We start from the raw sequence: 62,298 nt of genomic DNA, 5'->3' as shown, positions 1-62,298 counted from the left end.
AAGATCGCGAGCTCACGGGCCGGCTCGGGCAAAGCCCGTGTCCCCAAAATGGGGCTCGGCCCGAGCTTAGGCTCGGGTCTACCGAGCCCCGAGCCGAGCCGACTCGGGCTTTTTCCGAGCCGAGCCACGGGCGGCCCGAGCCGGCGAGCCCGATTGCCATCCCTGGGGGCATGCGACCAAAAAAAGATTTGCGGGCCCCCTGAATTGAGAGAGGTGCTGCAAACGGTGCACAGCACCGCCCATTGACCATGCACTATCGAGATCCACTATAAATTTTCTTATTCAGTACATTCATTCCCGCATATTTGGCTCTGTTCACAAGACCGTCCATTGACCATGCACTATCGAGATCCACTATATATTTTCTTATTAGGCAATCTCCAACCCTGCATCAAATTTTACACCATTTTGCACCAAACTTTACACTAAATCTTACACCAAACCAAAATTCTTCTCCAACCATTACACCAAAATTTACACTAAATGAACAGTGCTTTATTATTTTATTAATTCTTTCGATTTTTGACAATATATTTATTTTAAAATATTATTTATTTATTTATTTTATAACTATATATATTACTAAATCATAACTTCATTAAATTAACAAATATATTGATTACTATATTATCACATGTCATATATATTATGTTAAATTGACAAAAATAATTAATTATATTATTAATTTATGATAAACAATTACGTTAAATTTACAAAAATAATAAACTTTAATAATATAAACTTTACATTAAATTAAATTTTAAACGTAAACTTTACGAATTTAACTTTACGTTAAATTAACAATTACGTTAATTATTATTGATTATATTATTAAAAACAATAAACTTTAATAATATAATTAATAGTATAATTAATTAAGTAATTATTATTATTATCATCATTATCATTATCATTATCATTATTATTATAGAACGAAAATGACACAAATGCCCTTAATCATTATCTTTGAAAAAAGAAAAATAAGGGCAAAATGAACATTGCACCATTTGGTGCAAAATGGTGCAACATGAATAGTGTTGCACCATATTTGGTGCAACACTATTCATTACACCATTTTTTGCACCAAAATTTGGTGCAATGGTTGGAGGAAGTTTGTACCAAATTTTGGTGCAATTTGGTGCAATGGTGCAATGGTTGGAGATGCCCTAAGTACATTCATTCTCGCATATTTGGCTCTGTCTAGAAGAAGCACTATTAAGTAATTCTTTTTATTTAAAAAAAAAATTAACTTTCTTAAATGCTACTTCGTTTTAGAACTTGTAATTCAAAAACTACAGGGTTTTAGGTTTCAATATGGAAAAAACGTAGAATAGGCGTGGATGGCATTTAATGCAGAGACAAATCATGCATATTTTCCTGTTCTCTCGCAGGCCCAGCAGCTGAGAGTACCATAATATCCCCCAAAACCTAGAAAAATCGACAAACTTTGTTTCTATCTTTTTTGATGCATAAAAACATGCACTGTGCATAAAGATTTTATCAGTTTTGTCTGCCGATTGAGCCATGCAAAACTCACATTTTCTTCTTGTAGCTATTCAGCAGAATTCCTTTTGTTTAAAGGGTTTGACTCTAGCCTGCAAAATTTTTGCTTCCTCTTGAATCACTGATAGTCTGAGTTTATTGATCTTAGAGGGTTGACCATTTCCATTTTCAGCTAATTAATCTTGATAGCCATGCTATATTACGAGTCCGTGACATTACACAAGTTTCGAGCTGTATTAAGAAACAGTTGTAATTTGTTCAACTTAGAACAGGAAGAATTAGGACGTTCTTGACACTTTCTAATGTAGAAAATTCATGAAAAATATGGAATGGAAAGAAAATCAGGGAACGAGGCGTACTTGCCTTTCGAAAGGCATAACTCGCAGGCAGCGGAGAGTTTTGGCCACTTAAGCCTCGCTCCTGGCCAACTATCCGTTAGGCTAATTTCTAGTTCAAATCTTCGACGATTTTTGGTGTCTTTTCATTGTACCATGTTTAGATTCATTCGAAAGGTTTCTATCTATTGATGTTGTTAGATTAACAAGTCGGTCTAGCCTTGTGTTCCTTCAACTTTGAGAAGTGATCCGTAGCGAAGGCAAGGTAAAGGCATCATTAGACAAAGAAATATTTTGTTAAGAACACAAAACGTTAGCAAGGAGATTAGCCTTTTTCTTCCAAAATTCTCTAGAGGTTATAGGGGTACGAGGAACAAGACTTCCCAGGTTCATGGTACCGCAATTAGTCTCTTTCGTCGACTCCTATTTCTCTCTTTTCTTGTTAGTTAGGAAAAAGCCCAGAACTGAAACGAGAAACTATTATGGACATAAAAGAATCTCATGTGCGGAAGAGCCTAATCTGAATTCCATTTTGAAGGAAATACTAATGGAGAGGCTGAAAATCTCTAATCAAATGCAATACTCGTAATTATCAAAGACACTCGAAATTTTTTATTGTTCTTCGTGTTTTTAGGTTTTTCAATTTTCACTTGTTGATTAACTTTAAAAACTCGTCTAATCCTAGAAGCGATGTATTTCATAAATAATCTCAATTCTCAAGGATAAGAGGGGACAAACATAGTTTTATGACAGTGTTTTCATGTGTTCAAGTCTTGATTTTTTGCGGGTTTTCTTCATTCAATTGCTGTTTCTTCTTCATCTCCTCTTATTGTTTCCAACAAAAACTCATCTTGTTTAGGGTTAAGGAAAATCCGTCGAGCCCTAGACATACAAATGGTGAACAAATGCGTAAGACAGTATATATTGTAATGAAAATTAAATTTTTACTACTAAATAATTCCCAATAGTTCGAACACATTTTAATTATATATTTATTTCAGTCAACAAAATTGTTTATTTAAAAATATAATAAATCCCTTAAAATATGTAGCTCTTGTTTGAGCCCCATTCTTTTGGAAAAATTTATTTTTCAACAGTGTTTTGACATCATTTCAACTACACATTATTCAATAAAATAATATTACACGTAAATCCAAAACTTTTCCTTATTTTTTAATCATACATTTCCCATCAATACACTATTCAAAAATTCATTCTTCCCAAAAAAATGGGGCTCAAACAAGAGCGAAGTAAATAAAATTATTACAAACGTTTGACTTTCTAAATTATTGAAATTTAGCATTGAAAAGATTTTTCAAGTAAAAAATGATTTTTTTATTTTATTTTATGTTTTTCGAAGAATACGTGGATATAAATTTGGTTTAGATTAAAATTTCAAGATAAAATTAACTATTCATTTTAATCACGAATTTTATGAGATTCACAATTCAATCACACATTTTATCAACTTCATCGAAATGTATTAAAAAATTGATTTTAATCTATGCCAAACATGGGCTAAAAAAATTGAAAAAATTACAAGTTCTATATAATGTGCAGTTGAAAATAAATTTAGAAAACAAAAAAAAAAATGATTTTTGAAAAANTTAAGCCTCGCTCCTGGCCAACTATCCGTTAGGCTAATTTCTAGTTCAAATCTTCGACGATTTTTGGTGTCTTTTCATTGTACTATGTTTAGATTCATTCGAAAGGTTTCTATCTATTGATGTTGTTAGATTAGCAAGTCGGTCTAGCCTTGTGTTCCTTCAACTTTGAGAAGTGATCCGTAGCGAAGGCAAGGTAAAGGCATCATTAGACAAAGAAATATTTTGTTAAGAACACAAAACGTTAGCAAGGAGCTTAGCCTTTTTCTTCCAAAATTCTCTAGAGGTTATAGGAGTACGAGGAACAAGACTTCCCAGGCTCATGGTACCGCAATTAGTCTCTTTTGTCGACTCCTATTTCTCTCTTTTCTTGTTAGTTAGGAAAAAGCCCAGAACTGAAACGAGAAACTAATATGGACATAAAAGAATCTCATGTGCGGAAGAGCCTAATCTGAATTCCATTTTGAAGGAAATACTAATGGAGAGGCTGAAAATCTCTAATCAAATGCAATACTCATAATTATCAAAAACACTCGAAAATTTTTATTGTTCTTCGTGTTTTTAGGTTTTTCAATTTTCACTTGTTGATTAACTTTAAAAACTTGTCTAATCCTAGAAAATAATCTCAATTCTCAAGGATAAGAGGGGACAAACATAGTTTTATGATAGTGTTTTCATGTGTTCAAGTCTTGATTTTTTGCGGGTTTTCTTCATTCAATTGTTGTTTCCTCTTCGTCTCCTCTTATTGTTTCCAACAAAAACTCATCTTGTTTAGGGTTAAGGAAAATCCGTCGAGCCCTAGACATACAAATGGTGAACAAATGGGTAGGACAGTATATATTGTAATGAAAATTAAATTTTTACTACTAAATAATTCCCAATAGTTCGAACACATTTTAATTATATATTTCTTTCAGTCAAAAAAATTGTTTATTTAAAAATAGAATAAATCCCTTAAAATATGTAGCCCTGAGCCCCATTTTTTTGGAAAAATTCATTTTTCAACATTGTTTTGATATTATTTCAACTACACATTCTTCAATAAAATAATATTACACGCAAATTTAAAACTTTTCCTTATTTTTTAACCACACATTTCCTATCAATACACCATTCACAAATTCATTCTTCCCAAAAAAATGGGGCTCCAACAACGACGTAGTAAATAAAATTATTACAAACGTTTGACTTTCTAAATTATTGAAATTTAGCATTGAAAAGATTTTTCAAGTAAAAAATGATTTATTTTATTTTATATTATGTTTTTCGAAGAATACGTGGATATAAATTTGGTTTAGATTAAAATTTCAAGATAAAATTAACAATTCATTTTAATCACGAATTTTATGAGATCCACAATTTTTCAATAACATATTTTATCAACTTCATCGAAATATACTAAAAAATTGATTTTAATCTATGCCAAACATGGGCTAAAGAAAATTGAAAAAATTACAAGTTCTATATAATGTGCAGTTGAAAATAAATTTAGAAAACAAAAAAAAAAATGATTTTTGAAAAAAAATCCCAAACGAGGCCTTCTAAGCAATGATAGAAGTGGTATTTTCTTTTTTAACTTTTTGATTTGGAACCATCAGTTTTCTCAAGTTCCAAGAACATAATTGGGGAACCAAACGTTTTCCAAAAATGGCACAAACAGACACCCAAAAGCATGTATTTTTCTTATCTATTGTCTTCACAATCATTTTGCCCATTTTGGTATAGATTCTTTGATAATTAATTTTATGAGAAGTAATTTTTTGTGATTGTTTAATTTAAAAGTAGGAAAAAATTTAAATTTATTTAAAAAATTATTTTATTGAAAGAATATATAATTAAAAATGAGTTAAAAAATAAAATTTAAAAATAGAGCCAAAGAAGGAGTTCGACTATTTTAATTATTGTAACATAAAGCTTTTCTAACATTCGGAAATTTATTTCTCAAGTTCTTATTAAAAAAAAAAAAACTTATAGCAAGAGATGAGAAATAGCCGTCTCAATTTTGAGGTAATCCATGCTAGGTTTAAGTCCGTTTGACATGACTTTTGAAAAATTAAAAAAAAACTTTTGAAATTCAAAAACCAAAGTTGTCCCCATTTGGTTATGATATGTTATAAAGAAAGTTAGTTTAATATGACTTTTTTTCAAAAATACTCCCAGAATAAGTAACTCTTTTAAAAAAGAGTTTTTAAACAAAAATTAAAGTAGCCTTTTTTCCAAAAATACTTCTATAGGAAGCAAAAGTCATTCCAAATAACCTTTATTGTGTACTGAAAATCAAAAGCTATTTTTATTGCCATACTCTAAAATATATTACTGAAGTATTAAATTTAAAAAATACGATATGTGAAGTATAAATATATCCTAAATAAAGAGGGGTGTATTTTTATAAACCCCCGCCCCCCCTCTCCCAACCAAAAAAAATAAAAAAAGAACGATAAAACGAAGAGAAAAGAGAGGAGATAGGGAGAAATAAAACAAATCATCGTTGCTTCCTGTAGCGATGTCGACCATGTCATTGCTTTGTGCACAGTGACAACGGGAGACCGTTGCGCACAAAGCAGTGGCACTGCCTTGGTAGTGCGCCTGTCGTCAACGGAGGTGCTAAGAAAGAGGAGCCGAGTGTGAAATGGAGAAACAATAGATACCCATTGAAACTTAATTAGGGTTTGAGGGGTGGGAGGATTGGGGTCGTAGGTTAATTAAATAATAATAATATTTTTAATATTAAAAAATTAAATTTATGACCAGATTTTTGTATAATTAAATTTTAAACTTGTTTTTTTGAAATTAGTCGTTGAAAAATATGGATGAGTGTAACTTTCATTTTAAAGATTTGGGATTGTTGATGATGCATATAAAAAATTTAGATTTAGTACATGTTTGGTATTGATTTTTCTCTTCAAAAAATTAATTTTTTGATAGTTATTTTACTATGCTAGTCGTCATTTTTGATTTCTTCTCTCACAGGTATGATCCACTTTTATTTCTAACGATCAAAAAATCAATTCTCAAAATCACTATCGAACAAACCCTTCATTTGTAAGAACGGAAAAGTTCAAAAATTGAAATTGCAACTATTCATTTTTAATTTTGGCAATTTTTACTATTTTTAACAGTGAATTTGACAGATCTTGACGAGAGATTTTTTGCACAAAAAGTTTAAAACAATGAAAATTTCTACGATTTCTAATAGATAAGAATATCAGTTTGTTTGGGAGTGATTTTTTTGTCCAAAAAATTAATTTTTTGAACATTATTTCACTATTTTAGTTGTCATATTTGACTTATTCTCTCACAAACAGATCCTACTTTTTTCCTAACGATCAAAAAATTAATTCTCAAAATCACTCCCAAGCGGACTCTATATCATACATGAAAACGTTTTTAAGACGGTTTCTGCCATTAGTCCAAGATATGCATGTTAGTGGTCATGTTTTGCTGCTTGAAATGAGGTATAGGAACAATCAAAAGATATGCAGAGTAGGGGATAAGATATTGATGTGATGTAAGTTCATGCATGAAATCGTGTATATATCTTAATGTGGGTCCCATTACATATAGGGTATAGTCTATAGTGGTATAGTACTGCTTATCATAATGAAAAATAGTGACTGAGGGAGTTGATAGAAAGTTTCCATAGTAGTAAACTAGCCTGCATCAAATAGGCCTCATGTTTCAATCTTCAACCAAACCTTCATAATCATACAACAAAAATGCAGTTTGTACATAAATTTTCCTCCGTACACTCACATGGATGGTCCTATGATATAATAAAAAAATGCCAAAAAAATCACCCATCCCCTTCCTCGTGAGTATTTGGTGGCTATTCTATAAAAAACGCTGTCTGTACACGCAGCAAGTCTCATCATACAGTATGGGTAAATTTTCACTAGTTAAATAGTTATGTGATATGCATATGAAGAATAATATTTAAGTCAATGTTTGGTGCAAATTAAATCAAATATTTAGTATATTTTGATAAAAATTGATAAATTAAATGATTGAAAAATTGTAGATCACATGAGATGTGTAGTTAAAATTAACTGTTGATTTTAACTTGAATTTTTTTTTTATCAACTACTAAGGGTGTGTTCGTGTGTTCTCTTTGCCATTTTCTGTTTTCGATTTTTCAAAACGGGAAAAACACGTTCTCTTTTCCGTTTTTGAAAACGAATTTTCGAAAAAAAATTGAAGAAAACACAAAACAACAGTTTTGTCGTTTTGGACGTTTTCAGTACAAAACTCGAAAAAAATAAGAACACTGAAAACGCTTTTATTTTTCTTTTTAAATTCTTCCTTCTCTTTCCGACAAGCTCTGCCTTTTCTCTTCTCGACATCGGCTACGAAGGGAGATGATCGGTGCCGACGCCTGTGTGGGGAGGTGACGCTGCTGTGAACGCAACACAATGTTGTAACAAAGGATATGCGCCGTTTTTTGCAACAGTGAACTTGGACCTTTCAACCGCAATTTTTGACGTCGACGATGCAACCTAAGGTTGCGGACGACCACCCCCTCATCATGGCGCACCAAATGAACCTATGGGTCATCACCAATTTCAAACCAATAGGGTTGAATCAAGCCGAGCAATCTACAAACCAATTTTGACTGTGTTGCTGGTTTTTTTTTTCTTGCATTTTTCTTGCAATTGAAAGTGTTGGTGGCTGTGGATTGTGGTGGACAGTGGTGGCAGTGATTTTTTTTCTTGCATTCGATCTATTGGTGGTTCTGGACGGTGGTAGCAATCGTTGATGGTTCATGGTGGTGGCAATGGGGTTGATTTTGGCGGTGGTTGATGGTGGGGTCGTGGTGATGTTGTGGTGGTTCTCAAAATTTCAAAGGAAACATGTTTTTCACTTTTTTGTTTTGAGAAATAGTTATTCGGATTAACAAAAAGAACGCATTTTTTTTAACAATTTTAAAACAAACACTAAAAATACAAAACTAAAAATGAATTCAAAATTCAAAACTACAAAACTACAAAACTGAAACACAAAGATAACTCCCCATAATCTATCAATAATGCTTCATGTATATCGTAGTATACAGCTTTGTGTACACTCCGTCACGTATCAAGCTTCGATTTGACAATTTTAAAAAAATAAAAATTCATGCTTTCCATCAATCACAATTACCAACTCGAATGATGTGCACAATGATATATGAAAAGAATGTACAAGGGGTTTTATTCCTAATCTATATCAAACAACTTAATGTAAGTTGAATAGTCACTGATTGATATTTGGAATGAATAAAATCATTTTTAGACCATTTGACTATTTATTTATACATCATGTGTGTGTCGGTGTGCGTTAAACTTCCAAATAAACATTTTTGGTTATGTGGAGATATGTGTGTGTCACAAGTAAAATGTTGAAAACATGATTACAACATTATTAAATACTAGTACACGATATAGATATAAAACAAAAAGATTCAGGGTAGGAATCATGTTCCCCTCCCCGCTTCGTTTACTCGAGACGGGAGCTTCCCACGAGACGAATGGATGGGACGATCTGGAGCGGGGAATTTTTCCGGGTCAGTCAAAGAAGATTAAGATTAGCCGAACAAGCACAATCTCATAAACGGGCAAAATTTGAAATCCATGGATAAGGATCTACAAAGCAAACTTCCAAAGCCCATATCCTTAGATGTTTGGCCCGTATGGTTTAAAGCTTATATGGGCCATAAATGTGGCACTATTCAAAGTGAATACCCGTTTATTACATGGATTGGATCGTAAATTACAAGGAGGTTAGTGTCATTTGGACACGAGCTTAGGGTACTTTAGTCAATCTCTATATACTGGTTACCTATATGTTGAGGCCCAAGAATGGAATCCGTCTACTCTATAGACCCAACCGAACCTTCATGATCCGGCAAATGCTGGAGATGTTCCCATCCCATTCAGGGGTTTCAATCAGCACTTCGTCCCATATATTAGGAATCAATCAAAATCAATTGCTTCTTAGCTTTTTGAATTGACAATTGAAAAACTAGGGACGTTAAGTTTGGTCAGAAAGAACTAAAGAAATGAAACCGTTATTTTTAATTTTTTTTAATTAATAATTTTCCTGGGATGAGCACAATCCACGACCTCGAACCACATCATTATCGTTCATTTGCTGTCTAATCTTTGCCAGATTGTTATACAATTATGGCACTTAATGCCCCAACTATTTGTTATTTAAGACGAGAAGAAAAAATTGTACAGAAGCCACCAAGCTGAAGAAAATGTTTGGAGAGTGTCCCCTTTAGTGAAACCTTATGTTGAATATGATATTGACCTTTTTCGAGGTTGAGTGCTGCACTTCAATATTATAAGGTACCTTTTATTTTTTCATTGTATTTATGTTTTTATTTTTTTGAGTTTTTTCGTGTAACTTTTATTTCTTAAAACGCTCCTCTCATTTCTTTAACCATGTCTTATATAATCCCATTTTTCCAATATATATATAAGCTAATCACGTGTCTGTCAATCAGAGTTAAAAAATATTAGGTGTCTCAAAGGGCAACAATAGTTGGACTTGACTTTCATATTACGCGTTACTCTTTCAAATTCCAACAAAGTTGCGCAATGATGTTCCCTTTACTCATTATTCAAATGTAAACCTCAATATTAGAATAAATTAATCTTGTTTATGGTGAACCCGTTAATCATTCTAAAATGTCCATGCAAGTAAACTAATTAATATAATAACCCACAAAATATCATTAATTAAATAAGTTGCTAGAACACTATAATGATGATTTCTTTCAACTTTTTATAATGTGAAGGCAAATTGTGACACTTATTTGTTAATTCCATTAGTTAAAATTGTTGTATCTATGTGAAAAATAATATTATACTATTGGAGCATAATGGGAACCTAAAGGCATTATAATTAGCATAAAGATTGAGTTAGGTGGCTTGACAAATTATTGCAATATGAAGTAATTTGAGGTGTTTAGGACATGCTTGTCTGCCTTTCAAGAAGCTGAATGTTGGACAGTGTTTATAACTTTGTCGGCCTCAACTCATTTAATTTTGTAGGGCTAATCCTTTGAATATCATGGAATATGGAAACTCCATCAATTCAAGTCAATAATGTTACATACTCACATATATGCATACATACCGTGTGAGGACCGATATTGAGCGTGTAAGAGGGGCAATTGTCACATAATTAAATGAAGAATTAAGTCCTGTTAGCCCCATTAAATTAAATTTCATTTTTCTCTCTCATTTTTTTAACCACATAATTTTTCATAAAATAATATTACATTTAAATTGAAAAATTTTCCTTCTTTTTTAACCATACATTATCTAAAAAAAACATTATTCTACCCATTATAATTTAAAATAACGGGGCCAAGCGTTGTTGTAGACAATAATGAATGACAACATTGATGTTGTCAAAATCTGGTCCATTAATTTTAAAAACAGTTTTTGAAATTGATGGATGTGATGTTGATAAGTATGATTGTCAATCAATATTGTAAGAAATGAGTGTACAAATAACACGGCTCTTAAATGAAAGAAGAATAATCTTTTAAATTTTACACAGGACACTTGCATTCTTAAAACACTCCATGTTAAAGATAGCTCTTTGCAGTATAGTTTATAACATCCATCATTCTATGCGAATACCTACAAAATTGTTTGTCAAAGCCTTCCGATCCTCAAGTCGTGCTGGAAAAAGAATGTTAATATGAAATGAGCAATAGATAATATGAATGGAGGGAGTAGTATGAGTTTTTCCTTCGACCCTGTGCCACCGCTTTCCGTCACATGAATATATGTTATTTAGAAAAAAGTCGATAGTTTATTCATATATGTATAATTATTTTTTTATGTAAAACACATCGACTAAAGTCTCTATTAAATATTGAATATCAAAAGGAAAATAATCATTTAGACTCTATGATAAATTATTTTAAGATTTAGGTCGACAAAAAATCAGATTTTTGATATTGACACAGATCACATCATTGTTGTAATCTAGTTCTTTGAACCCAACATGGACATGTTAACAATAAATTGTTCAATCTTTTCAATTTCAAACAAAAAGAATCGAGAAGCAAAATGACTGGTGTTGATTTGCATTTGGAAAGTATGAAATAAGAATAGTCTATTCCAAAAATGTGGGCCAAGATAGGATTATTGGAATCCGATTTGAAGACAATATTTGTCTATTTCATATACATTGGTCCCATTAATAAAGGGATAATAAAAATTTTTTAAGTTTTTTTTTTTTTTTTTTTTTTTTGGTATAGGAGAAAATTGAATTTATTTTGGGGAGAAAATTAGGAGTGAGCTTAACACACGCAGTGTCAAGTGTGTATTATTTTAGGAAAATGCCGAAATTCCCGAATTTTGGTGACCGAATGGGTGACCGATCCTCACATGGAGCGTAGACCCAGCGTGATTGTGAATAAAATAATGCTCGACCCCCGAGGTGTGAGTTTTCGATCATCCCGCATGTCAATCATTATGTTTATGTAGCATGGTCCATTATTTTATTTTGTACCTCTATGTCTTTCTGCATGTTCTAAGTAGGATTTTTGTTAATTGTCTATTTCACTCTTTTTGAGTTTGTTACTTCTTCTTTTTACCCACAAAAATTTAGTTAAAACAAATGAATAATGAGTCGAAAGGTACTGAATAAGCAATTATATAACGAATTCAAAACGGTCCAAACAGCACATTGGTCCATGCTAAAGTTTTTTTTGCAGAACCAATGCCTAATTCCATTATAGAATTAAAACATCTTTTTACAGCTCAAAATTCATTGAATATGGCTGCCAGTGACGGCTTACACTGTCAATTTTTACAATTTAATGCACACAAATTGGCGTAATTTCAGCGTCTCTATACACAAACCCCAAGCAAATAAATACCTATATAGTAATAATCCAACACAAGCTCAATGAGTATGTTCATATCGTATCAAATCTTTCGTACCATTTAATTAATTAGGTATATTTTTTTACTTTTTAGGCATGCATGCATTCCTTGATTAGAAGGTTCAAGGACCAAGTGTATTGATGGGGTCGATTCCGAGTATAAAGTACTTAAACAATATATAATTGATTTAATGGTAAGCACCAAACATGTGCGGTTCGACAAATTTAACTCCTCTTTCTTCTTTAACTTTACTTAAATTAGTGATCGAGAAGTAAAGATCAAGAGATAGTATAAAAGAGGGTAAAAATTGAACACGACAATAGGTTTATAGCCGCGAATGTGTTGATGAAAATTGTAAGAATAAATGTATGACAGAATGTACGAAGGAATGCTTTGGACATTGGTTTGTGGTGATAACGAACTTCATCGAATTGTTAGATTTTTCTGACATAATTCAGAATTCTTTGGACTATGTTTGCAAGTGGCTTCAAATATTCTCGTTCAAATTGGATTCCAATGCTGTTAAAAAATAAAAAAAGTGTCATTTTTGTACTACATTGCTACAGGGATCCCATGCAAAATATATTCTGATCGAGTATGATAAATAAATTTTTAGCTTCTTTATATTTTGAATATTATCGAGCATTATTCAATCTTCCTTCAAAAAAGTGACAAAAGTATTTCCGAGGTTAATAACCGATTTTTTTTTAGATTCATAGACATGCAATAAAGTGAAAATTGACTTGAAACTGATTCCATATGACAGACTATAATTAAGTTAGGACCGAGCGTGATTGAGTACAAGTATCTAAAATTAAAATTGCCATTTATTAACAGAGCATATAAGAATATTATGATAAAAGCTATAATAAAATAGAAGTAAGCTAGAAGTAAAAATTTAATATTGCTTGGAAATTGTTAGATATATAATGGCTCTAAAAGTTACTAGCAATGTGGAATTGTCTCAAACATATAATATATCTAAACGATATTGTTGACCTAAGTAAGGTAGTGCATGTCACGTTGCAAGACTAAGTAATTGGTACACATTATTATAATATGTGAGAATTTCTATGTTTTGGGGCATAATGTTGACTCAATACGTGTAACTTTTGAGGATTCATTAATATAATACACAGCTTAGATAAGATCAAAATTTATAAAACCAGAGATGTATGACGAAGTTTACCGATTATTTCATTGTGAGAGTCGAATAAAATAAATATTCATGTTTATCAGTCAATAATATTGCTATCATAAACCGTCAATTCCTATGTACAGGAATGAAATGAAAGTAAATATAAGCAAAGCAGTCAAGACGGTTTACCCCAAAATTGGTAATACGTAGTGGAATTCATTAATTTGATTTTTGAAATAAGTCAATTTTTTTAGTCAAGTCGATTCAGATTATTCCAACGTTTTATTATTATTATTATTTATTTATTTTTATTTTTTTGCACAAAAAAACTTTTTACCCCACCGTTGATTACTTCGGCCATGAAATATACCACCTAAAATTGATAGATACAGGCACGACTCATTGTGGACACACTGGTCATTAACATTTTTTGCCGTTAATATTTTCAATTTTTTTTATTTTGGAGTTATATTTTTATGTTTCATATGCACATATCATTGGGGGTGGGGGTATTTTTTAATATTTGTAGTCATAGATAGCATTGAAAATTACGAGAAATAATTGGGTTATATATTTAAGAATATTGGTTGAGGTACCAAATCTTTAGCTGGCAAACAACAAAGCAAACGCATGTCAACTATCGAGTTTCTTCCATCCATTATTCTGTCAAACAATAATTATCCAAAATAATAAAAAAATTAACAAAATAGCCTGTGATAATGTTGTTAATTTATTATATATACTAGCATTATTTACCCTAAATATATTATTCACCATATAATATCATTTTGATTTTTATCATTATGCAACGCTTCTCTTCATAACAATGACACAAAATCATGTTCATACTATACAAGCTGTAAGACTATATAAATGCTCAAATCCAATGTCGAAAGATTTAGGAAGTTGGTGATCTAATATTAGCTTTTAGGGAAGTCAAGAATGGAAGCCCTAGTAACCAAATTCCGAGTCAGGTAAGTTTTGACCTTGTCACTAGGGATCATGTCCATCAAGTGTCGAAATGTTTAGAAAAGTTCGTAACCTATTATATGGGGTGTCGATAACAGAAATCCTAGTAGCCAAATTTCTAGTCGAGTTTGACCTATATAAACATCGCAACAATCTAGATTCTTGATAGTGTCATAGAATGAGACTCGAAGAAATAAATTTGAAGTTGTAATTTTAATAAACAAATTTGCAATGTTTATACCATATAAAAATTGGCCAACAAAAAGAGAGGAAAAAAAATAATGCAGAGTGATAGAGACCCATTCTTAGGATCTCAGCTATGACAGCTAATAGACACGGGAAGATCACAAAAGAGAAGAAGGTCAAAAAGAGAAGACACACTGTACAATATTATAAATGGACCACCTAAAAACAAAAACTTTGACCCCACAGTAAAAACCCTAGAACCCATTATCCTCGATCCCAATACACATTGCATTGTAAATTGACTGAATTGCCCACCACTGGGTTCCTGACACGTGGCAGGCAGATTCTAGAATCTTTGAAGAGTCAAAGACTCAAAGGTCATTGCTTTATTTGGTTTGGCATCAATTTCTTTAGGGACATCAAATTTTCTACTAAACAAGAAAAAAAGTGCTTATTCAAGTTACATTTCCAAATTATAAAACAGAGTGTACAGTAAAGAGAGAGAGAGAGAGAGCAAGAAACACGAGCCCATCTTTTCTTGCTTTCTCTCCTTTTCATGCGATTACAACTCTTCCTCTGCTCCAAGGCACCCTCTCTTTCAAAACAACCAAAAAGAAAAGCAAAGTACAACATTTATATATTTGGGGTAGGGCATTTAAGGTATAGGTCCGCTTTCACATAAAGATGTTTAGAAATCTCACAAAAAAAAAGATTCCATAATTTCTTAATCTATATACAACCCTCTTGTTCCTATAATCTGTACAATTTTCATTATCAAAGTCCCCTCTCCCATATTTTGAATCTTCTCTTGGGGGAAAACATGTTCTTTACCTATGTCTATCTTTCAAATCTTAACATTCCTCGGATACGCCAAAAATTACTAATAAAATGAAAAAGAACCCGTAAAACCAATATTTCCCCCACCCACATTGGATGTACAAATAACTTACTCCTAACAATGGCTGATCCACAAAATTCAGCCATGAGACATTGAGAATATTGGCCCATCGATCCCAACAAATGCCATCCACCGCAATGATTATTTCAAGCAAAGAGTGTCGTTCCCAATGTCACTATATGCTGCTCAATCCAATACCATTCAGTATATCAAAAATTGCGGTTTCTCATATGTGTCACCTATCCTCAACGAAGGTTCTCCCTACGAAATCCTGGAATCTCTTGGAATATAGTTTTGGGTCAACAACTGAAATTGAGGCAGGATCTACCTGCCAGGATTTGTATGCGTGTTCTAGCTTCTTGCTGATATCGTAGTCTTGTAAAATATCGATGATCCCAAAGTAGAGGATGACTTCGTAAACTTCACCACTCCTAGGAGGTGCCAAATTGCTAAATTCAACAGAAGTGTACTGATTGAAATCGCTCCTTCGAACCACTCGCTCTGCTCGGGCCGGCATGTTTGCCCCCAGCCTGATCAAGGGTTTCCTGATGAAGAACAAATTTAAAAGCAAACTCAGGACTTATCTCGTAGGAATTTACTGAGACAAATTCCAACGAAGAACCAATTGATCTTCATAACATAAAGAATACGAGAAATGCCTACCTGCCAGCTAGAATCCTATCCATGTCTTGTAGTTCTGCTTCAAGGAAACGACAACCTCGCATGAACTTTTCATTTTGAAATGAATCGGTCTTTCCTGAGATGTAACGAGATTCATTTAGCATTCTTACTTCCGCACAAAATAATCTACCAAATTAGGAATTATAATGACACAATACAGTACCTGTCCGCAACATAAATGGTGACAAACCCATTTTGTCGCCGCTATTCTCATCACGGAAGTGAAGACCAACCAAAAGACTGTAATCCATGATTCTCTCCGCCTCCAAGAACTCACAGTCCCGATGTATTTGTCTGCCAAGATAATTTGACAAAATCAGCGAGCATTCCAATAAATAGATAAAGTTAGAGACATAACAGAGCAACAGGATACTCACTTGATCAGTTCTTGATACCAATTGCTTTGTAAACGAAACACAAAATTAAGGTCAAGGTCCTTAAGAGTAGTGGTTTCATCAATTTCTCCTTCAGGCTTATCCGTTGTGCGGCCATGGGATGATCCTTTCAAATCAAACCTTCTATGGATCCGATAATCCGAGCAAAACATATTTCCCATCACAATAAACCGTGTCTAATATACAATGATGTAACAAGAGTTAGTAACAGGCAGGAAGTTTTTTTTATCTACATTGAGAATTGAACTATCAACATCAACAGCATACCTTGACGCCACCCACTGGTTTGACACAATGGACACCATAGAACTTTGTGACGAGAGAATTTTCATATCGAGAGACGTGTTGGTAATATCTAGGAAGCATCTTAATAAGCACCTGAAAAACATTATGAAACATCAATTAGCAAAAGTCATTGACGGTTTGATTGAACGATGGCTTATATTGAATAAGAAAGTTCAATTCGAGGGGCTAAATAAACATTTTGATTGCTGTCAAATATGCTATAGTCATAATTCTGCATCAATTCTTTTAAATTTCAACTAGTCAAAGTAGGAAACTAACCTTGACTTCCGATTTCTTCGCCGTTTTGATCATAAACCTATCATCCTGTGTCAAATAAAAGAAACTTCCACTTTTCCCAGGAGACGATAGCTCCCTCAGAGCATCATTCCCACAAATGGCTAACATATAATCCGCAGGATCGACTTGAAAAAGTTCCCTTAAATGTCTGGTAACACAATAAACCAATCATCATATTAAAAATCCAATCGGCAGGCACAGAACATTAAATTTTAAAAAACATAGCAAAATCTCGTTCCAAGATTCTTACTACAGCCTAATTAATGAGGAACAGTTACCTAAACACTACTGGACAATAATCCTTCCACCTGAAGTCCGCAGATTGATGAGGCGGCGTAAGCTTTGATCCTTCCGGAGGAAACCGAGTCCAAAACTTCTCCATCGGATCAAAATCACTCTGCTTGAGATCGCGTACTAGAGAAGCATGCTTTCCAGTAGAATACCTAACAACATAATCACAAATACAATAAATACTCATTTTAGCAACACCCAACGCTTAAAAAATTGCTATGGATGAACAGCTAAACACAATCTATCTTAATCAACTTTGGATTAATTTTTACCTAATTCCCAGTTGAAGATTGAGCATAAGATCATAATTCTTGTGCCCTTTGGATATAGTCTCTCCTGGCTTCTTCACCTCTCCACCAAAACAACAGGGGTTCCTCCGAAACTTCATAATCCCATCCCGGTCCAACCCCAATCCATCCCTATACAGCATTGATGCCTCCATATTGTCAATAATATCACAAGTGATATCCCCAGCCTCACCATCCGACTCCCAAATGCATATTCTTGGAAAAGACCTCTCAGTCATCCCACCATCCACGGACGATCTCTTCTTCCCTGCACTACCAACTATGGCTACGTTTACACTCTCTTCCCCCACCGTCATCAGCGCCGCTGATGACAACTTCTGACTAAAGTACCCCTTCAAAGCCCCCTCACTTCCATTTCCATTCATTCCATTGGACTTATTGCTAGTGTGGGCAGGGTAAAAAGTACCATTCAAGATTTGATTACTGTTTTTGCAAGAATCCTTGGACCAGCAGCCAATGTAGCAGCTACCATCAGGCCAAGTGAATACACCATCACCCTTGGGAACCCCATTCTCCCAATTCCCATCATATCTATTCCCATTGTTCCAAACCAAAACACCCCTTCCATTAATCATCCCATTCTTCCATTCCCCTTTATACTCATTCGCATTCTTCCATACATATCTTCCTTGTCCTTCCTGCAAATTCTTCTTCCAGTGTCCTTCGTAGTAATCCCCATTACTGTAATGCTTCACTCCATACCCGTGCTTCCGATCCGCCGTCCACGACCCTCTGTACATATCTCCGTCAGATCCAACGAAAGTGCCCGAACCCTCCATCCGACCTGACTTGAAATCGCCTTCAAAAGTCGCACCCGATGGCCACGAAAATTTCCCTTTACCAGAGGCTTTCCCCCTTCTCCAGTCACCTTCATACATACACCCATCTTTCCACAAATACTTACCGGATCCATGAGGCGTATTGTTTGCAAAAGTCCCAATATACAGATCCCCATTAGGAAGGTGCTTCTCGATCATATCAGCTGCATTTCCTGAGGGTGAAACAGACGTAGGGGTGACTCTACGGCATATAGCTTGAGATTTGCTTCTGGGTATAATTATAACTGATTTTGGTGTAGTGGTGGTAATGGTATTGGGTGCAATCTCTAATTTCTCTTCATTTTCTTCCTGCTCTAATTTTTTCTTATCACTCTCTTCGAGCGATGCTGGTCTAATGAACAACAAAGGCTCAGGCATATTATCTTGAAATCAAACACAAAAAAAGAAAGAAAAAATTCTATCTTTATCTGGGTATTAAATATTTTTTTTCTGGGATTGTTAACTATAGCCTGAAATGTTGATAAACGGCCAAGAAATACAGGTTCTGTAGCATTTTCTGGCCAATTTTTTGGTTGGTTCTAGGTGGGAATCCTAATAAACAGAAGAGTAGAGGGCAGGTTTCTAGAGAGAGAAACAAGAAGCTGAAGAAGCAAGAGAAAAAGGTAAAAAGATGATAAAATGTGAATGAATGAACGAATCAGCGCGTGATTATGTGAGAGAGAGCGCGGTGAAATTGGGAGTATTGTGCCAGCTTTGCATTTTCATTCATTGTTTAAGCTTAACCATGGCCGAATGCAAGTCACCTCCATACAATACGCATATAATGAACAGTGTAAGTAACCGTCATCATTAAAGACGAATATGCCCTTGGGATTTGAAAAAATTTAAGAAACAGTAGCCAACGGATTAGTTTCTCCGGTTTCATCGTGACGTAGTGGAATTGCCTAGGAAAGAAGGTAAATGTCATATGGATAATTGCACAATTGGTCCGCAACTTATTATCAATACATTGTATTAATCCATGGGCTTTAAAGAGAAGCAGGTTAGTCCCAAGCTTTCAAGATAATTGCACGATTATTCCCCAAACACAGAAGCTATCAACAATTCTGTTAAATTGTCAAGTGCCCAAGAAAAAAAAGGATGAGTCCGAACTAAGTTGTAAAGCAAAATATAGCTTTACAGAATTATATACATATAAGTATTATGTGACGATTTAGCACTAGTTTGGATGAGTTCTTAAATGGAGATTGATTCTAGCAACTATTTAATGTATTAAAATGTTTTGTTGTGATCCTCGTGAAAATGTAGATTTGCTTCAAATTTATGGGCATCATCGACTGTAAAACGAAATGTAGCTTCATAAAATTAGAAATGTGAGAACAAAATTTGGACAATTGTGTAATTATAAGGAAAGGTTGAAGACCAAATTTTAACTTTGAAAAGATTGAGACCAATTGTCTAATAGAGTAGTAACATGTTGGAGAACATCGGTAATTTCTCCAAGGGCATAGATGGTCTTTCATGAATTACAAATGTACACTTCTCATTATGTTCAATTACAAAATTGCTATTCATTGTGATTTTGTTTCTATAGGGTGGTCCATGTCTGTTCTAGGTGAATCATCCAATCTTCGATATCTTATTCATTTTTGGTATCTTCGGGTTTAAATTTTGGATGGATTGATAATCCTAATTATGGTAATGATTAATAAATTCCATAATCTAATTTTATTAATTAAAGAATCTATATTTAATGGGTTTGGCTAAAGCATTATAATTTTGCTAGTTGTACATAAAAATAATATATAAGCAGTTACCGAAAATGATGTAGACGAAAAATGTTGATTAAAAAAGTTGATACTATTTTAAATTGACAAATTATAGAATGTCATGTGTATATTATGTAATTCCTAATATAAATTTTGATGTACATGTATAATGACTGGTTATGGGTTCCATATTGAGTGAGCCACGAGATTAAGATAACGAAATCGGATGCATATGATACTAAGTGGCACAACTTTTGTAAAGCCACACCCGTAACTTACAATGCACTCCTAACTAACATTAATTCGACTATCTTGCATTTCGGTCCCATAATGACACAAGGGAAAGATGAGAGTCGCATGACTTAGAAAATTTGCCAACATTGGTCTAGACTTTGATATCGATCCACCAAAAGCAATAATAATAATAATAATAATAATAATAATAATAATAATAATAAATAAATAAATAAGAACTTTCCATATAAGCATTGGAAATGGTGGTGTATAATGAATTGTAAAGGTGTAACAAACCCTAGGTTTAGCGTAGTGTAGGCCCACAATGTTTACTAGTGAACTAGTGGTTGTCCCTTTTGGCTTCAATGATCTTAATCCATTATTGGAATTTTGAACAAGATGCTAGTATGTGAGCAATGGTCACTTTCATTTCTAGTCAACAATGTGATCGAATGAAGAGAACATTAACGAGATTGAACAATACTATATATGACAATAATATATAAAATTTTAATTTTTTTAATTGTTAATAATATTCAGTATTTTCTAGTATGATACATTGAATATATCTACAATTTCTACATCGAAATAGAATTTGTTGGATAGCATTATTCTAATATCCAATGTTATCCAAGCTAACATATTGTATATACTGAAAGAGCCTAGTCAAAAGGAATTCTCGGGTTGGTAAGAGTAACCCTAGGTTATCAAGCAATCGATAGAATTTTTACATTCTTTTTTTTGAAAATGTCTAATATTATTCGGTCTGAACACATTAAAGATTCCATATAATGTCTACGTCAAAAGGGTGTTCCAACTTGGTAAAGTTTGTAAAGTTTAGCTTAGCCATATAATCCAAATCTAATTATAAATAATGGCCTAATCTTTTGTCATCATTCTCTCCTAATGGTCATTTCTCTATTAGGATTTAGTTTCTTCTTAATTTTGGAAATCCTTTTGGCGCAAAGAAATTTAGCCACAAGCCTCATTGGCTCATTCGTTGAAACTCATTTTTTTCAAATTCATTTTTTAATTATATATTCTTTCAATAAAATAATTTTATATATAAGTTCAAATTTTTTTTTCTAATTTTTAACAACACATCATTTCAAAAAAATCATTTTTTATAAAATTTATTTTCAAAAGGCCAGACTCAAACATGGCTTACTTGTTGCACCACAGCCCAAATTGACTTCCCAATTGTGAGAAACTTTTTTTTTTTTTTTTTTTTAAATGGCAGTGACAATTACTTATCCAATATGAGTTTTCCCTAATAAAACTTTCCAATGAATTGAAATGAAAAGATCCCTAATTTTCTTCTTTTGAACAACCCTCGTTTTGCATATATAAACTTTCATAGCTCCCAAAATCATAAAGAATAATATAGTGTGTGAAATGTGGGGTCTTTTCCACTTTTCAATACAGCATGAATATGAATGATTTTTCAAAAATGGAAATGAATTGAAGATGAAACAGAAAGATAATTGGTCTATGAAACAAATTGAGCCCATTGGTTGGCTAAACAATGTATTGGACAGCAGCTAAAAGTATTGAATGCAAGAAGTTAATAGGGATGCAGATAAGTGAGAGTATTGAGGGATTGTCCGGTTCATATTTGGTAAGTTGAATCGGACACTTAATATAATTGAAGATGAGAATTTTTTTTTGTAAAATTTGTTAATTATTCAAACTAGTATATTAAATACGCAACTGAAGCTCGTTCGTATAGCATCGTTTTGTAGAGCTTCTTCTTTTTGTTAGAAGAGCTTTCAGATGAATCTACATTACGCCAACTTTCTCGAAAAACACTTATAGTCAAACAAAACAGTTTTATAAAATTATTCAAATATGTTCAAAATTGTTTTTGACTTTATAAAAATTCTATCGAACAGGCCCATTATAATACGTTCACCCATATTTCTAAATATAACAAATAAATTTTCAGTTAAAATACCATTCAAGCTTATGTGTGATTCTAACGCCTCCTCCTAAACACAATAGGGGAGATTGGTAATACCCCTAACATGTTTATTGATAAACTTGTGGAAGACACAGAGAGAACATTTTATAGATCAAATAAATCACTTCAACCAGTGTATAATATCACTTAGGGTGTGTTTGATTACATTTATTTTCCATGAAAAATATCAGTTTTCCACCCAAATTCCTACTTGAGTGTTTGATTGCTATTTTTTTTCATGAAAAACATTTTTCAACTTTTGAAAATATGTCTAATTTTCCTTTTTTTTAAGGAAAATATTTTTTTTTGGTAGAGGTGATTTTTATTTTCCACAAAAGATAGGAAATATTTTCTTTTTTAGGTGATATTTTCCATTTCAATCACACACATTTTTAAAGAAAAGCAAAATCTTCATTTTCAACAGGATCAATTTGAACGCAATCTACATATATCGTGTCAAGTTATTTGAATGTGAGATTTAAACACGATGGATGTAAAAATTATTCATCTAGAATTTGTGGAATAAAAAATGGCCAAGAATCAAATACAAGCTCCTAGGCTTGTCCATTCCCATTTATTCTCCATGCCCACATTTAAATTAATAGGGTCAGCTCTTTGATAAAATTATTAAATTATTTCAATAATCCATTTATAAAATATTTGTATTTATATTTTCCATTTATAATCTATAAAAATAAAATAAAAGAGCAATAAAACCCATGCTCTACGAAATAAAATTTCCTAAAGATCATTTTCAACACGATTTTATAAATACATATAGTATCAATTATACTGTCTAATTCTATTTAATATGGTAAATAATCTAACTTTCGAAACAATTTGTTAGACCCACCGAACATGCACTAATGTTTTTAATGAAAACTAAATTAAAAAAAAAAAGAAAAAAAAAACAAAAGATTGAAAGAATATTTTTTCTCTCTTCCAAAAACGGCAATTTGTTTGTAAATCAAAGAAATAGGACCAAACAGAAGCTTTTAACAGTTGGATTTCCAGCTGGCTGATGGTTCCATGTCGTCAACTTGGGCCCACTTATGATCCGCTGATCTGCTGCCACCTGTCCTCTTTCGGTCGGTTCAATCACAAACCACTAAAAAAATATTTTTTCTTTGACTTGAAATTAATTTTAAATAGATCCCACGCAAAAAGGAAAATCTTAACGACGTAGAAAATATCCAATTCATTCAATCTAAAATCGCTCTTCTTATGGCTTAAAGATCAAACGAATAGGATTAATTAAGAAATATGTCTCCGAAGTGATTGATTATTGGAGGTTCGACTGTCTTAATTTGAACTATATGAATATGATACTAAGCTAACAAGGTAGTTGATTATTTTCTTAATTATTACATATAATTACCATTAAGCTAGGGGTAATTAAACAACAATATAGCATTTTTTATGCCCCGAAATATTAAGATCCGCCACATGTAATTGCTTGATTAAAATATATATGAATGAAAATAATTCGATAAATAAGCTAAAATTTAATGGACAAGGTTTTGAAATCGAAAATCGAGCTAATATTTATCCAAAATCAAACATAAACTTAAAAGAATGAAAGAAGACTTATTCACGAAAATTAAAATATTACCGGGGTTTGGATTGAAATCGACGATCAGAAATTAATTTGACTAGTTAGTGATTTTTTTTTTTTCGATAATAAATTTATATGGAAGAAAGAAACTAAAATTTGTCTTTTTTGAATTTAAGAAATGGTTGGAACTATATGTCAATGTAAAATACGTTTTGCACTAGCTTTTATAAATAAATGACGTCAAAATAAGAACTCATGATCTTTACTTAATTTGAAATCGTGTTGAGTGACAGACGTAATATATATTAATGGCCCTTCTCACATGCCTTTTGTTTTTGAACCCTTAGAATGATTTTTAAAGGAAGTTACTTTAACTTTTATTTGAAAATTAATCTTTAAAAGAGTTTCCTAATTTGAATGTACTTTTGGAGTAAGTCATATTATACCAAAATTCTCTAAAAATTATTTTAACTAAAAGAAACAGTTTCAAAAAATTAGTCGAATGTATTCAAAAGCTGCTTTTGGACTCAAAAGTTCAATTTAGACTTTCAAAAATATGACAAACGAACCCTAAATATAATTGAAATGGGCATATGGGTGAGGGGGAGTGGGGCATGAAACGATAATGTGTAGGTCATAAAACGACCGACAACGCATGTGAGTTCTCATGTCAATGGCCTGTCGTTAGCAAGACAAAAAATTTGTATGAAAATGCCAATAATTCGACCAATCGATCAATCAACTTCCCATAATCCAAACCTATTTCGATATTTATGGATCAAATACAAATATTTCAAGTTTAAGTTTTGCTATGGTTTAAATTATTATTTATCAAATTCTTAGTATTGTAGATACAAAATAGTGGAAATTACACTGGCAGAGTTTTATAAAGATTACTATTCAAAAATTAGATTATTTGTTTAATCAAAAATCAGGTGGCTAATCTATAATTTAATAATAATAATAATAATATATTATAAAATTAAATTATACACCACCCTCTAATCCACCCAAAATCAGATTTAATTCCGATTTCATCTTGCCCTCGGGGCATAACCCAGTGGTGCAAAGGACATGAGTAAGATAGTCTCAGCTTTATTGGTAGCCGCAGTGTGAGGGTTATTTTTTGAGGTGGTGGTGCTTGTAGTGGTACTAGTTGTATGTTCAAAGAGTGGATGTCAAGTGCTCTGTTGATATTTGTTGGCGGTGCCTGTAATGATGATAGGTCACGTGTCAAATGTACCAGATCACACGTTATTGTGCATTGGTCATGTAAATATTCACAAGTCACATATCATGTTTGTATGTTACAAGTCACGCTCCACAGGTTTTCAAGTCATATTGTATAGGTCATAGATCAATGGTCATCATGTGTGGGCCACAGATAAATTTTCACAAGTCACGGGTCACTATGAGTAAGTTATAGATCAATTAAAAATTAGTCACAGATCAACATCCATAGGTCACAAATCAATGTTAGCATGTCACAGATAAAAAAATTTGGTTATAAACAATGATCATAGGGTCACAAATCATATGTCAAAGAGCATAGGTTTCAAATAACAAATTCAAGAGATTTACTCACATGACATTGATATCTCTGATCACAGTTCTTCGAATTATTCACAAATTCAATTTATCGAATTTCGATGGTGAGAATTGAAATTATTTGTCTGGCTACTTTATAAATTTTACCAGGTATTGTTTTTTAATTTCTAATTAAAAAAATAGATTTAAATTACACCAACACTGCTCAGTCGTTGAGAATGCTCAGTCAATGTAATTCAACGGTTGTTATGTTTTTCCCTCTATCTCTACTTCTAAGCCGATGATGCTCAGTTGTCGATGTCCATAAAACCTACATCAATTCACGCGTTGAAAAAGTCATCGACAATCTGTAGATTTTATAGATGTTGATAATTGTGAGAGTGGATGTCAACGAGTAGATGTCGATGGACCAACACGCGAGACTGGGGTGAGGTGGAAATGGAGGTTTGGTGGAGCAAATAGATTAATTTAATTTAATAATAATTTTATTTAAAATTAAAAGTATTGAATTAACACCAGACTTTCGAAATTTTTAAACTTAATTTCTAGAAATTGAATTGGTTCATACTTAATACTTTATATATGAATTTTTCACTAAAAAATATGCTCAGCATATTTATAAAGGTACAACATCCTTTTTTTTTATTTCATTAAATTATTGTATAAGTTGTCACTTCATAAATCAAGAAAAGATTTCATTTTGAATTTTGTTTTAATTTTCTCCTATTTGTTATTACAATTCTTAGCAAAAGTTTACATCGGAATTGGCTTTTTCATGTTTATCTCTGGAGTACAGAGACCCATCTTGGCCGAGAAGAGATCTTGGTCGAACAATAACGGTAATTTCCGGAGCTAGAAATTTTTGACTTGAATAAACGATCGGTTCTTCGAAATCCATCTTTTGAATTAAAAAATCGTTAAACGACAAATTCAAATACAAATCCTATGTGATTCAAATAACAACCATATGATTTAAGAATATTCAAGATCTGTGAACAACTTTCTATGTAAAGTTTTTGCATTTCAAACAAATCCTATATTAAAATTTAGGTCACTAAAGTTGATGTAACTCTTGGCTCTCTCTCTCTCTCTCTCTCTCTCTCTCTCTCTCTCTCTAACTCCGAATAAGGCTGTCCGTTTATTACACGTTTCGCTCTTTCGACGCTTTGTTAATGTAAGACATGACGAAAAACGGAAGCATGCAAATTAGAGACATAAATAATTCACTATTTATAAAATATTTACTTTCTTTTCACTATTTATATTTATAAATTTTGCACAACTGATTTTTTCGTCTATGATTTTTAGTCCCTGTTTGAAACCGATTAAAATTTAAATTTTAATCAAAACCAAAGTCAATAATTTATTTCAATCATATATTTTATGGGTTCCGTGCGTTTTTCACTACACATTTCATCAATTTCTATCAAAATATACTAAAAATTTGATTTTAATCCACACCAAACAAAGTCTTAAAACCTTTTCAGAAATAAATGCCTACCATTTAAACTTCCTTGTGAAAAATAAAAAGTTGGGAAGTTATGCGCCATTTGAATAAAGTACGCAAACGGGTAAACTTTTTGAAATTTCCGGGAAAAAGTTGATTTAAAGCGAGGACATGCCGACATGATTAACATAAAAGAATATCTAATTTTTGACCAATAAAGTGGTTTAAGTTTAAGCATGGCTGCGATGGGTTTTCTTGATGACCATCTAGCTGCTGATCAGGCTAGAGATTGGACGGTTTAGATTTCATAGTCTTAAGTTGGTCCATCAAATATCACAAAATATTTCCCGAAGTAGGGAAAGAAAACAAATGAAGGGACCCCACAAAACCTAATAAGAATAGGATCTTACCAAGTCTGTCACCTTGAAAGATTTGCATGGAAGTACAGATCAATCTACCAATGAGTATGCACCTCTGTTTCTCTAAAGTCATTTCATGAACGATGAACACCTCAAATCAAATGTAATAGAAATTATCCTGATTTAATGAGTGATTTCTTTCGTGATGAACTGTTTAATTCAATCTTACAGTAGGTTCAGCTTGTACAACTTGACCATCATCTGTAAGACTTTGGTGAAATTTTTTTCCGTACATGTATAATTGTTTCTACAATAATTCATCAATATCAAGTTGAGAATTTTAGAGAGATATGCAAGAATTTTTAATTAAAAATGGGTTTGTATGTGTGAATAATTATGTGTTAAATTATAGGCTATTGAATTCTGTTGAGTCCAATTAAAGATTTCTAATAAGGTTTCGATTTTGGGTTTTAATGTATCTAGTTAAAGTATGAGTTTACATATGTGTATAGACCGGTACCAAACCCTAATTCTATGATGGGCCGAATTAGGTCAAAAGACATCCCTATATAAATATGTTATGGTCCCCAGATCACACGCAACGTATTATTCATTCTCTACTGCATCCCATCACAGAGAGGAAAAGGAGACTGCGTATAGATTTGGAAGATCATACCGCGAAATTCATATTGCATTAACCATGTCTGATTTAGGTATGCTCCCGCTTTAATTCTTATATTTCTTGATGATTTAATATGAAAGATCCGATAATTTAAAGAACTAAATTATACAACAAATGGTATCAGAGCCTCTTCATGTTGAATCATTGAGAATCAAAGGTTTTAATTTGGTTCTTGCAATATATTTTAAAATTTTCAGTTTTAACAATTTTTGGTTATATATTTTGTTAAATTTGAAAATTTTTTTGCGGTATAATTTTGTTATTTTCGTTATGATTAATTAGTTGAGAAAATTCAGATTTGGAATTCGAATTTTTAGAGATTCAAATTAAAAAAAAAAAATCCAGCAGCATCCCGTTATTGCCGGGCGGCAGCGCTGCTGCCAAGAAGAAAGGGGCGCCGGCGTTGGCCGGCGCTCCAATTTGTAAGGGGTGGCGCTGGCGTGCGCCGCCCTAGGAAAAGATTGAAGAAATTTTTGTTGGTTTTCAGTTTTCTGGATTTTTGGGACGGGGGCATCTTGTGTAAATTAGATAAGTTGAGGCCCCTGGTTGCAATTAGGGTTAGGGTTATAAAATTAAGATTTCAATCCCTAACCTTTAAGTTATATTGAGATTTGGGCCTTTAAGTTTCGGATTTAATAATTCAGTCCCTAAGGTTTTAAAATTAATTAATTCGGGCCATTAAAGTTCTGAATTTATAATTAAAGCCCTCAAAATTTAATTATTAATTCAAATTGGCCCCCTAAGTTCATAATTAATTCAAATTGACCCCTAAAGTTTCAAATTTTTAAAATTTGATCCCTAAAGTTTTGAATTGGTCAATTTTGGCCCCTAAAGTTTTAAAACTTGTTCTAATTGATCCTCTAAAGTATTGAATTAATTAATTATGGTCCATAAAGTTTCAAGTTTATTAATTTCAACCCCTAAAGTTTGGAATTAATTAATTTTGCCCCCTTAAGGTTTTGAATTATTAATCCTAAGGCCCCTAAAGTTTAAAACTAATCAAAATATGCAAAATTGGTGATTCTCTTTCTCAAATTTTGGTATTAAAGACTCTTTTAAGAGATATAATATTCGAAAGTTAGTTAATTGAAGCAACATGTTGTCAAAGCAACCTCTCTTGTGAAAATTGACTAATTTAGAATGTTAAAAAGTGTTTGTGCATGTGTTATTCATGGGAATATTGGTCGGCCCAAAGGAAGGTCAATATTTAGCCGAATACACGTGCACCTGTGGTGATAAACAGTCCAAAGAAAGGTTATTCATGGGATTATTTGGTTTAATTTGTGATCAATAAATCGGTCCAAAAAAAGGTTTATTGATTGACACGTTGTTTTATCGTCAATGTTTGATCACTACGTCAAGAGTATCGCTTACAAGTCAATATCTCTGTCCAAAGACTGGATATTGATGTTGTGCTTGGTATCTTGTGATGGGCCCTACCACTATTTGAGATTATTATTATTTGCATATTAAAGATATTCATGTGAGCTATTCATAATAAATGTTCTCTAATTCAGTTTCAGGTTCTGCTGCTAATATCTCTGCTAGCATCAATTCAATTCCAATGTAAAATAGCACAAACTTCAGGGGCATGACAAGAGAACGTTATGATTAGGGGTGACAGTGGGCCCGAGCCGAGCTCGTGGCTCATTTTTCACGAGCCGAGCTCGGGCTTGGCCCACGAGCTCGTGTACTCACGAACCACGAGCTCGTGGGCCGGGCCGAGCCCACGAGCAGCTCACGAGCTCGTGAATTTATTTATTTTTGCAAATTTTTCAATTTTTATTGATAAAATTTTAATTTTTTCCACTTTTTTGGACGAGTCGGCTCGTGGGCTCGGCTCGTTGGAATCGACCCCCAGCTCGGCTCGAGCTCGAGCTCGTCATTTGACGAGCTCGAGCAGCCCACGAGTCGAACTTTGACGAGCCGAGCCGGCTCGGCCCAATTGACATCCCTAGTTATGATTGTTCTCGGAGTCATGGACCTAGACCTTGCTTTACGGATCGATCAACCTGCTGCACTTAGTGATAAGAGTACCTCTGATGACAAGAGGGAGATAGAAAAGTGGGAACGATCGAACCGCATAAGTTTAATGGTCATGAAGCGTACTATTCCAGAAGCATTCCGGGGCACTATGTCCGATAAGGTGACTACGGCTAAGGGTTTCCTTGAAGACCTTGAGAAGAGGTTTGCCAAGCATGAAAAGGCTGAAACAAGTACACTTTTGGCAAATTTTGTCTCAATAAGGTATAAAGGGAAATGAAACATTCGGGAGTACATTATGGAAATGTCTCACATTGCTTCAAAACTAAAAGCACTCAAGTTGGATTTATCTGAAGGCTTGTTAGTGCACTGGGTTCTGATATCCCTTCCGGCACATTTCAATCATTTCAAGGTGAGCTATAACTGTTAAAAGGACTCATGGTCCTTTAATGAGCTCATCTCACACTGTGTCCAGGAAGAGGAAAGACTGAAGCATGAAAGGACAGAAAGTGCTCATTTAGCCACCACCTCTAAGGACAAAAGCAACAAGAAAAAGAAGATTAATAAGGAAGCTGCAGGTATGGCACCGCAAAAGAAACAGCATAAGGAACCAACTGAAGGCGGTTGTTTCTTCTGTGGAGCTGCAGGTCATAAGAAGAAGAATTGCACCAATTACCACGCATGGTGTGTAAAGAAAGGTACTCTTCTTTATTTGATTTGTTCTGAGGTTAATTTAACTTCGGTACCTAGACATACACGGTGGATAGATTCTGGTGCAACAACTCACATCAGTATGTCTATGCAGGGTTGCCCGAGTTGTCGAAAATCAAGTGATGGTAAAAGATACATCTATACTGGTGACGGCAATAGAATGGAAGTAGAGGCAATAGGAAAATTTAGATTATTGTTAAAGACTGGATTTTATTTGGATCTTGTTGAGACATTTATTGTACCGTCTTTTAGACGGAATTTGATTTCTATTTCTGTTTTGGACAAATTTGGTTATACTTGTTCATTTGGAAATGGAAAATTTAGTTTGTTTCATGATTAAAAATTGGTTGGTTCTGGTTCTTTATCAGGTTACGATAATCTTTATTCAATTGATACAATTGCTTCTTATAATGAAACATTGCATGTAAGTACTCGAGGTGTAAAGCGAAAATTAAACGGCGAGAATTCTGCTTCGTTGTGGCACAAAAGATTAGGTCACATCTCCAAAAGGAGAATTGAGAGACTTGTGTCTGACGGGATTCTCGACCCTCTTGACTTTATAGATTATGATTTGTGTGTCAACTGTATAAAGGGAAAACAAACCAATAAAAGGAGATTTCAAACCAATAGGACTTCGGATGTCTTAGAATTTATACATACGGATATTTGTGGACCATTTCCTACGGGTTCTTGGAATGGTCAACAATATTTTATAACGTTCATAGACGACTTTTCAAGATATGGCTACATATATCTCATTCATGAAAAATCACAGTCACTGGATGTGTTCAAAAACTATAAAGTTGAAGTTGAGAACCAACTCGGCAAAAGGATTAAAAGCGTTAGATCTGACCGTGGGGGTGAATACTATGGCAGATATGACGGTTCAAGTGAACAGCGTCCAGGACCGTTTGCTAAATTCCTAGAGGAATGCGGTATCGTCCCACAGTACACTATGCCGGGTACGCCCACTATGAATGGTGTTGCTGAAAGACGAAACAGAACGCTTAAGGACATGGTGAGGAGTATGATTAGTCATTCTACCTTACCAGAATCTCTTTGGGGTGAAGCATTAAAGACTGCAACTTATATACTCAACAGAGTTCCAACTAAGGCCACTGATAAAACCCCATATGAGCTTTGGACGGGCAAGAAGCCTAGTTTGAAGCATATACATATTTGGGGGTGTCCAATTGAGGCAAGGCCCTATAAGCCAAATGAAAAGAAACTGAACGCAAGGACCATCAGTTGCTATTTCATTGGATATTCTGAAAGGTCCAGGGCTTACAAGTTTTATGATCCCACAACTAAGGCAATTTTCGAGATAGGAAATGTTAGGTTCTTTGAGGATGTTGAGTTTGCGGGGGGAGAAAGGGTTATAGGCTTTGTCTTTGAGGAGGAATATGTTGAAATTCCTCCAATCGCCATTGACAATGATCAGGTTTCTATCCCTGATATTGTTCAAGAAGCAACTCTGGATCAAGACAATGTCATACCTCCCTCTCAAGATCAACAAATTGTTCCAGAAGAACAAACTCTACACCCTCAAGAACCAATGCCAGTAAGAAGATCCACTAGAGAGAGGAAAAGTGCGGTTTCGAATGATTACATCGTATTTCTTCAAGAACATGAAGTTGACATTGGAATGGTGGAAGATGATCCGATCAACTTCCATCAAGCCATGGAAAGTTCTAACTCTCAAAAGTGGCTCAATGCTATGACTGAAGAGATAAAGTCTATGAAGGACAATGATGTATGGGACCTCGTTCCATTGCCTGAAGGTGCGAAACCCATTGGTTGCAAATTGATATTTAAGACCAAGAGGGATTCGAAAGGTGATGTAGAGAGGTATAAGGCTCGTCTTGTCACAAAGGGCTTTACACTGAAAGAAGGCATCGATTATAAAGAGACTTTCTCTCTGGTTTCTTCGAAAGACTCTTTCAGGAGTATAATGGCATTGGTAGCGCATTTCGATCTTGAGCTACATCAGATGGATGTTAAGACAATGTTTCTCAATGGTGACATTGATGAAACAATTTATATGGTACAACCAGAAAACTTTGTATCGGACGATGCAAAGCAAATGGTTTGTAAATTAAAGAAATCCATCTATGGACTCAAACAGGCATCTTGTCAATGGTATTACAAGTTTCACCAGGTAATCATCTCATTTGGTTTTGAGATGAATTTGGTTGATGATTGTATATACCGCAAGTTCAGTGGGAGCAAGTATATTTTTCTGATTTTATATGTCGATGACATATTGCTTGCCAGCAACGATATAGGCTTATTGCACGAAACCAAGAGATTTCTAGCAAAGAATTTTGAGATGAAAGATCTTGGTGATGCCTCTTTTGTATTAGGAATTTAGATACACCGAGATCGTTCTCGAGGTATTCTTGGATTATTATAAAAGAGCTATATCGAAAAGGTACTTAAAAGATATGGCATGCAAGATTGTAAACCATGTGACACCCCTGTGGCTAAAGGAGACAAGTTCAGCTTAAGTCAGTGCCCTAAAAATAACTTGGAATTTAAAGAAATGCAGAAGATTCCTTATTCCTCAGCTATAGGGAGTCTGATGTATGCTCAAGTTTGTACGCGTCCGGATATAGCGTACATCGTTGGGATGCTAGGGAGATATTTAAGTAACCTGGGAATGGATCATTGGAAAGCAGCCAAACGAGTCATGCGGTATTTACAGAGAACAAAAGACTACATGCTCACATACAGGAGATCGGATCAGTTGGAGATCATCGGTTATTCTGATTTCGATTTCGCGGGATGCCAAGATAGTAGGAGATCCACTTCAGGCTATATTTACCTCCTTGCTGGAAGTGCTATTTCCTGGAAAAGTGCTAAATAGACACTCATAGCTACTTCCACTATGGCAGCGGAGTTTATAGCGTGTTATAAGGCATCAAATCATGGAATATGATTACGTAATTTTGTCACTGGGCTGCGCATTGTGGACAATATAGAAAGACCACTTAAGATATTTTGTGACAATAAATCAGCAGTGTTGTATTCCAATAACAACAGGAGCTCGACAAAGTCAAAACATATAGAGATCAAGTTCCTTGCTATTAAAGAAAGAGTTCAGAGTGGACAGGTGTCGATAAAGCATATTGGGACAAACTCCATGGTTGCGGATCCGCTTACTAAGGGATTGATACCCAAGGTCTTTCATGAGCACACTGCTCATATGGGTGTAATGTCTCTTGAGGATATCTAGTTTCAGTGGGAGTTTGTATTTTTTGCTTTTCATATTGGACACATATACTGTTATTTTGGATACGATTTAAAGTTAAAATTATTTTCAGTTATAAAGTTATTTAGTTAATTATCTCTGAACTTATTTAAAATGATTTCACTAAGGTATTAAGGTGGACTAGTTGGAAATAAGCATGTTACAGATCACATTACATGTAATTTCCATGCTACACATCCATGCTTGATCTATGTCATTCGGTTATATTGATATACATGACCATTGATGGGTTTAGCTACGTGAAAGTAGCGAAAGTCGCTTTGATCCTATATTGATATGATTGATGGACGGGATTGTTTGGGGATACATTCGGTAATGATAGCAAAATTCTGAGTACTCATAAGATTATGTTTAATGTACAATTATAAGGTGACACATATAACCCAAGTGGGAGATTGTAAGAATTTTTAATTAAAGACGAGCTTGTATGTGTGAATAATTGTGTGTTAAATTATAGGCTATCGAATTCGGTTAAGCCCAATTAAAGTGATCTAATAAGGTTTCGATTTTGGGTTTTAATGTATCCAGTTAAAGTATGGGTTTACATATGTGTAGAGACCGGGTCCAAGTCCTAATTCTATGATGGGCCGAATTAGGTCAAAGGGCATCTCTATATAAATATGTTATGGTCCCCAGATCACACGCAACGTATTATTCATTCTCTACTGCATCCCATCACAGAGAGGAAAAGGAGACTGCGTATAGATTTGGAAGATCATACCGTGAAATTCATATTGCATTAACCATGTCTGATTCAGATATGCTTCCGCTTTAATTCTTATATTTCTTGATGATTTAACATGAAAGATCCGGTAATTTAAAGAACTAAATTATACAACAAGATAAACTAGATATTTGGATGCGATTAATCAACACGGTATATTTAACGAGGTGGAACTATATTAGGCCAAGAAAGCCTCATTTGTAAACTAAGTCGGTAAAGTGAGAGAGTAAGTTGAGAACATTCAACAAGCGATAGATTGTACTCGTAATACAAGTTTTTAATGTGTAGTATTTCGAAGCGTTCTCTGATATTAATAGTGGAAATTTTCTTTTCTTAGTTTCACCATTCTTGAAGTATTTCATAGAAAAATGTCATATTTTCAATCATCAAGCAAGGAAGGTGTTTAGTTGTTCTCTTGAGCAAGGTGTCGGTCACTTGATAGATAGTTACTAAAATGCAATGAGAGTAACATCAGTGCATGAAAAAATTGTTTAATATCCAAAGATTAGGTTAGCGCCCTGATATAATGTCCTTTTTATTTTACAGTGTTTATGGAAGGAGGGTTGTCATAAATTTGTCGATGCCATTTTTTTCTCAATAGCGTGTTAGAGGTAGCTTCATAATAGTACAGTTTTTTGCCTTATGCACCTAACACGAAACCAAGGATAATCAAGAGTTAGAACCAAATATTAGGATGTGCTAAATTTTGATATAAACTTACGTAGGATTTTGCTACATGTATATCAAGGGTTATATAATGCCAGACGACACACTCTACCATTTGTCAATTTAAAACACAGTTAACTTTCTCATCCAATCTTTCTCCTTATCATATTATGTAATGACTCAATGTACAATTTTGATGTACAGGTAGTAAAATCCAATTACGTATTTCTATGAAAAAATCTTTGTTTATATTTGAAAAAAAAAAAGCACAAAGTCTTTGAATTCCTCGCCTTCACAAGTGTGATTTCACAACACCTGAGTTGATATTAAAGATGTAACCATTAACCTTTATAATTCGAATAATGCTATTCGCAGTGAAGACTACCGACAGTGGCCCTATGTAGCGTACACTTAACAGTTTTTCATTTGATGTATAATTCAAAAAATAACTACCATATCTATGTATCAAATACCAAATTGCCAAGTGTATGTTACATAGAACGACTACCAGCAGTCTTCACTACGAATATCATTGCTCTTATAATTCAGGTCTTATGTAATCAAGAACCAAATTGAATTAAATTAATGCTTATGAACGAAAAACATAAAAAAACAAAAAAAAGAAAAAAAAACATCACATACTTCTAAAAATAAGTCATATACATGTAATCACTTTGCTCATTTAACTTTTAAGTAATTTATTCTCTACTCAAAACATTTTTTTTTCCTTGCACGTAACTTAGCCCTTACCCGTAGTAAAAGTGTCATCATCATCTTGAAAACCTAAAAATTACAACAAGAGGAAGAGGAGAGCATAATTTCTTCGTAAGGGTCTTCAATTGAAATTTGAAGTATGGAGAGTGTCGGGTTTTCTTTCGGCAGTATATGCTTACAGCCAAAAATAAACGCATCTAAGCTACTTGTTTTTAAGTATTTCATAGATCAGTCATTGTAATTGGAAGAAACAGGGGAATTGTTGAAAAACAAAACACTTCCTTTCTAATTATAAATAATAATTTGTATAATTTAAAAACACATAAAAATCAAAGTTGACATCAAAACACTTGAAAAGCAAATAAGCTATGAATTGAGCAAGAAAAAAAATGCTTCACGAAACAGAGCAAAAACCAAAAAGATCTTCAATATAATTCCATCTGTTATTAATGAATCCAAAAGGAATGCATTCTCTTTAAATGCATAGTTCAACCCATCAGCTCATTCCTTTAGAATTTAAGATACATCTGGGAAATGGCAAAAAATGGTAAAAGAAAAAAGGTCGACGATCAATATGTCTTACAAAACCGGCCTCAACCTTTCTAGTGTTCACAGTAAAAACCAAGGACCCATGTAGAAGAAAATTGAAGAAAACAAGAAACGGAATGAATATCAACTGAACCAACTTAGTTGCTTCGTCTAAGTTATATACACGCACGGCTTGTGCCAATTATCAACGGCTATTTTCCAATATTTCCAGCAATAATATGAACAATGCAACCAACCAAGACTCAACTCCTGTTAACTCACTATAAGATTTGATCGGATGAGATTTGACCGAAAATATCAGGGCATGTTTCCCATTTCTCCTGTTCCCTGGCTTCCCAATACCCTCCAATGTAGCGGTGGGTATCCGAGCCTTTGTCCTTTGCAAACCACTGAGGCTTCCAACCCCTCTCTTGCATCTTCCGGGCCTGATTTCCAGAAATAAATAAAAATGCAAACATGTTCAAGGATAGTATAGCACACAAGTTGCACCATTTTATGAGCTAATGTAATATGTGAAATCCCAAGACAAAGACAGAAGATTCAGGCATACAACAAGTGCAAATAGATAACATTTTCAATTTCATTTTATTTCTACTATACTGCCAATGTAATTGTACAGTACACTACCTTACCATAAGAGAGAACCCAACGACACCTTTAGAAGCTAAAACGTATAGGGAGAAAAAGAGGGACTGTGTAATCTAGTTAAATTCACTTCTTGCTCTAAGGGCATTATGAAGGACCAATAATGTGGTTTATGTTAAGTTTACTATTAATCATGAGAAAGGGTATCATAGCGGAGTCACAAAGAAACCAGCTGAGAAAAATTGGAGATTTTTTTTAATAAAGAAGCCACCAAACACATCAACCTCTAGATTCTGGCTCATGCATCTAATTTTTAGCTGATGAGTCAGCTGCATGATTAGTCTGAAACAAGCTCAAACAGTTACCTGCCGCTGCCGCTGCTCCAGTCGCAATTTTTCTGCATTAGCCATTTCATACTCCCCATTTTCCAAGCACCTTTGATCAGGTCTCAGCCTTGAATCTGTTGGGGGCAGCTTGTCCTGCAAAGGATGAAAGTCCATCTTAGTACAATGAGTACTTATGAGAAATGTTCAAGAGCTCTAGCAACTTTGCTGACTCTAATGTATGCCAATGAAAGATCGTTACAGCAGCAGAGGGTATCAATTTAAACGGAGTATCAATAAGTATATTATGTAATTTGAGGATCTCAGTGCCTAATAATAGAATTAACGATTCAAATTAAAATACATATTCATGTAATTTCCAACTAGAAGATGTTATTCAAAGAACAAAACATTTCAGGCTGAACACTCGCCAACTAAAGAAAAACAATCATTTGGTGGAAACATTTAGATAATGAATCATTCCAAAAAATCACCTTCAGCTCAGGAGTAAGCTCGTTCAGTCTGATGGCGAAGCGTGTCAAATTATAACGCGTAGGAAACTCAGGAGCTTTGCTTCGTTTCCAGAGCAAACGAGCTTCTGACAAAGATTCGTGACCTTTTCCTTTAGATGAGAAGTCTCCTTTGACATAATGCATGCTCTCATCCCATTTTCCAAATAGAGTTGCTACTGTCTTTCCGATCCTATCTTGGACCATTCCTTGCACCTGCGAAAGTGAATTTATTTTATGCAGAAGCCCTTAACAATTAAAAAATTGATTATTTCTCGCCACCCAAAAGAAAATATAAACCAGAATAATTCATTAATTCTTTAGAGGTCTAGAAGCAAATCATATAGGAAGGGAAAAGACCTGATGAGGATTTCTGTCTATGATAGACTGCTCCTTGAATTTCAGTTTACATGTGTAATTACTGTTTCCTTCTATCCGCATTGTACCATAGTGATCGCAATATAGTTTCCCCAGAATAAGATTGTATATCGATGTTGTTACCTGTCACAAACAGGTCTGTTAGGCATGAAAATGAACAATGAAAAAAGAATTCTTGAGTTTTCGAGATAATACCTTACTCCATTGGAAAACTTCTCCGTCATCAAATTCTAGAGTTAAAACACCAACTGGATCAAGCTGGATTGAGCGACCCCAAAATTTGCTTTTCAGATTGCTATCACCATAAAACCTCCAGCCAGTACCCTCACAATGGCATGCTACTACCATTGGATGGTGAGACACCTGATCCAAAAGAAGCCAGCATTATTTCTGTTTGATCACAGTGCATGCATAAAACAGGAAGATTTTCCTTGTATTGAAATCCGCAGCATCGTTGGTTATTAGGAGCGATATTAACAACAAAACCACCAACGTCTTGACATACGTGCATATAATGAAGGCCAAAAGATAACCTTCCAGGTATTTTATAACTAGGCTTGCAGAAGACTTGTCTAAACTGAGAAAAAGAAACCAAATATTCATTAAACATTATTTTGACTGAATACACTTCTCAGCAATTCTAATGTTCCTCTAGAAACTCAGACGAATCATATGGCAAATAACACAAGAACATTAGATGAAATGTCTTGTTTTGCTCAGTGTAACTTGTTCGACACTACCAGTCACTGTTGAACTATATTGAACATGATGTCGAAGATCTTGACCTTTACCTTTCAAATGTAACCACATTGACATACTCATCTAGATTTTAAATACAGACGACTTTTGTGAACGGATCAAACAGCAACCTATCAAGAAGGAAAATTATATTTCTTCAGGTAATAAATACAAGAAAGTCCCATTCTTGGTCTATAGTATCTTGTATATGATCCCAAGGCATCTATCTATACAATCAAACTTTAAACCTATTGAAAGTGTTATAGAAGATGAGCAAAAGTATGGATGAAAAAAAAAAGGATCATTGATTCAGGTAAATTGATACCTTCTCTGAGAAGAATCGGAAGCCTTTATCTGGAAAATCGGCCTCATAAGTCTCCCCTAACAGTGGATTAAATGGTTTGCAATTCCTTCCTTCAGTGGAAGAATATCCAGATACTGCAAATGCAGCTACATTTAGAATCCTCATAAGGCTGTCACCCTATCAAAAATTTTATGATAAACAGATTAGATGTTAAAAAGGGAACGTGCAGTGAACAACAGAAATAGAAAACGCAGAACTTCCCAAAAAACACTTCCTGGGCATTTAGCTCAACCTTGCCGTACCACATAAGAGACACATGATCCTTAATAAATAATTAAGTGGTGTTTGATATGTATGATATAATTTTAGTGAACAATGCTAACACAACAATTGTAGACAAATTACTCAGTACTCAATTTCCTAGGAAAAGCCGAATATCCCAAAAAAACTCTGAAGGAACTTAAAAGGGAAGTAAATAGATTGATAAGATATACTTGCTTTTCTACTTCCAGATATAATCGAGGAACTTAGAAACTGCATTACTCTTAACAATCCAGACCTTTACTCTCCCCTCCAAGCAATTTTGGGTTTTTGTGTGTGTGTGTGTGTGTGTGTGTTTTTATTTTTTTTTGGTGGGGTGGGGGGGAGCTATAAAATGCCAACTAAGTCTAACAGGAAACAACTAAAGATCTTGTAAAAATGCAAACATTTCGATATATTCTGGGGAAACTATACCAATTTACAATCACAGTTTAAAAATGGCCTATAAGCATGCACATCACTTCTATGAAACCACTACCCAGAGATGTAAAAATGAATTATGTCTACTGTGAACTTACCCTCTTTCCCCATTCATAAGCACGATCGAGAAGATATGAATATTCCAAATCTTCAACACACTTTTGGAGGGAAGAGAGAGGTTCATTGAAGTATACAGGAAGACACACTTTTGTCAGGTCCTTCCCAATATTATCTTTAATCATTGACCATAAACTCACTCCTTTCTCTTTCTCAACAGGGTCTGGCAGTTTCTTCCGATGTTTAACATAAGGAAAGTTAGTCCCAGCAGCTCTAATGGCAGGATCAACAGAATCATCAGCTTCAATAACATATACTTCCTTGTCATCGGATGAAAATGACGATGTCCTAAAGTCAGAACCATTGCTTTTGAAAGAACTCGATGATAGAAAGTCCTTTGTGTCAAAGAATGTATTTTCTTCATCATCAGTATCATCCTCTGCTGCATCAACTCTTTCATTTTCATCTTCAGATTCACTCACACTTTCTAGTAAAAGCACCCAGAAGAGTAATAAGATTGCTGCAGTTCTTCAAAATAAATGCATATCAAAGAATCCAAAAACTGTGTGGGCTTCTGATAAAAATTAGTAGCCATCCATTCAAAAAAATTGAAACAAGAAATTTATAACACTGAAAAAATTCATGATCTGAAGAACAAAAGGTAAGAAAGATTGATCATGCTAGTCAGCCACAATTTGACCATTTCATTCATTTATAGAACTTAAAGAGAAAGCAATGTGGTAACATAGACAACAGAATGCAACAACTTAACTCGCTTACATTGCGACCCAATCATGTAGGGTAAAACGTATGTAAAATTAGTTCTGCTCAGTCAGTGTCAATCATGAAGGACAAACATAAGAAAAGAAGCACACGAAACATACCACTGTATTTGTCTTGCCTCGATCTACTAGATGCTCCAATTTCATTCAACTGTCTCTGGCTCTCGTCAACAACAGTGTTTTCCAAATCTACCTTTTCTGTCTACAAAATACCACATATAAAAAAATATCTTAGCCAACCAGGTAAAGAAGAACATAAATAAAGAGAAGAAACACGAAGTCCCACTTCTTATATGTTGGTATAAACATTAACGTAATCTTTGAATTTTCCAACCACTATACACAGATCAATTAGCAAATGAATGACTTCTTAAATGAAGTGACGTTATATAACAGTAAGAAATTACTTTGTTATTCTGCTATCAAACAAATAGCTCAACTGCTATTCATCCTTCTCCTAATGGCTTGGGAAACAAAAAGCTTATTTGCCTTTCATTAAATTATGCTTATAATTTGAAGGTTAAAGTAGAACTCTAATATTTAACCACACTTTTTGTAAGACCACAACTACTACCCACTTATCCACCACTCATTTCTATCACATTATAATTTCAGTTACTTATAATGAAACACAAGCAAGCGGAAAGAAGACTACGCATGCTATGCAAGAGAAACTTAACATAGATGATCTTATAGAAGATTAATCTATACAATAAATTCCTAATAAATCTCCCACAATATAAATACTAGAAAGTATTGCTGCACAATCAGTTCAGGAAAGAAAGGGAAATAGCTAAAGACGCCAAACAAGTATGAACACCCCCCCCCCGGGGGCCGCCACCACCATCACCAATGAAAAAGAAATAAATAAGTAGCTGTGAAGCAGCAAAGGTATGATATAAGCACTTCAGGCGCACAGATCCTCGAAGAAGAATTTTGAGTTCAGCTTTTAAAGTTCTACCAGTTATAACATGTACCTCTAACTGTCGCAAAGTGTCAGTGAGCATCCGATGCTTCTGCTTCAACAGCATCAATTGGTTCTGCAGAGATGCAAATTCATTTCTCATTATCAGCTCACTGTCCTGAATGGCAGATTCACTTACACCTTCTTCCAACAATCGCTGTCTCAGTTTTTCAGTTGAGACAGCAACATTGTCCAGAGAAGCCATTAACTCACTGTTGGAAATTCTCGGAAACATCTCCTTCACGACCTGTAGTGCATCCATCCATGCTATTCGATCCTCTCTGCTCTCTGCCCTCAAATGCAGTCTCTTTGTTCCTGTGAAAATGGAAAATCTCTTGTCATCTGAACGGCTCTCTCTAATAGATGAGACCTGTTGAAAATTACAAGAATTTTAAACGACCAGAAAATATATAAGCAATTGAATTAGGGAAGAGAACACACATAAATCACAGGAAATGGAAGCACAAGGATGTTAAAAGTTAACTCCAGGAAATAAACCATGCAATGATAGATTACAACATTCCCACCATTTAATTGGTCTAACAAAAATCATACTCCTTATATGTAATGCAGCATCAGCGTATTGGCACAGAAAAGAACATCCTTGATCATAGGATTTAAAAAATGACAACCAAACAAAATAACAGGAAAAGTAGATAGGCGTTCTAATAATAACAGGAAATAATGTAATGATTTAAACCCATCCTGAAAAAAAATAATTAAAAAAAAAAAATACTCCGTGACCCATGACAAAATTCAATATATTTTTCAACAAGATTTAGTTTCCACCACAAAATTCTCTCTTCCAAAGAAAAAGCCAAAATTAATGCACAAAAATTAAAACACCTATAAACGAAACAGAGGCTGGTAAATTAAAAGAATTCAAATTTAAAAAGTAAAAAATAATTGAACCAAACAAAATAATTCAAACTCAAATTATTTTCTTTTTCAAAATATTCAGTTCCAATACCAATTATAGCATCCACCGAACAAAAAACCTAGCAACATATAGGAAAATTCACTACTAATCAATTAAGAAAATTAACCTTCAAGTGAACTTCACCAACGGGCTTCCGGCTTTTCGAAGAAAAACCATTAGTTACATTCTTATGATGATGGTTGTGGTGATTCTGCCTCGTCATCCGTCTGATCGACTCTTCCCCGATCACTCTCGATCCCTTTTCAGCCTCCTGACTAACCAAAATCTTGTCAGGCCCACGGATCTTGTAGTAACTCAACACCCCATCCTGCAACACAAACCATCTAGACCTCCACCCTTTACCATAATTGACCCATTTGCATAAAATCCCAGAAATTCCATCGCCCACTATATCATTGATCTTCACTTGCTGCTGCTCTCGGCTATGGTAATTTTGACTATGATTATTACTGCAATTTGTATTCAAAACACTTGTAATTTGATAATCCTCACGCGTGGACGACGTCCTTGACACCACCGAATTCCGATTCTTAATTTGTGCATCGGTCGAAAGTACCGGTGCCGGCGCCGGCGCCGGCGCAGGAGGCATATCGTTGCTGTTAATTGTCATTGATGAAACGCAACAGAACGGATGCATAGCCATAAGAAAATCATAAGCATAGTGCTCTGATTTCTTCAAAAGTATTCACTAATTACCTATCATTTTCTCTGCAAAATCACGCGTAGCTTCTACAAAAAATTATTGGGAAAAAAACAGACATTTGAGTTAATACATCGAAGTAGATACGTATAGTAATCGGATTTTTGAGTGTATGTATATACCAGATGGAGAATTGAGGAGAGAAGTTAGCGTGAACACGGAAATGGATGAAGAAGGAAGAAGGGAAGGGATTCCGCTGGCAATTGTTGAATTGGGAGTCTTTTTTCTTTTTCTTTCCTTTTTTCCGAGTTTTATGGCCGGCGTATTGGAGGAGGGAGAGGATGACAGGTGGGAGCAAGAGGTGAAGCAACGTGGCAGTCACTGATTTGTAGATTTTATGCTGGAAAGGTTTTTTTTTTTTTTTTTTTTTGAAATAAATGTTAATTCACAATTAATCCCTGAAAATTCAAATCGTTAACATGGAAATTAAAAAAAAAAAAAAAAAAAGAAAAAGAAAATGATGTAAGAGATTCAAGTCCCAAGACATTTTCCTTACGAATGTCACAATCTCCATTGCAACTCTTGTCCGTTACGCAAGGGGCGATGCAGAAGATAAAATGTCAGGCATCTAATAATGCAATATATCGTACATTAGAATATAATTAAAGATAGAGACAATTTTATTTTATTTTTTTTGTTCTCTTATGTATTATTTAATGTACCATACTAAACATGTTCATATTCAAATTGAAAAGAGATTAATCAAACAACAATAAGATTGTTCATAAATAATATTAAAGAAGCCACGATTTGTTGAAGTTTAGGTAAGAAATTGAAATAAATGCTCGAGAAGTTAGTTTTTCACTTTTTTTGGTATTCATATTAAGATCTTGTTTGGCCCTAATTTTTAAAATTATTTTATCACATATTTCATAAAATTCATTAACTTTTTAACAACACATTTCATCAATTTTTAATTAAAATCTTATTGTTAGCTTCACTAAATGGGGGCTAAATTTTGTTTAAAAATCATAATTTTATATTCAACTTGCTTGAAATTTCGGGCGGGTGACTTTGAATAAGTAAATGGAATGGAATTGATAAATAAAGGTTTTGATGTATTCAACAACTGAACTTCGTTTTCCCTAATTAAGAAATATATACTTAAAGTTGGCAATGGCAATAAAAGACTGCAATTTTATTTATTTATTTACTTAGTCTAATTATATCATAATCTCATGAGCAATTATGTTTTTTGCAGCATTTCCATTAATACCCTTTCAACATTTTCATTTAATTCTTTTCATTTTTTTTTTCTACCTAAGAAAAGAATATTCCATGTTAATATAAAAATGCCTGAGAATATGGAGGTGAATTAATGCTTATTTGCTAGGTGAAGTAATCTATTTGTTCATATAATAATGAAATAAAAAAGTTGTTGAAACGTGTATGGCAAATTTCGTTGTTGAGATTTTGTGAATGATCTTATAGTAGTATTATTTTTGTTGAGTTCTGCTTCTGAGCCAGGCTCAGAAACAGGGTAAAAAACAGGGGGCTGAGGTGGCATCACCTCAGCCCCCAGATCCCATTCATTTTTTTTCCAGATCCAACGGCCGAGGTGGAAACACCTCGGCACCCTGTTTTTTGGCCTGGACAATCAGCATTTTCGATTTTTGTCAACATGTCAGATTTTATTTTATATTTGACATGTAAAATATTATTTTTTCCACTGATTAACGTCTACTCAATCTTCATGTTTTATTTTCCTCTTCTTACCAAGTCATCGACAATTATTCACTAGTACCACACAAATGGAGGTATAAGAAGTCGACTTTAGTTAATCCAAACTCAAGGCAACTTATTCCGTGTTTGATGTAGCATAAATGGCTACACTGACTTGGCTCGGGTCATGCTTGACCTTTATATCTCAGAACTTATAGGTATTATCATGACATTTCTTGTCAGATCGAGTTATCCAGCATAACTTATTAGATGACAAATGAGTACAAGACTTCTTGTTTGAGCGGCGAGCCGGCTCAAAAAATGTTACTTATAGTTTAAATTGTTTAACATGCTATTTTCACACGACTCTTATATCGATTTTAATAGATTACGACACGTTTTCCTCGTTCTATTCTCACAAAAAGATCCTAATATAACAAATCAATCCAAGACAAATTTTGAAAACAGAAAAGGGAGCAAAAGTCAATCGTGCTGGCAAATATGCGATTCGATTTGCTTCACAGCAAAGTGGCATCAACAAAAGCTTAAAGTCCATGAATTTAGACCCACATAACTACTTTGCTCTTTGTACTAGATTCGTGGGGACATTCATCATTTTTTTTTATTTTTACTTCAAAGAGTTTTAAAGTTTTTGTTTTTAAGTACGGCTAAAAAGGAATCTTAACAAAATGAAAAGTTTTTTCTTTTTTCTTTTTTCTTTTTTTTTTTTTTTTATTAATACCCTTTCAACATTTTCATTTAATTCTTTTCATTTTTTTTTTCTACCTAAGAAAAGAATATTCCATGTTAATATAAAAATGCTTGAGAATATTGAGGTGAATTAATGCTTATTTGCTAGGTGAAGTAATCTATTTGTTCATATAATAATGAAATAAAAAAGTTGTCGAAACGTGTATAGCAAATTTCGTTGTTGAGATTTTGTGAATGATCTTATAGTAGTATTATTTTTGTCGAGTTCTGCTTCTGAGCCAGGCTCAGAAACAGGGTAAAAAACAGGGGGCTGAGGTGGCATCACCTCAGCCCCCAGATTCCATACATTTTTTTTTTCAGATCTGACGGCCGAGGTGGAAACACCTCGGCACCCTGTTTTTTGGCCTGGACAATCAGCATTTTCGATTTTTGTCAACATGTCAGATTTTATTTTATATTTGACATGTGAAATATTATTTTTTCCACTGATTAACGTCTACTCAATCTTCATGTTTTATTTTCCTCTTCTTACCAAGTCATCGACAATTATTCACTAGTACCACACAAATGGAGGTATAAGAAGTTGACTTTAGTTAATCCAAACTCAAGGCAACTTATTCCGTGTTTGATGTGGCATAAATGGCTACACTGACTTGGCTCGGGTCATGCTTGACCTTTATATCTCAGAACTTATAGGTATTATCATGACATTTCTTGTCAGATCGAGTTATCCAGCATAACTTATTAGATGACAAATGAGTACAAGACTTCTTGTTTGAGCGGCGAGCCGGCTCAAAAAATGTTACTTATAGTTTAAATTGTTTAACATGTTATTTTCACACGACGATTTGAATAGATTACGACACGTTTTCCTCGTTCTATTCTCACAAAAAGATCCTAATATAACAAATCAATCCAAGACAAATTTTGACAACAGAAAAGGGAGCAAAAGTCAATCGTGCTGGCAAATATGCGATTCGATTTGCTTCACAGCAAAGTGGCATCAACAAAAGCTTAGAGTCCATGAATTTAGACCCACATAACTACTTTGCTCTTTGTACTAGATTCGTGGGGACATTCATCATTTTTTTTTATTTTTACTTCAAAGAGTTTTAAAGTTTTTGTCTATTTTCACACGACTCTTATATCGATTTTAATAGATTACGACACGTTTTCCTCGTTCTATTCTCACAAAAAGATCCTAATATAACAAATCAATCCAAGACAAATTTTGAAAACAGAAAAGGGAGCAAAAGTCAATCGTGCTGGCAAATATGCGATTCGATTTGCTTCACAGCAAAGTGGCATCAACAAAAGCTTAAAGTCCATGAATTTAGACCCACAGAACTACTTTGCTCTTTGTACTAGATTCGTGGGGACATTCATCATTTTTTTTTATTTTTACTTCAAAGAGTTTTAAAGTTTTTGTTTTTAAGTACGGCTAAAAAGGAATCTTAACAAAATGAAAAGTTTGGTTTTTTTTTTTTTTTTTTTTGGGGATAAGAAAAAAAAAGACAAGTTAAATTTTTTTTTTTTTTTTTTGGGATAAGGAACAAAATGACAAGTTAAATCAACTTATCTTAGAAGAAGAAAAAGGCAAAATGAAGACAGCACATCCTCAAAAAATTCACATGGTGTAATGCATTAATTTAATAAGACAAAAAAGAAAAGAAAAGTCAAACATGTAAAAAAAAAAATAGGGAGGCTGTGGATTGATTTATATCAACCAATCCAAGTTCCAATCCATTCAATTGCACACACAAACACACACATAGGAAAACGAAAGCAGAGAGAAAAAGAGAAAGAGGTATAAAAAAATATATAATAAATAAAAAAATTTGCCAAGTTGTTAGAAAATAAGTCGTCTACACTATTAGGCTTGAATTTCATAATTTTGAAAGGTAAGTAAAAAGTTACTTATTGTCAAGTTATATTTAATTTTATAGTTGTTAGATTGTTACATTAAATTCAATTTTATTGAAGGAGTTAAGTATAATAAGCTATGAAATTGAATTAAATGAAAAAAAAAACTAGTTTTAATTATTAAAGGGACTTTAAAAATTGCTTAAATGTGAAATGATTAAGTGTGGGTATCGCATATTTAATTATTGAGATTACTTAAAATAATTAATTGTTAATTTAAAAATTGTATCATATTTTCGACGACGATATGGATATCGGTACAACTTACCAATCGAGTTGATTTTGCGAACATAGTTTTGTGAGTGAAAAAATATAAATATTTTTAAAATATTTATAAATTAAATATATTATCAAAGTATGTGCAATTATGGAAATCTCTTTTATTATAATACATGTGGAATCTTAAAGATCATTTATGGCAAATTTGTGACTTGGTATGTAAGATATGTGACATTAAGATTTGTTTGGTGTGAGACATAATATTGAGACGGCCAGAAAAGTACTCATGATTATATACTTCTTCTAGTTCACAGAGGCGCTTTGACCGTGTTCTATCCTACACGGAGAGGTCTTGATCTGACATTGGTCTTGGTCGTGTACATATAGTTCACAGAGGGACCTTAATCGTATTCTAGAATTGATTACAAGGGGTCTTGAGATCGGCTTTCGATCACGGAGGGGGCCAAAGGCATGTGGCAAAAATTCTTAGCCCGAGGGGTGGATTACACATTTTGGTCAGAGGGTACATTTTTAGTGAATTTTTCAATACATTTGATATGATGAATTATAGTACAGTTATCAGTTAATGTTTATAGCTTGACTTTGAGATGATATTTTATGATGTTATGTAAATGTCTCACTTTTTTGTTATAATTATATAATGTTATTTTGTGAATTATGAAGTGATATGAGCTTGATTTTCGACAAAAATAAAAAAATGAAAAAGTACAATTATTTTTGAAATTCTCCACTCACTGAGCTATCAACTCATATATTTTTCGGTAATTTTTTTCCTAGAGGTAGCAACTGGTTTTTTTATAGCTGGAGAAGCCTAATAATTTCAAAGTGCCACTATTGAGTGTTATGATTTATATTGACGAAGCATGAAGTAATTATTTTGGCCTGATGCATCATATTTTAAATAAGCATTTGATTTTGGCGCATTTTTTTGTAACTCATAGTCAGCTTTGGTGGTAGATTTGACGACGTCTAGTTAGTATCTATCATCGGCGCATGTCACGTTACGGGTGTACTAGGGTGATTCGGGACGAGTCGTGTCCCATGGGTTTTCCCTTCTTAGGGGCAGGTGTCATCAAACTTTGCCCAGCCTTGTTTTATTCGAAGAATGTAACATGAAATGAAATGTCACATGGAACATAAATACCATGTACATTTGATGTTTCATAAATTGCCAACCTTCCTAACCCTACGACGATGTGATAAGAGGTGTAAGGTGAGTTGGATCAGACTCTTCAAACTTGCTGGTTATACAAACTTTTTGGGTTTGGTGGCTAACCTAGCCTAACGTGTATTGGGCCATGCCTTGTTATTTTTAGCCCTTGTTTGAGCCACATTAGTTTGGAAAAAAATGCATTATTGCATAGTATTTTGAATTTGAAAAAAAAAAAATGCATTCTTGAATAGTATTTGAGCCACAATATTTTGGAAAAAATGTATTGATGGAAAATGTCTAGTTAAAAAATAAGATTTTTTTTTGAATTTGAATGTAATATTGTTTTATTGAAGAACGCGTTATTGAAATGATGTTAAAATCACTTTCTCTAAGATTGTATTTTTTTCCAAATAATGTAGATCAAATGAACACTTTGGTTCTTTTAACTGGAAAATGAACAATTTGTTTGCCCCATTTGTGGGTTGGTTTTGAAGGGCTTGAAGCCCTTGTTAATGATTCAAAAGAGACCTTAAAACTCAGAAAATAAATAAGGGGAAAAAGGGTGGACGATTTCATGCACGCTGCCTAGAAACAGAAAAAACAACAGCAAAGAAAGTGTCGATAATGATGAATCTCAGAGCATCTCTAATGCATTGAACGAATTGGAGCTTACTTGACATTCGAGTTGAAGGACTTCTAGTTTACTTGACATTAATGTCTATTTGGTTTCATAAACGAGGTGTACTTAAAACAAGATAACATAGGTTTAGTTAATGAAATTAAGGCGATAAATAGAACGTCATGTATCATTGGATATTGTTTTAAATTCACATCTAAATTATTCATGATCAAAGTGAATACAAGTAACTTATGATTGAAACTTGTTATGAGCTTATAGTAATATTGAAATGGGATATAACTTTTCGTTCCCATATTATTGAGTTAACCTCTTTTTGAAACTTTTATCACTTCAGATATTCATGGAGCTGCAGGATTGGAAGGAAGCATACTACAGATTGACCATTCCGATTTATCGGAGTATGGTGTTAAGCTTAAACTTCTTGAAAGAATTTTACAATTACCTATTACTAGCTATATGCCATTGATAACTAGTTTCCAAATTGACATGCTTAGTACGTCTCAATTCTTCTTACCAAACATGCCATTAAGGCCCCGGTCTTGCTAACTCCCCTCCCCAAAACAACTACTTAAATAAGAAAAGGTTACAAATTGACTGCTTCAAATGAGAATACAGTTGCAAGGTTAGATCTTTGCATCTCTTTCCACATTTGCTAACTGTTCGTGGAGCTGAAAGCAAAGGGTTGACATTTTATAAAGTAACTTGCGTTGCAAGTCTGGGGATATCGTTTCTTGCGGCGGAATTAACGATCTCGGGTTCACCAACATATTCTCTAGCTCAGTGCATAGCATCGAAACCTTCTGATCATCAACATTTGATTCAGCAACCAATCGAAGCAATTTACAGCTTTCATCAAGAGGGGCAGGAAATTGAGGCGGAACGGGAGGAACAAGAAATGGATGCTGAAGCAGTTGAGGAATCCTCCATCTTTCATTCCTGTCCCAAGCCAGACATTTCTTCATAAGATCCAATAGCCATGGATTGGACATAGGTTCATAAGTAATTTCATGATTTGGATCAGTTATGACTTTGAATTTCGCCCAAAATGTTTTGTATTCAGAGAAAGGTGTTCTGCCATAAACCATTTGGTAAAGGATGCAACCAAGTGACCAGATATCAGATGGACGACCACATTTTATCGTATTTCCATTTGCATCAGTCTCGTTACACATAAATGCTTCAGGAGACATGTAACTTAGTGTGCCAACCTGCAGTCGCATGTCATTCTTAGCACAAGACAAAAACACAGCCAATGTATAAATATATATTCGAGAAGATGTGGATATGGAACAACCTGTGAATCTCGTTGAATGTTTGTTGTGTCACTCATTATAGCCTTGGCAATACCAAAATCAATTAGCTTCAGTGAACCTCTCACTAAAAGAAAATTGGCTGGTTTTAAATCTGAATGCACTATACGTTCCTCGTGTATGGTGTTTACAGCCAGAAGTATTTGCTGCAATATTTTTGCAGTGGTGGATATCAGATGAGCTAAATAACACACAAAATTAAATTCATTTATGACATATAAAGGTTGATTAATTTTGCTTCATAACAGTTGTCTTTGAATAAATCATCATGTCACCAGTTAGAGAACATATACTAAAGGTCAAAAGTTAAGAAAATGCAGCCAGGACACTTGCAGTATTTTTGCACGAAAATTCAGAAGCTTCAGTATTAAAAAAAAAAAGAAAAGAAAAGGAAAAAAAAAGGCATAAGGCACCAAAAAATAGATGCGGTGAATGCAGTCTAGAAATAAAAAAGTTCAAGGAATCTCTTCAACTAAAGAACAAATACCCGGATTTGGCAATGATCATCAGAAAGTTTATTGAGCTATAGCAGTAAAAATGAACTCAATAAAATAAGGATTTAGTGATGAACCTGCCAGTAAAATCGGAGCCAGTTCTCATCTATCATTGAATTAGAGCTATCCAGTTCCTTCCATTTTTGGGACAGCATGTGAGCCAAATCAATTTCACCATATTCAAGGACCATGTATATATATCCATCATCCTTGACCCTGGCATCCTTATTACTCATGGAACCATTCATGACTTCCTGAAGCAAAGTCTTATCTGTCACCTAAGAAGAAAATGTGATATTAGCATCTAAATGTATGTTTAATTAGACAAATCAAAAGCTTAAATATCTCACAAAAAAATCTTTTACGGTGTACAGTCACGGGTGGAAAATCTTATGCTATTGTGATCATTTGGACAAAACATTCCTCATAAAATGCTACCTTCTTATGTGCATTCTCAGAATCCAGATTTCAATAATCGTTTCCATATTCAGCAACAAGCATCTGGACTCTCACTTCATCCTCAAAATTGTGACTTTCAATTCTTATCACTGAAACAGCTCCAGTGAATTTTTTAATAATTGGTAGGTTTCCATGCACTCCTTTAAATTGGTACAAGTCTCATAGGTAACACAAAAGATTAATATATAATACAGGTAACAGCTACTTCATTGAATTTATGCACGACGGAAATTCTTAGCACTTCTTAAAGCATATACCTCATAATCAATAAGTTGAATAATGTTGATCATCCCCTTCAGCCGGTTAAGATATTCAATTTCTTGACAAAAGCCATATGCTGTGGCATAATCACGGCCTTTAAGTTTGATCTTCTTCAAGGCATAAATTTTGCAATCTGACGAAATTACTTTGTGAACCTCACTACTTCCTCCACTACCTATCTTTCCAAGCCTTTGATAGAGTTTTCCATTGACTTTGAAGAACAAATCAGGATCATATCCTTTTTTACGAGATGTTGATGCTGGTTTGCCACTTGCACCTCTTTCTTGCTTATCTGACTTAAAATTTTCCAACTTCGCATCCACTGATTGTACTTTTGATGACGGAGGCTGAGATTTTATATCAATATCATTTCCTTTGGCTGAGTTGCTATCTTCATTTTGGGGAGAATCTCTAGAAGTGTTACATTTCTTCGAAAAATTGCTCAGCTGCTCATTAGACAGGGCAGAAGACTTGCCGATTTCCATTGGCACTTCAACGATGGAGCTGACAGCTGGTGCAGTGCTGGATGACGGATGAGTTCCACTTGCATAGTTTGACGAAGGATATGCTGGCTGCACCACATCTTGTTTAACTTCAGCTTCCCCTGAGGGATCCATTTGCAAACTAGACCTAATCATTTGATGAGGTAGAGAACAATAGGTTGTTGAACTAATCATCGGAGCTGAAGTTGAGTTCATTAATGTTGACGTAAGGCAAGCTGACCGAACAACTGAGGACTGAGTCATGGCATGACCCAAGTCATTTTGCAAAAAGTTTGTGAATTGGTGGTGTGGCTGATCCTGACTGGTCATAGTTCCTCTACCCATTAAAGAAGAAATCCCACCCTCAGACCTCAAACTATTTTCCATTTCCAAACTCTCAAAATTACGATGCTGCAAATCCTGATTGACAGCTGCTAAAGGATCTACTCTGTTGCTTGCATCCCAGATCGTTTCTGTCAGTGCAAGCGAATCCATATAAGATAATAAATCGTCCATTACAGTGGCCATTCTTTCATCGGCACCTATATAAACATTTTGCAATATTTGCCATAAATTGCAACTATTGCTAACCATAGTTTGCATCTCGCAATGTGCATATTATAACTAAGGGTATAACAGTCTTTCTTTCTGATGCTTAAACATGCAAGAAACTACTCATTAATGAAGTCCATTTAAATTAAATATACGATCGGTAATTACCTTGAGTTCCGGCATAGTTCTCTGAGACAAAATGGACCTTCTTTTGTACTTCGGACAACGGAACATGCTCAGGTTCGACAACCAATGAAGAAGCAATTGTATTGTTGCTTCTAGATCCAGAAAAGAGTTGGGGTTGATCTCCTTGATCATTGCATGGCTTAAAATTCCCTTCTTGCGTATTTATGGTGGAACCACATTCAGAAGGTGGGGAGGTTGCTGCATCCTCTTGAGCATCTGTAGCAAAGGAGATCACTTTCTTGGACTGCGACGTGCTGTCCATCAATCCGTGATTCAATAATATCTCTTCGTTGCTTTTCTTCGCATCAAATGTAAGATGAGGGTTTAAATTTGATTCCTTTGATGTTCCTCGTTGAGGAACCACTAATCTCCTTGGCCTAATACTGTTTGACTGCAATGTACCTAAATGTCCGTCCGAAATGAAGAACAAAAGGTTTAGCAATACAATTTTAAGAAATCAAATTGATATTTTATAAAGCTTTGATCGATTAGAATAGTAGAATTAGAAAACCTATTGTTAACCAGAAGATATAAACACAGACCCTACTTTTTCAGCAATTCATAGTAAATGATCTCAAATGAGCAAATAAAAAATATTAGACATACCGGTTAATTCCAATCCAGATACAAGTTTATTGGAAATCCAATTTACTTCATTGGTTGTAATAGTACAGATAGTTAAGACGCTGCTACCTATCCAACCACAAGCTATTACAATTCAAACAAATACAAATTTTACTGCCCAAAACAAATTCCTCCATTTTTTCTTTTCGCAAACAAATTCTCTCAAAGCAATCCAACAGCAAGATAATACGTATTCGGAAAAAAATATTAAAAAAAAAATTACAGCCTAAAACAAAGTCCTTCGTTTTTGCGCAAACAAAAAATCGCTCAAAGCAACATCCTGACAGATAATCTAAAAGCCCTCGTTAGTAAACTTCAATTAACCAAACCTAAGTCAAAACGTACAACCAATCGAAAGTCCTAATTCAAAATTTCTCTAGGTTTTAGACGGAAAAAAATCCCAGAGCAGATTACTAGAACAAAAAAATCATAAGGTGCAACTTATTCGGATTCCAATTTACTATTTTTTTTTTCAAATTTTGAAATAAACAACAGTCAAATACAGACAAAGGGCGTTATTGTACCAAGGGAGCGGTGGCGCTTGAAGGCGGCTTGAACATGCCGGACAAAGTCCGGAGGGGAAGAGGAGGAAGACGACGTCGTTGAGGTGCAGGTCGAGGTGGTGTTGAACGTACGGTTAAGACTGATTGAATCTGGGTTGATGTTGATCGGACGACTCAGATTTAGCCTGGTGAACTTTTCTGCCGCCGGCGGGGCTGGAAGGTCAGGCTCCCCTTCCATCGATGAATCTCTCAAGCATTTCCGATTTGGAATTCACCAAATAAATCTCAAATATTATCGAAAATTTTCCATTGAAGAACTGAATGACTGTATCTCGGTGTGAGAAACAGAGACGGAGAGAGAATGAGATTTGAAAGGACTGTTTGGCGCTCTTTGATTGTGAATATTATATTGGGCTTTGTCTGTAATAGTTAAAGCATTGAAAGCCTATAATTTATTTGGGCTTGCATTTAGAGGAAGTTAGACCCAATTTTTGTAACTACATTAATATATGTAAAATAATTTTAAAAATCCTAAACAATCGAATCCTTCCTCCCCTACTCTCTCTATTGATTAACCCATCCCATCCCATCCCCATCCCCATCCCCAAAACCAAAGCCCTGTCATGGGATGATCCACCATCAACGACTTCGATGATTATAACTTACGAGAATAAGTTTCGTTTTTTCATGACAGAGAAGGATCAAATTTGTACAGATGGATATTACGAAATGAAGCTCTTACATGATGGGAAAATTTGGCACCACAAAAAGCATGTAGACAGATTTTCGACCAACAATAAGTGACCACTCCCTCCAAGCATCAAATCAGCGTGAGTGAGCTTGAATTTAGAGTGCTTGGCTTCAATTTGCTCTTTGCTCGATGGTGGTGCAGATCTATGCATTTTTGTAGTTGTTTTTGTGATGTTTCAAGAATTTAGGATATAGCATTGACACGCAATTTTAAGGTGGTGGTTCAAATGTTACAAACTTACGAATAAAAAACTTACACAGATCATAATTAATAACACAAAACAGAAGTTACAATTTCAAAGAAATTATATAAATTGTAATATGATTTAAATATAAATTATAAATTATAATTATTGTAACTTATTTAATGTAGGGTTTTGTAAAAATAAATAAATAAAAAATACGTTCACGTAGAAAAATTACATACATTATAACAACAATAAAGAATTTGAAGATACCTAATTTTTAAAATTTCATCTAGTTTTTGTAATACTAAAATATCTACCTAAATTTTCAATTGGACTGGTGGGTCAGCCCGTGTCTCTAGGGGCTAATATGATCAAATCTGGCCCAGTAAAGGAGCTGTATTTAAAGTGGAAATTACAAGATAACATGTGTTTTAAGAACACTTTTAAAAAATCAACGCAAAGTTTAATTAACAAAAAATTATGTGGTATTTATATAATTAATCAACCTAACCCAACCATTTTCAAAACCACCTCTCTCTCTTCACTCTCTCCTCTCCCATCTCCATGTCTCTGTTGTAGGTTAGGTGATCCACGTCGAAGGTGTGTGCGTGGTCCTGTGTTTCTCTCTACCTTCATTCTCTCTAAAGCACCGGTAAATATGAGTACTGCTCGCCTTGCCTCACTGCGATGAGCGTCGCCGCGAAATCTAAGCACCGTGACTTTGGTATCATCATTACAGCGCTGTGTCGATCACCTTCTCTAGGATCCCACCACCTTCTACGCTGTGGTGATGCTTAGCTCTCTGTGTCGGTGCTTGGATTTGTGGTGATGCTTGGCTCTCTATCCCGGTGCTTGGATCTGAACATCGCTACGACGAATTGTGTTTGGCCTCAGATCGACGCTCCCTGCAGCAATGAAGATGGCCTCGAATGGCCTTTTGTTAACCAATCTCTGTGGTTGTGGCTCTACTAATGCGCCACTTGTTGATCAGTTGTTGTGAGGTGGCGAGGGTGGTGGTGGTTATGTTTTGTTGGTGTGTTTGGTGGTGGTGGTCGTGGTGGTTTTTGGCGGTGGTGGAAGTGTCAATGTTGGTAGGGGCAATGTGGGTGGTGTTGGTGAGGTTGTGGGTTGGGTATTGTTGGTGTGTTTGGTGGTGGCAGTCGTAGTGGTTTCTTGTGACGAAGGTAGTTGTTGGTGGTTATGGTTGTCCTTATTTTTGTTGGCATTTGATTTAAATATGGATCTGTCTTCTAACATGTATTAAAGCCCATTTATCAAATTTCGTATTTTTGTTAGTAATGGCCAAACGACCTTTATAACTTCAAGTTAACAATCCCCTCAGGGCCCCATAAAATTAGTCGAGGTGCACGTAAATTGATCTAAACACCCACGGTCGTCTAAAAAATAATAATAATAAAATAACCTCAAGTTAACAACAAAGAAGAATTTTTCAAACTTAGGCCCCGTTTATTTTCCATTTTCATAAAAATGAAAATGAAAAATATAACCGTTATGGGTCCCACACAAGAGATAGAAATTCAAATTTGGTGGGTTGATGTGATGGATAACGGTCATATTTTTCATTTTAATGAAGAAAGAATGGAAAACAAACTGGAGCTTAACTTATAATATTGCTTTAGGACACACTTAGAGAATCTTGTCTTTTATTTTTGAATTTGCAAATAATTACCATTTTCAAAATTTTAGATAAACTAGTCTATTGCCCGTGCAATGCACGAGCAGATTTTGTTGAATATTATATTAGCGTTTTTAATGTTGAAAATTGTTTAATTTTTAATGTTGATATCAGTTTACTGTTTAAAAAAAAAAGTGAATTCATTAGTTAAAAATAGAATCATTGGATGTAAACTATGATATTAATTTTGAAATGGAATGATTTAATATAGTAATATTTCACTGTTTTTGTAAGGGAAAGGAGAAAAAGGAAAGTAAGACGCGTACAACAAACTTTAAATTTCAAGAGTAGTAATTTATTGTTATTTGGTGGAATCTGAAGTCTTTTACATAGACAAAGATATTGACAGATCATGTTACTTTTTCTAGAAATACAAAATGGAACATTGATTACTGTCTACTGTCACAAAAGTAGTCGCAAAAGTATCATAGATGTTATTCATTCATGTTTTTCTTTTGAGGTGATCCCAATGGTTTGGTCATCGATTTTGGAGCCTGTGTGAGTCCTTTTTTGGGGATTTGACTCTGCTTCAATAGGTACATTTGATGGTTAGAAGAGAGACATTTTTGCGTGTGGTGAATTGATTTCTTCAGTAGCAGTGGAACTGTCATCGGGTCGTCCGGACACCTTGTTCTTGCCTTTTACGTCTTTGTTGTTGGAATTTTTTTCCATTTCAATTTGCTTGTTTGCATCTTCTGTAACAATTGAGGAATCAACTTGATTTGCCGTGGAGGAGTTTAACATGAATATGATTTCAAAGCGGTACTCCGGTGGGTCGTGGCACTTTTCTGTTGCCTTGAGGTAAAAGAGTAGCTCTGTATCGCTTTCCAATTTGACAACGTCATTGAGTTCTTTAATACCTTCCTGTGGTCGACGAAATATATTTCAATAGAGTGGCATGTTTGTTGTTAAGAGAGAAAGCATTTTTAAAGGATGTTGAACATGATGTTTTACCTTCTGAAGATGGTTCATTAAGTCATTGACGCTACTTTTCAGTAACAATTCTACTACATCTCCTATGATGGTTGCATCTAACGAACCAAATTTGTCTTCAAGTTGTACAAAAGCATTTACCCTAAAGAATGTGTTTTTTTTTTTTTTGTTATGTATTATGTACCTTGTTCCTGAAATAATAATTAGTAAATTTTTGAACTTATATTTAATAGAAAAATTACCTTGAGATAGTTTTTGAGTGTTCGTACTTGCAAAATCGACATTTATGAATTTTTTCAAAGTTCGCGTTGGAAGTTTTCTTGCAGTTGTTACAAGACATATACCAAAATTATTGGTCTTTTGAAACTATTTTCCAGCGTGCATTCACCCAATAGAATTTCTTCTGTTAAAGGAGATGTGTCATATAATTAGATAAAAGGATACGACTGAGAAAAATACGCGATGTTACTATAATATTTATTGTGAAATTAAAGATAATGTATTTCTATTAATTATATTCAGTTTATATCAGTATAAAAATACCGTTAGATACACCCCTAATAAAACTTCAATCGGTGTCAATTCATTATCAGTAGGAGGAGAAAGTTTGGGTGGGCTGACAACAATAAAATGTGTATTTTTCGTTAGTTTGTGAAGCGCTTCCTTGTTAGCTTCCACCCTACAAGAAATAACGATATATTTAGTTATAAAATAGAACCTTTGTTTTTATTTTTTTGTATTAAAGGTACGTATATAAGCAATATGTGTATTAGGTATGTTGTATTACCATTTTTTGTACTCCGCAACAGCATGTAGTTGGACATTAATGAAAAAACTGTTATTTACTTTGGTCGAAAGTGTGATGTCTATACAAAAGAAATTAGGAATATCTTACATGAAAAAAAAATATATTATAGATGGAACTGTATTTGCAAGAGAAATTTACCGTTGAACGAAGAAATTTTGAGATTTGTAGCCCATATCACGGGTCTATTTGGAAGATGTTCAATTATTGAAGTGCATTCTCTTTCGAAAGAGGTATTCCATACTGTTAGTATAACAATTTTGAATTCTTTATCTATCAAGACTACATCTTGTAGATAAGCTTCTATACCAAAGTTAGTTTGAATAAGGCGTTTTTGTCGAACACCTATAGCGACACCCATCACGCCTACAAGGTTACGTAAATTGTTTTATATGTTATTTTGCATGCAATAACTTTGAACGTAAAAATTAATTATGAAATATTTTATATGTCATTTTGCATGCAATAAATTTGTACGTAAAAAATAAATTATGAAATGTTATATGAAATGATTTGTTTAAATGTAATGCAGTAGAAATCTTACTTATGTCTGTATTTTTGTCCATATGCCTCTCTAGTTGATCAAACGCGAAGATTCAAATTGTCTTCATTTAATTCTTTAACCTTTGTTCTTCCTGTTATATTCCACATTTTTTGTTCAGGAGAACTCTATAATTCACTTTTGAAATCTTTAAGTATTGCATTTGACACAATGTATGTTTTTTCAAATTCGAACTGATCGTTTAGTGCAGTGATATTGGCATCATACATTGTTGCTATGATTTTATTTCCCTGTTCAAAAAAAAGAAAAAGATGAGAACATTTAGAAAGTATACAGGTATAATGATAGGTAAGAATTTATTGAAACAAGAGTTATATTTGTACCTCTAAATCCATGAGAGTAAGATTTTGATAACGGCTATTGGAATTTCGAGCAGTCTTTGGGGATTGTTTTCTTGCGACGATCACTTTTGTTGACCAATTGGTTTCTGAAGCTGAAATTTGTGGAATGAATTTATGGGGTGCAGTCATTTTGTTATAGCAATTGTTGATATGTAGGAAGAAGAAAAAGAAGACAGTATGAGTAAAAGTTAGAATTTCTTAAAGTATGGAAGTTCTAAATGGTAACGGTAAATTTTATGTTTTTGCAGTTGTAGATGTGAAGTTGAAACTTTGTGTTAGCCTATTTATAAAAAAAAAAATTGAAACATAGTGGCTTAATAAATATTTTAATGTTGGGTATACGATGTTGGAAGGACGTTGTTAAAGTATCTATGTGTTCATATGTCAGTTGTAAAAAATGAAGCGTTGATGGGATAAATAAACTAAAAAAAAGAAAAACTGAATATGAAACTTTTTTTTATGGTTAAAACAAATAAAATAATTTACATTGTAAAATCTCATCAACAGTCATACCTTATCATCTAAATAGACATACTTTACTGTTTAATCACTGGCATAAGTTATGAAAATTACTTTCAAATTTCATTTATAGTACAAAGATATGGCTGTAATGGAATATAAGATTATTTTATTAGTTCTTATTATTTTATTTTATTAAAATTTGAAAACATGACAGTTTGGAATAGACATACATATGAGGACTACGTCGGACGTTTAATATATAGCATGGAGAAGTGAAGTTGTACTTATAATATAGAAATAATTTTGAATTGTTTTAATGAATGAAGATAAGATTTAGTTTAAATAATATCGGAAGAAATATTTACGTTTTATATTTATTTGTCGAAAAAGAAATGATGCTATAGATCAATTCATTTCATTTAAATAATATAGAAATATGTATATGTATAATAAATAGTGAAAAAAGAATATTTTGTTTGTGTAGAAGACTTTTTACTACCACACATATCATTTATATCTTATTCTTATCTATATCATTCATTTTATATCCCAAAATCTTCATTCTCTACCTAAAATCAAAGCCAACTATATTTCAGCAAGCACCATTCATAGCAAAAGGTAAGTATTTAAATTTTTACCTCCATATTTATACAAGTGAAATTTTAAAGTTAGGGGGAATCCCCGTGCACGGAGGTTTTTGAATTTGTATTTTTTTCTATTGTTCATGTATTTTTGAATTTGTATAAATATTATTTCGCTACTTGTTTAGAATTGTTAAATTTGTTTACAAATAGTTTGTTTTCAAATTATTTATGCAGTTATCTTTGGAATATATACTGTTTCCAAATCAATGGTTTTTTGCTACTATTACTCAATATCCAAGTCGGGAATATCTTAAAAACTTTATAGATTTTATAGATGCAAATCAACAATGTTCTATAATGTGTAGTAATTTTTATGAATTTTTTTTCTAGAATTATTTATAGAGAAGAGGAAGAGCTATTTAGTAGTAGATTAATAAATGAATTCGTAATGCGGCTTGTTGACTGTGACAAAAATAATGAAGTATGGGTAAAATTAGATGATCGTATTGCTAGATTTGATATGCAAGAATTTTGTCTTATCACTGGATTACCTTGTCATGAACCCGTTATGGAGATTGATCATAGCAACAATTGTCTTAAAAATCATTATTTCAATGGTAGTCAAAAAATTAGCATGAAAATGCTATTTGAAGTTTTCCATGAATGTGAAGACTTAGTAGATAAATTTAAGTTGGGATTAGTTATATTGGTGGAATGTGTTATAAAACCAGTTGGAAGAATTATTGATTACAAAACTCTTGGTATGGTCGAGCATTTTGATGAATTTATTGGATATCTTTGGGGTCGAAAATGATTTTTTCTTTTGTTAAATTCACTACAAGAATTACAATTGCAAAAAGCAGAAAGAGTGCAACGGAACGAACAAATAGATTGTAAGTGTGCATTATGAGGGTATCCACTTGCATTTTAGGTATTTTATTAATATTTTTTTTGTTGACTTAATTTATTTGTAAGAGAAAAATAATTGTAATTTGTAATTGCGATACAGTATTGGATTTATGAGGCA

General features: G+C 33.8%; 3 protein-coding genes across 6 annotated transcripts; all 3 read right to left on the bottom strand.

Annotated features, from left to right (window-relative positions):
- Positions 1-15,063: 15,063 nt before the first annotated feature.
- Positions 15,064-19,333, bottom strand: LOC111409098 (phosphatidylinositol 4-phosphate 5-kinase 1-like). The gene is made up of 8 exons (XM_023039021.1): positions 17,743-19,333; positions 17,458-17,622; positions 17,162-17,327; positions 16,865-16,975; positions 16,580-16,773; positions 16,366-16,496; positions 16,185-16,278; positions 15,064-16,066 (listed from the first exon to the last, which is right to left on the bottom strand). The coding sequence occupies exons 1-8, from the start codon at positions 18,972-18,974 to the stop codon at positions 15,757-15,759; spliced, it is 2,403 nt and encodes an 800-aa protein (XP_022894789.1). The 5' UTR covers positions 18,975-19,333; the 3' UTR covers positions 15,064-15,756.
- Positions 19,334-36,589: 17,256 nt separating this feature from the next.
- On the bottom strand, positions 36,590-43,988 carry LOC111409096 (oxysterol-binding protein-related protein 1C-like). 3 transcript variants are annotated; one of them, XM_023039018.1, is made up of 11 exons: positions 43,873-43,988; positions 43,157-43,779; positions 42,124-42,480; positions 41,249-41,348; positions 40,406-40,851; positions 39,588-39,743; positions 38,720-38,887; positions 38,507-38,647; positions 38,132-38,362; positions 37,680-37,793; positions 36,590-37,154 (listed from the first exon to the last, which is right to left on the bottom strand). In XM_023039018.1, exons 2-11 carry the CDS (start codon positions 43,691-43,693, stop codon positions 36,990-36,992), a joined length of 2,415 nt encoding a protein of 804 aa, XP_022894786.1. In that variant the 5' UTR covers positions 43,694-43,779; positions 43,873-43,988; the 3' UTR covers positions 36,590-36,989. The 3 variants fall into 3 exon arrangements, with proteins under 3 accessions (XP_022894786.1, XP_022894787.1, XP_022894788.1); XM_023039019.1 differs by lacking the exon at positions 43,873-43,988 and having other exon boundaries at positions 42,124-42,425; positions 43,157-43,279; XM_023039020.1 differs by lacking the exons at positions 43,157-43,779; positions 43,873-43,988 and having other exon boundaries at positions 42,124-42,186; positions 42,324-42,480.
- Positions 43,989-50,577: 6,589 nt separating this feature from the next.
- Positions 50,578-55,329, bottom strand: LOC111409095 (probable serine/threonine-protein kinase mps1). 2 transcript variants are annotated; one of them, XM_023039016.1, is made up of 6 exons: positions 54,972-55,329; positions 53,806-54,225; positions 52,600-53,627; positions 51,961-52,161; positions 51,374-51,535; positions 50,578-51,287 (listed from the first exon to the last, which is right to left on the bottom strand). In XM_023039016.1, the coding sequence occupies exons 1-6, from the start codon at positions 55,186-55,188 to the stop codon at positions 50,703-50,705; spliced, it is 2,613 nt and encodes an 870-aa protein (XP_022894784.1). In that variant the 5' UTR covers positions 55,189-55,329; the 3' UTR covers positions 50,578-50,702. The 2 variants fall into 2 exon arrangements, with proteins under 2 accessions (XP_022894784.1, XP_022894785.1); XM_023039017.1 differs by having other exon boundaries at positions 52,600-53,558.
- Positions 55,330-62,298: the final 6,969 nt, after the last annotated feature.

This window comes from Olea europaea, chromosome 14, assembly GCF_002742605.1.
Source record: "Olea europaea var. sylvestris chromosome 14, O_europaea_v1, whole genome shotgun sequence".
NCBI classification, from domain to species: domain Eukaryota; kingdom Viridiplantae; phylum Streptophyta; class Magnoliopsida; order Lamiales; family Oleaceae; genus Olea; species Olea europaea.
This window is presented reverse-complemented; position numbering and strand designations above follow the sequence as displayed.

Coding starts and splice junctions, on each gene's coding strand:
- LOC111409098 (XM_023039021.1), bottom strand. CDS start 18,974: ATGCCTGAGCCTTTGTTGTTCATTAGACCAGCATCGCTCGAAGAGAGT. Junction 16,497..16,579: donor TGGTATCAAGAACTGATCAA/GTGAGTATCCTG, acceptor TTATCTTGGCAG/ACAAATACATCGGGACTGTG. Junction 16,067..16,184: donor GATAGGATTCTAGCTGGCAG/GTAGGCATTTCT, acceptor GTTCTTCATCAG/GAAACCCTTGATCAGGCTGG.
- LOC111409096 (XM_023039018.1), bottom strand. CDS start 43,693: ATGGCTATGCATCCGTTCTGTTGCGTTTCATCAATGACAATTAACAGC. Junction 38,648..38,719: donor AAGTTTTCCAATGGAGTAAG/GTATTATCTCGA, acceptor TGTTTGTGACAG/GTAACAACATCGATATACAA. Junction 37,155..37,679: donor TGGAGCAGCGGCAGCGGCAG/GTAACTGTTTGA, acceptor TCTGGAAATCAG/GCCCGGAAGATGCAAGAGAG.
- LOC111409095 (XM_023039016.1), bottom strand. CDS start 55,188: ATGGAAGGGGAGCCTGACCTTCCAGCCCCGCCGGCGGCAGAAAAGTTC. Junction 53,628..53,805: donor GAACTATGCCGGAACTCAAG/GTAATTACCGAT, acceptor ATGTTTATATAG/GTGCCGATGAAAGAATGGCC. Junction 51,288..51,373: donor ACATTCAACGAGATTCACAG/GTTGTTCCATAT, acceptor ATGCGACTGCAG/GTTGGCACACTAAGTTACAT.